The following is a 60,514-nucleotide window of genomic DNA, read 5'->3' as shown; positions in this document are numbered from 1 at the left end:
GTGTGTGTGCCGGGGGTAGTAGTGAATGGGTGGTAGAAAAGGTTGCAAGCAGTTATTGGATTTTCACATTTGAAAGGAAGAGTCTAAAGGATTTCCTTATAGATTACATGTGGGTCATGAGGAAGAAGGCAGTCAAGGATACTCTATGATTTTTGAGTTTAGTAACCAAAGGATGGATTTGCTATCAAATGAGATAAAAATGGCTTTCTGATTTTGTGGAAGGAGAAAGATTAGTTCAGTTCTAGAATTGTTGAGTTTGCAATGTCTATTAGCTACCCAGGAAGATTTGTTGTGTAGAAATTTGGAGATATGAGTCTGAAGTTCAGAAAGGAGGTCTGCGCTGGAGATAGCTATTTGGGAAATAGTGGCAAAAGGATTGTATTTAAGATCATTAGATGTGCCAACAAGTCAAGGAATACAGCTAGAGGAGATGACAAAGGACTGACCCCTGAATCTCCAATTTTAAAAGCTATGGAGAGGAAAAGGCCGTCTGAATGACCAGTAAAAGTGAGATAGGAGAAAAACCAAGAGAGTGAGATATTTTTGACTTTAAATGAAGAATGTTAATTATAGAAGAAAAGTGATCAACTCTGTCAAATATTGCTGAGAAACAGTGAAGTTCAAGATCCTTAGAGGAGCAGGAGAAGAGTTCAAGAAACTGAATGACCACCTCATTGTTAGGATCATATATACATATATTGGAAATTCTAAGGACTAACAATGGAGGACTTTTGAAGAGACCGACCAGCAGGTAGGTAAAATCAGAGAAAATCACTGAGAAGCATCATGTGAGGGTCAGTAGACAATACCAATAATGAGGAGTAATGTTTTTGGGGAGAAAGAAAGGAGAATAGTTTAAAAACAATAATAAAATGTGAGTAGAATTTCTAACCCACATGGTATAGGGCGGGGGGAGAAAAACAGCCATCTCTGGAAATGTCTTCTTTAAGAACTAGTATTTTTAGAGGAGGTTTCAGTACAGTAATAATAACTGGTTAATCAAGATATACTGGTTTGCTTACAGTTCTTTGGATATGAATGTCTTTGCTGAAGTTGAAGAATTACATAATAGGGATTGTAAAATATATACATATTTACACTATTCAACAGAAGTAAAGAAAGCTTTGCCTAAAATTATAATATTCAAAGCAATTATTTTTCTAGACATGCGGAAATTTGGGTAGCATATGAGTCAAGTAAATGATTAAATAATAATTGAATTTCTGGCAGCTTGCATCCTGGTAATTTTCACTTTTGACTTGGTGGATTTTTGTATTGATATTTTGTTACAATATGTATATTTTTGTTTGAATAAAGAAAAATTCATACCCATTCTTTTCTTGAGGTCTTTTAATTTGATATAACCTCTCTACTAAAAAAAAAACAACATGAGGTTTTCAAATAAATTGCTGAATGAAGATGTTCCATGTGTGAGTGTATGCATGTGTGTATGTGTGTGTGTTAAACACCTAGTTACATAATAAATATAAAGGACACCCAAAGTGACCAAGAGGTCAATAATGAAGGAAACCAGAATATGTCACTCCAAAATATTCTTCTTCAACACAAAAATTATTTGGAGCTAAAGTCAATTAAGAAGCAGTAAATGCCAAAAAAGCTCCCCCTTTCTGCCTAAAGGCAGGAAATAAATTCTCCTTTTACTGAGGACAGGCAGACTCGTATCAGTGCACAGAAATCACCTGAGGAATCTGCAAATGAACTTTGTTAAACAAACCTCCTTTTCCTGGTTACTTCATCATTATTGACTACCTCCAGCCCACACCGCTTTGTCTTGTCAACTCTTCACAAATTTATTGTTTCTTTGTCTAAAATATATAGACGCTTTCTGCTCTGGTCACTTGGATTCTTTAATTGCTTGTACATTCTTCTGTGTACATGTACAAATTTAATAAACTTTGTATACTTTCTCCTGTTAATCTGTCTTTGTCAATATGATTTTCTGATACAGCCAGGGACCCTAAAAGGGTCTAGGAAAATGTTTTCCTCTTCTACTCTAACAGTTCTGAGCATTCACTGTCTACAAAGCAAACCCAAACACGTCCAGGGAAAACAGGTTTCTCAACATAGATACTACTACCAAAGCAGGTGGCTAAAAGAAAGCTAGAGTCTATTGGTGTAAGTTTATTTGCAGAATGGGCCAGCCATTGATGTGTGACGTGGTGTGGGGACAGAGCCCCAGAGAGCAGTTTCCAGGCTCTCGGCCTCACATAGAAAAGTGCTGGCTCAGGTAGTAAATGGCCATCAACTGTGATTGGTTGGCCATCAGCTGTGTCTAGTTGGCCGTCAGCTGTAACCAGTGAGCCATTGGGCTCTTATATGACTGCCATGGCTACGCTAGCAGAAAAATAGGGGCTAGTAAGAAGATGGTGGCTGAGCCTGCAAGCAGAGCAGTGAGGGTTGCAAACAGTGTGGCTCTTGCTTCCTGTGTCTCCAACCCAGCCGCCAACGAGAATATAGTGGTATGACTCCCCTACCTATGGCTCCGTGGGTGTTCCTTTTTGGCCTCACCATGTCCTGCGTTCTTATGTGGGGAGCGGGAGCAGAGACCCCGCAGGCCACCCCGTGTGACAAATCGCACAGCGAGCAGGGTATGGTGCAGGCCAATGCTTTCCGAAGGGCGGTGGAGCAGTTTGTGCATATGAACACTCAGTCTCAGGAAGACCAGAAGGAGCAGATGGTGGAAAGCTCGATCCCTGTGGAGGGGTGGGAGGACGTGGATGGTTCCCCAACCAGCAAAGACTGGAGAAAGCACAGGTCTTTGCAGCCCTGTGGGCTGGGAAGTGCTTGCTGAGGCAGCCCGGATGCGGGACTTGTCCCAGGAGGAAAGGCTTGCCTAGTCCTCCTTGGGAGATGAGGGTGAGGTCAAGGTTATCCCTCACCCCCAGGACAGCCCTGGCAAATGACTATGGACTATGGGGAATTGCCTTCCATCCCTAATTTAATGGACCGCTTGACTGTTTGGGAACATACCACCATGTAGTGGAACTGGTGGATGTTTGCTTTTGTGACTTGACCGGCCACCATCAAGAATATGTAAGCACCTTGATTGTGAGCCGCTGTTGTTCCAGCACAGTACCCTAAGAGGCCCAGAGAGAGTAGCCGTGCCCTGAGAGCCCTGGCTGAGTCCAGGAAGTCTGGCTGTGCCCAGAGAATGGCTGTGCCCTGAGAATACTGGCTGAGCCCCGTAAGTCTAGCTGTGCCCAAAAGGACTGGTGGTACCTTGAGAAACCCTGGCTGTGTCCGGGGAGAATGGTGGTACCCTAAGAAGCCCAGTAAGTCTGGCTGTGCCCAGAAGTACTGGTGGTGCCCTGAGAAACCCTGGCTGTGCCCAGAAAGCCTGGCTGTGTCTAGGATATTGCATTCACCTCCAGGCTCCTCACACAGGGCCCTTTGCAGAAGACACTTGTCGCATAGATTGTGAGGCGAGATGCTGTAGGGGTGGAGTGTGGGGACAGAGCCCCAAAGAGCAGTTTCCAGGCTCTCGGCCTCACGTAGAAAAGTGCTGGCTTAGGTAGTAAATGGCCATCAACTGTGATTGCATGGCCATCAGCTGTGGCTAGTTGGCCGTCAGCTGTAACCAGTGAGCCATTGGCCACTAATATAACTGCTGTGGCTATGCTAGCAGGAAAATGGGGGCTAGCAAGAAGATGGTGGCTGAGCCTACAAGCGGAACAGTGAGGTTTGCGAACAGTGTGGCTCCTGCTTCCTGTGTCTCCAACCCAGCCGCCAGCGAGACTATAGTGGTATGACTCCCCTACCTATGGCTCCATGGGTGTTCCTTTTTGACCTACCACATCTTGTGTTCTCTTGTGGGGTGTGGGAGCAGAGACCCCGCAGGCCGCCCCACGTGACAAGTGGATTTAACAATCAATGAGAGAGTAATATCTGTAAAGTGAAATCTGTTCTTGGTTGGTGGTGGCAGCTCTTGTATGGTAGCCTTTTTAGCCTGAAGTGATAGAAACCTTTGCTTAAAAGAAACCAGGACTCCCTCAAGTCAGAATGATAATTTGACTTAAACAAATTATAGTTGTGTAATACAGGGTCTCTGGTCCCGCTCTTGGCGGGTTGACACAGAGTATGGTGAGGCCAAAAGGAACAACAATGAGCCATAGATAGGGGAGTCATACCATTATATTCTCAATGGCAACTGGTCAAGACACAAAAGCAAACATCCACTAGTACCCCAATGAAGGGTCCTCCTGCACCCCAGTCTTGCTGCCAGCCAGGCGAGACAGAGGAAGTAGGATCCACATGATCTGCAATTCGTCATCCGCGCTTGCTGACCCCACTTGTTAGCTGCAATGTGCCATCCCTTTCTCTGCCAACCAACCAACCTGCCAGCATAGCCGAGGCAGTTATATCAGTGGCTAGTGGCTAACCGATAACAGCTGATGGCCAACTAGTCACAGCTGATGGCTGTCTACTACCCGAGCCAGTACCTTTCCACGTGAGGCTGAGAGCCTGGAAACTGCTCTCTGGGACTCTGTCCCCACAAGTTGTCATTAGTGTTCTAACATTTAAACTTTTTTTTTTTTAATTTAGAATTTTAATTTTAAGTTAGAATTTTTTTTCTTTTACATTTGGTGGTGCTCCAACTTACCATTATTATAGTTCATCAATTTGGTTATCATACTTTGTCAACCAGTTTGAACAAATATCAAGATAAGAAGCTTGTTTAGGAGACAAAGTTACTTCATTCTTGAAAGGTAGCAGATAAAGAGTAGAGAGAACATTGTGTTTGCAATGGACTAACTGTGTGCCCCTCAATTCATATATTGAAATCCTAATGCCCAAGGTGATGGTATTAGGAGTGGGGATTTGGGGGTGTGGGGACAGAGTCCCAGAGAGCAGTTTCCAGGCTCTGGGACTCACGTGGAAAGGTGCTGGCTCGGTTATTAGATGGCCATCAGCTGTAATCAGACAGCCATCTGCTGTGGCTGGGTGGCCATCAGCTGTTACCTGTTAGCCATTAGCCACTAATATAACTGCCATGGCTATGCAAGGGGTTGGTTGGTTGGCTGAGAAGCGGATGGCAGATTGTGGAGCCTGCTTCCTGTATTTCCAACCCAGCTGTCAGCGAGAATATGGTGGTATGAATCCCTATCTATGGCTCTGTGGGTGTTCCTTTTTGGCCTCACCATATCCTGTGTTTTTATGCGGGGAGCAGGACCAGAGACCCTGCATGACATGGAGGTTGATCAGGTCGGTAGGCAGAGCCCTTATGAATGCAATCAGGGCTCCATTCAGGAGACTCTGCAGAGCTCCTTGGTCCTATTTGCCATCTGAGCGTCAAATGAGGAAGTAGGCTCTCACGAGACACTGAATCTATCTTGGACTTCTCAGCATCCAGAATTACGAGAAATAAATGTTTATTATTTATAAGCCACCCAGTGTATGATAGTTTTGTTATAGCAGTCCAAATGGACTAAAACAGTATTTGAAACCAGTCTTGAGATTTGAATCCTGACTCTACTATTTACTGACTGTGAGACCATAAGAGATCACTCAGATTCTCCAAGGTGTTGTTTCTCCTGTTTAATGACTACAATGGCATATCATAAAGTTGTCACAAGAATGAAATGAGATTACATGTGTCTGCTACTTGGTAAGATCAATATATATTAGTAATTATTGTTGCAGATTAGCCCATGTAGTCAATTAGGAAAGACTTGCACAATTTTTGTTGTTGTTAAAATATGGACAGTAATTATAATTAAAAGCACATTTTTTAGTTTTTAGATAGAAAATATCATAATTTCAATTTTCAGTCATATGTGGTCTATAGGCTGTTATTTGTTTTTAGCATCACTAAGAAAACTTTTTATATAATCAAATCAGTCGTGTAGTATCATTAAATCAAATTCACAAAATTCCATAGTGTCTACCAGGAGTAAGACAAGCTACTGTGCTCTCTGGAGTATATAAAACCTGCCCTCTAGATGCAGAGACAAAGCAAACATTTGTCAGATGCATTTAATATAATAGACATAAAGATTTTATATAATAGATAAATAATTGACCCTCTGAAATCACAGGAATTCAATTTCACTGTGGGCAGATGGCGCTATAAGAAGACATGATAAAGGAAATACTTCAATCAAATTAAGGAAGTATTGGGAGATTATCCATTATTTTGACCACATGAAGACACTTTATGAAATTGTTTTTATTACTTTCTGCAGCAAAGGAGACCAATGAACTCAAATTTCCTTTCCACTAACATGAGAGACTTCTACCTCACAAGTGAAAACTTCACCTCCACTTTTTCCTCCTGCTTTCTGGATAGAAATTATAATACCCAATCACCAATCACTAATTGTTGTATAATCACAGTGCTTCTCTTTGTATTTCATTTATTTTACCACGTTTGACACAGGAAAAGTTAAATTCACCAAATGAAATGTCAAGATTCTGATGAGAGGGAGGCAGTATTTGGGATTTTCAGTATAGGATTTCCCAAATTTCATTCTATATGATACAAATTTTTTCATAAATTTCTGTGGATTTTTAAACCTGAATCATCCAAATTGGTGATTTACCATGCATTTGGACAATTTTAAAGGTTTTAAGAAGCTGTGCAGGATCTAAGCCTGCCTGTGTACAGCCAGCATTTGATTACAGAAACCTTTATTTCTATTACTCCTATGAAATCAATGAGGGAAATTTTGTTCCAGGCCATTCCCTAAAGTGAAGAGTTAAAACTGTTGTCTATTAATAAAGCTTCTTAGGCATTTCAGGAACATCAGAATCCATAATAGAATATCTAGTGATTGAGATTAGTGCCTGACTTATCTATCCATCCATCACCATCCATCCATCCATCCATCCATCCATCCATCCATCCATCCATCCCCATCATATGTATTTGCAATATCTCCTTGTATTAGAACAAAGAAAATTTCTCTTTGTATCCTTACCAGGGCTGTTTGTGGATTTCCTGAATAATTGATGTATCTTTATTTTAATGGGACTCTAAATCATGTACTTACTTAATTTCCTTCTCTGTATTGGCTGCTAGAAAACTTAGACCCAAATTTTTACCGATCTCCAAAACCTGTCTGGATTTTTACAGTTTGCTTGATAATCTCATTCCTGGCTTTACTTACATTTATTTTTCTTTTGCCTTGTTCTCTTTATCTGCCTAGTTTTCACTGCATTTTTTTTCACCTCATTGAATGTGTATTCTAAGTTGCATTAAAGTTATTTAATTTTTCTTTTGCAATAGGAAAGATGTAAACAAATAATAAGTAAGTATATTTTACCTAATGACCTGAAGTCTCTTTGCAGAGAGGAAGTGTAACATAGGAGAATGATGACTGCACTCTTAAGAGCTAGGATGCTTTTCTATGGCTTGGTCCCAATTCTATCTCTAACAAGTTTTTGCATTCCGGCAATTTTTTGAAATTCCCTGAGCTTTCACTTCCTCATCTGTGAAATGAGTTGTTTAGAAATAGACAGCCAAGATTAAAGATTATATGCCAAGTAGTTTTGCTGGGAGGCATAATGAAACTTTTACTTAGCACTGTCAGAATGAGATGGGGCCAGCTTCTGTCAGGCATGGGGTAGAAACAGGGCTCGTCTAAGATATTTGGCCAACTAGAGTTAGCTAACAATTTGGTAGCCATTGAAATACACATCTCAAAAATCTGTTTTTGTGAGTTGTTTGTTAGGTGGGAGAAAAGAAGAACACATTTTTGTCTAACCAAAATTGTTTTTTTTAAACAGATTAACACTATAATTCATTTCTGATCCCTGAACCAGAATGCGTAGTTTGAAAAAAATTCAAAAAATGGCATCTTCATTATTCTTCTGTCTTTTAAATTTTTCTGAAAATAGCATATCAAAGGGTTGAAGATGACATGTTAAAGTAAGTTATTTATTCCCATTATACAGCAATAGCTTTGCATTATTTAGTTACGCAATTTTAGCTGAGTGCATTGCACATGCGCATGGAAAGCGTGTTCTACCACAGTGGGTGAGGGCTAATGAGGAACCTTCACCTACCCTCTCAGCCTTGAGCACGCTCCTATGTAGGCAGGTAGGCAGAGGGATATGAGGAGCTATGTTTACATTAATGTCACAATCCCAAACTTCTGTAACTGTCGTAGACAAATGAGACACGAATACAGGCGAGCTTAATAGGTAAATGACTGTTTACACTAAGCCCAGCCTGGATATTATCACTGCATTTTGTTAGAACACATGTTTCACATTTGTATAAAGAGACAAAAGTGCTGGTAGAATTGAGACATCACATTGCCCTCTCCTTGTAGGCAAGCCAAACTCAGAAAGACCTGCATTTAACAAAGCGTAAGTAGTTACACTGCTGACCACACAGTTTCAACCGAACATGAAGTTAGATTTATGAATTTATGTTTATTTGCTATACAATTTTATTTGTATGTTTTTATAAATTTGCATTGGAGTTAAAGGTCTATGCAAGGGACAAGCATCCTTACATCTGATATTATGTTCACCTAAATCTGGATCTGGCTGACACCTTCTCACCATTTGGGCTCAGTCAGTGTCACATCTCAGAGGGGCCTTTCCTTGTCAATCAAGCCTTCCCACTTCCTGTTATTCCCTGTCTCATTGGCCTGTTTTATTTCATTCATTGTCCTTATTGTGGTCTAAAATCACCATCTTATTTCTTAATTTGTCTTAATCTTTATTGTTATTTCCCTCTCATGGGTATTAGCTTCATGAAAGAATATTGTCCATCCTGCTCATCATGCTAATCCGAGAGTCTGCAGCACTGCTTGTGACGCAGTCATGATGCTCAGTATTCTGAGTGACTGTTTTTAGTACAAATTTAAATAACCTTATGTTAAATGTTATTTAAATCAACACTTAAGATTGTTTATATTTCGGTATGCTATTTTAAAGAATTCTTTATTATTGGATAGATGATGGAACTAGTGAATTTTAACTTCTAAAACCTAGGCTAAATTGAAAATATATAGGATATTATGAAATAAAAAAATACTACGTATGTAGAAAATACTAAGCACTTATTCTTACACCAGAGATATGTTTTGGGGTTCCTATTGATATTCTATCCTATTAACTCTACATACATTTCTTCCATTTGGTCTATTTAAACATATCCATGCCTTGAAGCAAATTGGAGTCTTTCAATTCTTGCACAAATAGCTTACTTCCTGGAAATACTAGTAAACTTGTCATATGGGTCAGATTCTGGATATTGCAATTTTGACATGTAATAAAATCAAAGTCAAATTCAAAGTAAAAGTAACAAAAATTATTGTAAAAATTGATTTCTTTATTGCCTAAGGTAATTAAAAGTATTCCTAGATTCACAACAATGCAAAATATGGAACTTAATGCTTCATGAAGAGGAGATCAGTAAAAGTATGTATAAAGGAAAAACTTACTTTTCCACCTGTTGTGTCCCCTTGTTTACACAGAACCCTTCACTTCTACTCACTAAATGTGTGGAGGATTTTCCCCACACTCAGTAATTCTCGCTCTCTTTTTCTTTTTTTCAGAACTATGATGACCGCTATTATATTCAATGCAGACTTTAAAATCTCACCTGCACTTCTGGTGAGAGCAGGAAAAAGGGTGGACAATAAATTAACCTGTAGATCAAGCAGATAGGAGGGCGAGCATGTGGTCATGCGTATTTCCATGAGACAACAGCTACTGGATGAGAAAAAAGTGGCCCTCACAGACAGGGACTCTGCCCCAGAGCAACAGGGTACAGAGGGTGGCCATTCAGAGCTCCCAACCAAACACGGGGGGGGGGGGGGGGGGAAGAACATAAAGTATCCAAAGGGAAGGGGAAAGAAAGCTGGATGCCAGCTGGATGTCCTACAATTGTCCTACAATTGAACTCAGCACACCCACCCCCACCCCAGATGAAGGGCTCAGTCCCACAGGACTGTTCCCACCCCACTTCAGATGCCAATCAAAAGTAGGGTTTACCCCCAACTTCTGTTCAATTTGACTATAAATTGGAGGTTCCGAAAACCTCCTCCTTATATTGATGACTTTGAATTAAAATCATTTGAGCAGGAGGACTCTCCTGTGTCTTTCTAAATGCAAGAAATAAATCTCCATGGGCTAGGCACCCTTCCCGCTGCTGAGGGCTGACAGACAACCTCATCGTAAGAGTTATAAAATCTTGAGTCGAAAAAGTCTGTATAAACAAACGCCTTTACTAGTATATTACATAAGCCCAAAACTTGCTTAGAATGCTTTCTCAAAAGCACCAACTTTTACTGTCCCATTTATTTCAAAGGACTTTATCATTCTTTTATCTAAAAAGTGTAAGAAGGTGCCTAGCTCTATCAGTTTTTTGAACCTCATTTTATGCTCTGAACATCATATTGTGATTCTCTCGTGTGCATGTATTAATCTTTTTCTCCTGTTAATCTCGTCTTGTATCAATTTTATTATTTAATTATTGTTCCAGCAGTAAGAAGTAAAGAAGGGTAGAAGGGGGGATTCTCCCCCTCCTGACACTAGCAGATGTAGTAGCCTGTTCTCAGAGGACGAAACGCATGAACGTGTGGAACAAACTTAGCATAGCGTCTGGCATATCGTAAGCATCACAAAATTACAGTTCTTTTCTCCTTTACTTTATTGAATTTTCTATATCCATTTGTGCAAATCATTTCACACATACTGGCCAATTATTCGGAAATGATTAATTTAATTTTGGACTCATGAGAATTCAAAACTCCCAGAAGATAGTTAACTGCACCAGAACAACTTTTACTGAGAGAGCACTCCACAAGTTGTTGACTTACAGACCTGCTTGTGTGCAAAGACTAGGTATACACATACTATCCACAGAAACCAAAACTTCACAATTTTAAAACAAAGCTCATTGACTTTCTTCATAGGTTATCCATATACATTCCTTTCCATGTTTCTAAATACTGTAAATATGCTTTTTTTTTTTTTTTTTTTTGCAGGTATCTAAGCTTTTTCTTTATTAAATCTATCTTTGACTTGGCTGAACAAAAGGTGATGAAAAGATGAGGTTCACTGTTGTTGAGAAATGTTTGTTTTGTCCTTGTTTACCTGGCTCAATGACAGGTAGGTGAAACAGATTACAGAGGTAAGCATTAAATACAGAGTCTTGTGGAATCTCTGAAGAGGAAGAAGTTACTCCAGCTGAAGGTATAGAAAGCATGCCAGCGAGGAAGTACTATTTGAATTATATTTGAAAGAATAAGTAAGAAATCAGTAGATGGGGTAGGGAGAGAACTCTAAACATGGAGAGTTTAGGGGATTCCAGAACTTAGTCTCTATATTCTGGATTCATTATGAAATGTTTGGGTGGGAAGTGATGGGAAACAAAACCTAAAAATTACCCAACCTGCTGTAAGGATGTGAAGTCTTTGGTTCTCTGCTAATAAGTTTAGACATTATGCAGATTTTGTTGAATCTTTCAAGATATACAAGATAAGCATTAGAATTTGCTTTCTTCTTCCTTTGTAAAGAACAGACTTTTCTATTTGAGCATTTGGCGAATTTTCCTGACTCGGAAGCCCCTTTAACGGTATTTTTTGTTTTGCATTATTACTTTAATATAATACTAATAAGCTAGACCCTATAGAATTGCTGCTAGTCAACCATTCTGACTTATGGAAGCAATAATTTCCTGATTCAAACTGTATATTATGACTACAGCTCCTAGACTTTTTCATGATTTTTATTGATTTTAAGGTGGTTGATTATATCTTCTTAGCACTTTTTAAAATTATATAACACATGAAGACTATACCATAAAGTTTGTTTTGATACAATCATACTATATGGATAATTTTTTATCATTTACCATTTACAAATAGTATATTAATCTACATAGCTTATTAAATTACATACTGAAAAGCATGATTTTTGACAAATTTTAAATGCCAATTTATCATGTTTGACCTGTGGAAAGAATGAATGTTAAAATGTTGATTGGAAGTTTACAACACATTACATCGTCAATTGTGGACAAAAGCAGTTTTTATAAACTTGTATTTGAAATTACTACAATTAACATTTAAAATACCAATGGGATTATTTTTATAATGTTCATAGGTGTTTTTTTTTTGGTGCTTTCAGGACTTTTTTCCAAGTCAAGTTGTTGTCCTTTCAATCTTAATTGTGGAGGGTGCCGTTCAGCTTCAAGTTGTTGTCCTTTCAGTCTTAGTTGTGGAGGGCGCAGCTCAGCTCCAGGTCCAATTGCTGTTTTCTAGTTGCAGGGGGCACAGCCCACCATCTCTTGCGGGAGTCGAACCAGCAACCTTGTGGTTGAGAGGATGCGCTCCAACCAACTGAGCCATCCAGGAGCTCAGCGGCAGCTCAGCTCAAGGTGCCCTGTTCAATCTTAGTTGCAGGGGGTGCTGCCCACCATCCCTTGAGGGACTTGAGGAGTTGAACCGGCAAACTTGTGGTTGAGAACCCACTGGCCCATGTGGGAATCCAACCTGCAGCCTTCGGAGTTAGGAACATGGAGCTCTAACCACCTGAGCCGCCGGGCTGGCCCCCATAGTTTTTAATAAATAAGAAAAATAAGGAAATAAAATATGAGTTTATCAGTAAGCATTTCTCTACAAATACCACATTCCATAGCACAGAGTAAAAAAAAAAAAAAAGAAAGAAAGAAAAAGAAAAGAAATGTTCCCTTGTTCCTATCTCCTTTGTGATACTTTTGCTGTGAGGCAGGAGAGTTTTCTTACCTAGGTACAAAGAGACTTAGAGCAACCTTACGTAAAAACATCTCCCAAGAACTTTTTTTTCCCTTGGAAACTAGTCATCAAAAATCCATCAGAAGAAAAAATAACAGTCCCTTAATTGATCCATAATTAGCAACATGAGTAGCCCTCCCTTGAAATTGGTGTCCTAACAGTTTCTTTTATGTTTTTTTCTTAGTAATTAAGCAAATGTTATTTGTTGATGGATATGAGATCTATCTATGTATTAGATTGGCTTTTTCCAAAGTGAAGCCTGAGACAATGACATGAGCTGTGGGACATTATTTGGGAGGTGCTCCCAGGAGGCAATGAGGGAGTAGGGAGCGTGAGACAGGAAGCTATCGAGGAAAGGTCGCAGTAAAGATTCATTACTGGGTCAACACTGTGGACAACTGGGGATTCCTCAACAACATTTGGAGAAGAGTGCAGAGTACCTTCAGACTTATTTTCTGAAAACTATGATGCTGAAGCATTTCTCCATGAGAACCCCCCTCTTGGTTTAGCATTTCTGTGCCTGCCACAATCTTTAACTGTTGAGTAACAAAAATGGAAATAATCGGGTGGCAGGGTAGGTGTGGGATGATTGCAGGAGCTCTAAGCATTGAGGGGTATGGGAAAGAAAGTAATGTAATATTCCACAATAGATTTTACATGGCCTTTTGGTGGAAATAATACTGTGATGTCTGAAGGAATAAAGTAAATTCCTATTCACTTTCTAAATTCAACTCAACACCAATTCCTGCTAATTCCACTCTGTTCTATCTTACAGGCTTCAGCAGAGTAGACTAAATTATTTAGCTATATTCTTTGTAAGCACATACCTAGTTGAACAACCAAGTGAAGGAGGAGGGCTATTAAACATTCTCTGCTTCCCAAGACCCCAGGCCATGGCCCTAGGGACAATAATTCCACTTTTCCTCCAGACAAACTCCTATCCAGTGTGTAAGCAATTTTCAGATATTTCTGTAAAAACTGAAAGGCAATCTGAGGGGTCTAGGATGTGGTTTGGATGATTTCCCCATTCTCTTATAACATAGCATTTTCATATTATTTATCCTTCTGTGAAACTGCATTAAACATTATAATTCATTATAAAGTCATAATGTCAGGATTTTAGCGTGGATCACAAGCTTCACAATTATAATCAATTATAAACACCTTCATTTCTTTTGGTGAGGGAGTTGACATGTATACATGTTACATCTTTTTTTACTGTTTGTTTGTTTTTTCATATTACACCATTAGTCAGTGGTAGAGCCAAGACTAGAAATAAACTTTCTGACTTTGAATTACTTTGGTGAATTAGACATAAATGGGCCATTTTCAGGGTAACATCATGGAAAATGCTGTCTGCAGGTACAGTTGATAGTGCATAGCAGGGTGGACTAACGACACGGTGATGGAGCTTCTGCCCTGCTCGACGGTCTTCCATAGAACTTAGACCTATAAAAAATGTTTGCTAGAAACAATATTTTATCACTGACAATTTTGAAATTGTGGGCACATTATTATTATTGTTAAGACAAAGCACCCCAAGGTGGATGACTCCCAGGGCCCTGTAATCGGTATGCCTCAGGTAAACAGTCAATTATTCATGTCCATTTAAGTTCTAAGACAATATAGCAGCCTATGTGCTGCTAATTATTAGATGAGATTTAGGCCGGAAGAACTGTGAAGGTGGGATGGAAATTGGGTTTGAGCATGGACTCTGTCTCTGTTACATAATGATTTTCTTTCCCTAGAGACATTCAAGTTTAGTTTTTTGGCTTAGATGTTCTAAGAATATCCAAATCTGAGACTGAGAATAAATATTTGTGTTTTTTTTTACAAGCTTATCAATTTACATATCTTAACACTATGCCAATTGTGCTCTTGGAATAGAACAGGTACCGTGTTTCCCCAAAAATAAAACCTAACCAGAAAATAAGCCCTAGCATGATTTTTCAGGATGCTTGTAATATAAAATAAGCCCTAATGCGTCTTTTTGGAGCAAAAATTAATATAAGACCCCGTCTTATTTTCGGGGAAATACGGTAACTATCTCCCCCCCCCTTTTTTTTTTTAAACCTGGCCTCTATTGATTTATTGAATGTTTGTTACTTTGGACACAAAAGCAGAACTGGTCAAGTCAAATGATTCAGTTTGGCAGAATACTCACTATTCTTGCAAATAAACTGTCCCCAACAAAAATCCATTCTGAGGTTTACAGAGGTTCAACTTCTGTACCAGTTGAAATACGAGCCTAGCTATCGGTACACAGAGAAGCCTGATTGGCAGCTTCAGGGTGAACAGAATAAATAAAAGACAGCAGCAGGACATCTGGGAAGGTCAATGATATCATCTATCCAGAACCAAACTTCAGTGCTTCTCAGTGTGTTTTCACAATGAGTGGCTGCCCATTTTTAGAAAATGACTTTGGGTAAGTATTTACCTTTATTCTAAGTATGGTTATACTATTAGACATGCCAAGTGTGAATAATTTCTGAATTTCAAGAGCATTGAAAACTGTCACCTTAATTCCCTTGTTTAATAATCTATTTTTTAAATTAGCAATAAGATAATTTTAATCATTCATATGATTAGTTACTGTACTTTCTCAAGATCTATTGTTTTTTTCTCCTCACTTATTTAATTTGCAGATACGCTTTTAGAAAACTATCTTTGGAAGGCAGTGAAGAAGACAAATCACAAAGTGGTGTGAATAGAGCCAGTAAAGGAGGACTTATCTATGGGAATTACCTGCATGTAAGTGGCTGAGTATGTTACAGGGTTTAGATTCCATTGTGGGGCACTAAGTTCTAAGGGATATTTTCAAGTTGTTTTGTTTTCTCAGTCATCATATAATTTTCGGGACCTAATGACATCCCTTTTTATACTTTAAGCGCTTTCAACTTTTATTAAAACAATTCAAGGGACTCATATGAAAATTAATCTCTCCAACAGAGGTACAGTACAAGCAGAGAATGCAGAATCTGGGCAGAAGAGTCTAAATGACAAGATTATTGTAGATAATTGGCAGGCATTTTACAACTTGTGTAAATAACACATGGTCACTAAATCCCAGCCTAGATAATAACAAATGATTCTTGAAAATTTTCTCTTTTAAATCCCTTATCATAAAGTAGAAATATTAAAAGCACATGTGTTGAAATCATTAATAAATATGGATTATACAAATGAGGTATTTGGAGATTATTCTGGGGTAAGTTTCAGGCTGTTTGTCTTCTATATTTTTATAAAAGTGAAATGATTAGAGCCCTAGAGCCTTCATCAATGGGTTTCTCAGGATCAGCTGATAAAGAATATTATATTAAGAGCTTAGAATAGGCTCTTTAGGGGAATGGAAGAACAGAAGATAGACAGTCAGCTAAGCGAGTTATCAAGCTTTTACCATATTCACTTCAAGAGATAGAAGAAATATGACTCCTCAGTGAGTGTAAGAGCATTTGTCATGATAGAATCCTATCAAATGTAATTTTTATTTGGAAAAAATAAAAACCATAAATTCAACTCATCCTTTACAACGAGACTCATTAATTGTTAAATAGAAAATAGAATGGATCCTGAGAATTTGAGAATTAGGACTTTTTTTAGTGTTGTATTCTACTTCTTATTAAAGTTGATAAAAACCAAGTTTTGCAATTTCAAAATCAGTTATTTAAAAAAATTAGTTGTATTGAGATATAATTGACACATAACATTTTGGAAGTTTAAAATGTACAATGTGTTGATTTGATGGATTTATATATTGCAGTGTGATTACCACTGTAGCACCTTAGCTAACACATCTATCACGTCGTATAATTACCATTTCTTTTTTTTGTAGTGAGAACATTCATGATCTACCCTTTTAGCAACTTTCAAGCACTTAATACAGTGTTATTAATTGTAATCACTATGCTAGGCATTAGATCTCCATAACTTAATTATTTTATAAGTGGACATTTGTACACAATCAGTTTTCCTATTTTCTTGTTTAAAGTTGGAAAAAATTTTGAACGCACAGGAGCTTCAAAGTGAAGTGAAAGGAAAGAAAATCCACGATGAACATCTTTTCATCATAACTCATCAAGGTAAGATTGCACAAAAGGTCAGACAATAGCTATTCCACAGGCATTTCCCATCAATAATGAGGAAAGCTATGATTCTTTTAACTGTAGGATGGTGAAAAATCAAGGAATCACCTTTGTTAGAAATGCTCTAGAATATTTTGCTGTCCAGTAAATTCTTATAGGACATTCTTCTAGGATTTTCAAGAGTCTTCATGTTACCACACCACTAATTGGATCAGGTTGAACTTTAGTTTTGTCCTAAATCCAAGGGACATTTTATCTCTTGGAATTCACAAAGAATTTGCAAGCTAAAATGTTACTATTTTTCAATCAAAAGATTAAAAAACGACTTTGAAGAAACAGGTCACTCAAATTTATTATGACTTTACATAACCCCATATAAATCTGGTACTAAACAGCAACATAAATTTTATCTAAAATGTGTGTTTATCCTCTTCAGACTTAAATCTCTGGGCAGTGGCTTTTAATGTAGGAGTCTATGACTTTGGGAGTTTAAGCAGTCCCTGAACTCTTTGAAATTGTCTGCAAAATTTCATGAAAAGATCTGTGACCCTAAAATATTAAGATTTACTCTAAGATTAGTGGTGTCATAATACTCTGGCTGACCAGGGCCCAATGACCCAATCTAGTCATTGTCCCACTTCTAGACATGTTTCCTTTCCCTACCAATTTTTTGTGTCTTTTCCTCAAATGATTGTGTGCTTCACTGACTGGCTAAAATGATCAATTCCTTTGAGAAAAAAAAAATTAAAGATGGAAAATAAATGGCTTAATGTGTTACTTGTTCTGTTTTTATGTTTGTATTTGTATTGATGGCTTACACCAAGACAAAATCAATAGGGGAGAGATCATAGAAGGATAGCACAAATTTGGAATCAGAATATCATTTAGAATCCCAACTCTACCATTGTAAATCGTGTGATCTTGATCAGCTTTCTTGACCAGTAATTCTATTTCCTCATGTGTAAAATGGAGATAATTATTGTATCTTCTCATTCACAGAGTTCTTAAGAAGATGAAATAATGTGCATTAAGCACTTAGCCCAAGCACATAATAAGCATATAAGTAATGGCAGCTATCGTCATTTGATAGGGAAACTTTCCTTCCATCCTTCAGTTACAACATATAACTTCAGTGGGTCATGGGACTAGCCACACAAAGTTAAACCTGAAAAATAGAAACACAAACTGATCAAGAAATATCTGATTTGCTCTTTGTCTAAATATGAAAATTCAATCTATGCAAATCTCCTTAAATGTAATTTAAAATATAATTTGATCTCCCTACTTAGTCAAAAAACATAGCCTTTATCCGTACAATAGCACGAAACAGAATGCAATAGACATCTCTAAGATTATTGATTTTTCTGTGCTCATCTAATGACTACACTGGGTATTTAATTTGTTTATTCATAAAATAATCACCCAGTGTTTATCTTATGTCAACACTGTGCTAGGTACTGAAGAAAATAGATGAATATGACAAAGGTTTAGATTTAGGCTATTGATAAGTTTGTCCTTCCCATAATATACTAAGCCCCTAGAAACCAAAACTCTATCAATTGGATTAGGTTGGCAAATATTGATGTTTGTTTGTAGGTGAAGCTGAGTATCATTTCTACATCTTCACATACCTCCAGTTTCCAATGGAAGTTAGAATTAGATTATGTGCTATATCCTAAAAGACCCAAATGATATATTTTTTTAGAGCAATCAGTGTAACAATAACAAACATAAAGCATATAGATAATATACCTGGCATATTAAAACATTCAATGAAAGGAGGTGATTATAAGTTGACTACTAATATTTTGGTTATAGCATAAAAATTGGGCTATATTGGTATTTATTGATTGTTAAATTACATTTGTATTTCTTTCAATGTGTTCAGCCAAACTTTCATAAAATTATGGTCAAAGAGGCTCCTCAAAACTTTGCAACTGACAATGGTTTTTCTCACTGCAGCTTATGAACTCTGGTTTAAGCAAATCCTCTGGGAATTAGATTCTGTTCGAGAGCTCTTCCAGAATGGCCATGTGAGTTATTATGTAACAATCCTGGTTTCATACTCTTTTTGGTGAATGTAGAAAATAGAATTAATGAGAAAAATTTAACACTAAATGGTGGAATTATTACATAATGAAAAAAAAATTGTTCCGTGGACAAGAGTTTAGTCATATTTTCCCAGTGCCATTTGCTTTTCTAGGGCTATACATTGCTTTAAGGTTCCTTTCACATTTCAGTTTCAGGCCCCTTGTTTAGAACTCAATGTTTTCTGGCCCTTAAGAAAAGTTGTTTTAGATGATGGCAGAATGCCAGAATAGCTCATCTAGAGCCTTTAATTAAGGTATTGGAATTGTATTTCTAATGAGTGTTTGCTGTGGGAAGAGAGGAACAATAATGAAGAAAGTGAAGCAGGAGGAGAAGGAGGAGGTAGGAAAAAAGCAGCAGGAGGAAGAAAAAGAGAAAAGAGTCGAGGAGGAGGGAAGGACAAGGAAGAAAAAGACAGAAAGGATCAGAGTAAGAGGAGAACAGGGCAGAGCTCCAGGTGATGGCAGAAGTCTGAGCTGCACTTTCTAACTTCCCACCTTGCTTCCTGCTCCCACATGCCTTCCAGACACAGGAGACAACCTCAGGTCTTGTATATCTGAGCCCCTGCTACAGGAGGGGTTTGGAAATAAAGAACATTTATGCGCAGACAATATTCTTCTATATATATGAATACAATTCACTTTTATGCCAATGGCAACTTGGTCCCTTAGTAAACAGCAGATTTGTTCAGGTGTTGCTTAATGCTCACCTGGAAATTTCCATGTTACCTTGACCTTTATTCCTTGAAGCAAATTTAGAGAGAAATTTGCTTTGAAATCAGTGGGTATTGTGTTCCAGAATTTACTTTTAGTTTGCTTCCATGTAATATTCTATTTTCGAAGGAAGAAAAATAATTCTGATTTTGCATTCATTCCTTGCACACAATTCAGAGCTGCCTTTAGTTTCATCTAGATTTATGGCAAGTTTTAGTTCCAATGTTTTTTTAATAAAGTAGAGATAAAAGTAATAGGAATGCATTATTATTTGTAGCCTATTTTGCATCTTTTGAAAATCAGATTTGCTTACTCAACGTGTCATTTCTTAACCATCAGGTCAGGGATGAAAGGAATATGCTTAAGGTTGTCGCTCGAATGCAGCGAGTGGTGGTGATCCTTAGACTCCTGGTAGAGCAGTTTTCCGTCTTGGAAACAATGACACCCTTGGACTTCAATGACTTCAGGTATGTACCTGTAGGTTTGTGATAAAGCGGTGGGGTTTACCTTCTCATGCTGGTAGGGTAAAAGGAGTACATGTGTGTTGTACCATATGAGGAGTCTGTCCTACTGACACACACTGTCACCATCAGCACTTGGACTCTTAATCACAAAGTATTTGAGAAGTTATTAAAACATTTCATCACTCACTTTTACATACAAACATGATATGATCAGTCAATTTCAATTCATCATGGTGCCCTTTTATCCAAAAAAATTTTAGACAACTTATCAAAATGGGTAAAATGACACATACAACACGTATAACTAAATTTAGAAGAGAATTAAAAGCTGAAAATAAAAGAAAAACAGGAGTGATACATAAAGAAGTACGTCAGCAAAAGTGTCAGTATAAGTTATGGATTGATTTGTAATTTTAGTTCTACATTTCCAGGCAATCAAAGCCATATATGTATCTTTTTTCATATTAAATTTGAGAATGCATTTTCTTAGAACATTAAGTGCATTTAATGATGTAATAGGCAGTCCAACATCTTTCACAACCAAAGGAAATGTAGCAGAATTCCTTTGTGGTGGACTTAAAAAATTGAAGTCTTAGTACCAATTAGATGAAGGAAGTTTACAAAGATGTAAGAGTTTGAGTGGTGTTGTAGGGTTGGAGTATTAACATATTTTGATTGCCTATTTTGTCCTAGGCCACAGCCCTTTCATTTTACTTGTTATTGGTGCTCATAATAATACTAGGTGGTGAGATCAAAGACTATGTCACAGAATGTAAGTTTTAGGAGGGATTGAATAATATTTATAATTTATATAGAACCTTTTTAGCGCTATTGAAAAAAAAAATATTGCTCGATCTCCACCTGTCTTTATTTTAGGAAAAAAATTAGTACACACACGTACATGTATATGTGTATGTGTATGTGTGTCCATGCATATACATGTATATGCATGGACACACATACACATATGGCATTATATAAACTATACAAACATTTTGACTTTAAATTGATGGGCAGATATCAACAATGATGTTTAAGTAACTAATTTTCCTTATTTCAGTAAGGTCCGAACCATAGGTCCAACTCATATTTCAGTTAAGTCTGAACCATAGGTCCAAGCAGTTGTCTCTGTTCTTGATGATACCTGGGAAAGTAAAACTGACAATCTCTCACAATAGAAATCACTGCAGTGATTTACAACGTCAACTCATCTCTTCCTTTTTCTTTTCTTCTCCTCCTCCATTTATTTTCAAAGAGAGTACTTATCTCCAGCCTCCGGCTTCCAGAGCTTCCAATTCCGACTATTAGAAAACAAGATAGGTGTCCTTCAGAGTTTGAGAGTCCCTTATAACAGGAGACATTATCGAGATAACTTCAAAGGAGAAGACAATGAACTGCTACTTAAGTCTGAGCAAGAAAAAACACTTCTGCAACTAGTGGAGGTACATGCTCAACTACTACTTCTAAGGTCTAACTCAATATAGCTTGTTAATTCAGCTTCTGTTAATAAGAATTATGAAACTCATATCAAAATTTGGTCACAGTCATTGTAAATAAGAACAGAAAAAAATTATAAAAATACTTAAATTCATAAATTCAACTAATTAAGATATTAAGGGCTCTTGAGAGTTAGGAAACATTTATACAAGCAACTAAATGTTAATATTTAATAACCTCCTTTTATTAAAACAATCCTTTTAAATACCCCTACTAAACAACATTTAATTAGCTGATTTTTAAACTCATTTTAAACTCAATGAGCTTTATTTTTTTGAAATATTTATTATTTGAATAGCTCCACAAGTTGCGCATTTTTCTCAATTAAACCAAATTACTAGGAGTATATATACTCTTCAGAATTTTTTCCTTCATATCTTAATTCCCCATAGACCTATAAATAGTCTTGAGGAATTATCAATTTGTTTCTTTATAAGTAAATTTTTGAATAAGTATTACGTGGTCCTGATTTCCTTCAGAAGGCTTTTCCTTGGCAAGTTACACTTTTCTTTCAGCGAATTATACTCTGTGCACTAAACCCCTGGGTTACAATCTATATTGTAAATGTGGATTTAGATTAAGATATATTATACTATATAACAGTTTATAAAGATAGGGAAAGAAAGAATCACAAAGCTAATTTCAAACCAAAAATAGGTTAAATAACCCATGGAGTTGTATGAATTAGGTTTTATTTCTAGATTCAAAAGTCTTGTGGAATCTTAAAATAATTGAGTAGTTTATTTCAAAGTTCCTAAAGTATACCATACTCCTGCATTTAAAAGAGATCATATATTATGCATGTCATAATTCCTTCAGATCCTAAGAAATAAGTATTTTGAGAATAAACAAAAGATTTCATTAAAATAACATTTAGATATGTTCATAGATTTATGGAACAAAATTGGAATTTCTATGATAAAATATTTCTCAATAAAGAGTAAATGTTAGTAATGTGATTGCCTGAAAGATTAAGAGATGACATATAATATATTGCTATTTTTTTAATGAATAAAGAGAAAAAGAACATATTTACACAAAAAAATCATTCCATGTTTCTCAAAACTATGAAGAAAGATTTTCTGTTTAATTTTCATAAATATTAGTTACATTATATTTTACATATTTAAAATTTTACAGTATATTTACTTAAAAATAATATTTACTTAAGGCATGGCTGGAAAGAACACCAGGTTTAGAACCACATGGATTTAACTTCTGGCAAAAGTTTGAAAAAAATATTGTCAAAGGACTGGAAGAAGAATTCAAAATGATTCAGGTATTTATGATGCTATAAGTAAATATTAGTTTACTACAGAAGAAGCATTGGGAATTTTGTTTTAACAATTCTCCACTTTTCTCTTTCGTTTTTCTTATGTTCTTTTTCTTTCACAAATGTATCTTCTTGCATATATTATGATTGATTTAATTTTATTTATGTACAATAAAAATTAAATCGAGTTCATTATAGGCAAGATTTTATCTTTGATGAATAGATGGGATTAATATACCTTTCACATTTCTGTTGAAAAATTCAGATTGTGACCAATTCTAAACAGATGTAGGCTCACAAGGGGCCAACAAAATATATTTAACCATAGAATTTCCTTTTGGCTCTTATATATTTGTTGGATTCTTCCTGTTGGTTCTCAATGCTTCTTCACTTAAAATATATACTGTTGATTCCTCATTGCTTTCAAATTACAGGCCCCTCATCCTCTTTTCATGACTAAATTTCTTGATGAGTTCTTTCAATTATATGTCTTGAGAGGCTGTATCAGGTAGTGCTTAAAGCAAGGACTTTGAAGTCATAGTGCATGGATTCAAGTACCACCCCCACTTCCACTTCTTAATTGTGTGACATTGAGCTTCTGCTACTTAACCTCCCCTTGCTTCACTATCACCATTGGTAAAACAGAAAATAAGAGTATCTACCTCGGGATTATTATGAGCATTGAATTAGGTTAATATTTGTGAAGTATTTAGAGGAGTAGTTATAGTATAATTATTTCCCATCTAATCTTCAACTCAATCCAGTCAGGTTTCTGGTCCTATCATTCACAAATGGCCTTCATTTACATAAATCCAATAACTATTTTTTGTCTTCACTTTACTTGAGCTAACAGTGGCATTCAGTACTACTTATTCTTTCTTGAACATCCCCCCACCCCTTGTATTTGGTACACAACATTCTGTCTTCATCTAATTCTCTGGCCCTTATTTCTCTACCTCATTTACTGGCTCATTTCTATCTCACAGACCAATAACTGATGGGGTTTCCCAATGCACTAGCTTTGTATCTTTCTGCCATACTCTTTCACTAGATGAACTCATTTATACCCACTGCTTCAATATCTATTTGTTAAACAATAATTCTTAAACATTTACCTCTAGCATAGATATCTCCTTAAATTTTAGATCATATATTTAATGGCCTGATTTATATTTCCTTCTGGTCCTCTCAAAAACACATTGATAAAATCAAACTTAAAAAATTTCCCCTTCCATCCATTCTTGTGTCAACTTGGTCTTCAAGTTTTTCTCCCATAAACCATCTCGTGTTTCAGGTCAGACCTGTACAATTGCTCCTTGGCAATTCCCTCTTACTCAAACAGTAATTCAAGCTATCGCCAAATGCTACTAACTTAACCTTCAAAATAACTCTCAAATATTTCTCTTTAATCTACCACCACCAATCAAGAATAAACTGCCATCATTTTTACCTGGACTAAAGTAATATCCTCTCAACTATTTTACAAGTCTCCTCAATAAGGCTCAATTCCAATTTATTCTGTAATTTGAGCAATCTTTCCACATGCAAATCTGATAACATTTTGCTTTTCCATAAAACTCTTTGATGTCTCCCCATTATTTTCAGGATAACAATGAAAATCCTTAACATAATCTTCAAGGCATTTCACAATCTCATGTGGTGGGACCACATTTAATATCCTTTAAGCTGCATTTAGTTCTTTGAATTTACCACCACAGAGTCTTTTTATGGGTATTCTCTAGGCTTGGAATGTTCTTCCCTAGAATGAAAAGGAACTCCTTTCATTCCTCAGGTCTTGGCTCAAGGAAAACTTTTTCAGGAAGGTCTTTCTTGACCTCTTTACTATTATAAGTTATCATGGCACTGAACTGTTCCTGTATTACCATTGTATGATATACCGTGGTTGGAATTTAATGCTCAGGAGATTATTTGTTCAATGTCTTCTTCCCTCTAGATAATATATTGCATAAGATCAGGGGACTCAATTTTTGCTCACAGTTTTATCTCTATCATCTTGGCATGACATTTGCTGAAAAAAATGAATAATTAATTGGCAGTAATGTGCATACAAGTTCTTACCACATAGTGTGGTTCTTCTAAGGAATTGAAGATAATTGGATTAACGGATTTTTGCTCCAGCTTAATTAATTGAGTTGTAAATAGAACATGTGTTATAGGAAGAATAAAAATTTCTTTAAATGATTCAATAGATACCAAATGAATAAAAATATAAGGGTGAAATATATATAATAAATTATATTTACAGAACATAATACTGAGTATAGAATTTCAATAGAGTTAATAATTTTCCTGTTCAGGAATTCTTGACTTTTCTGAAGTGGAATTACTTTACTTGCTGTGTTATATAGTTTCTGTCAAAAATTAGATCATTATTGATCATTTATATCCAGTTATGCCCACCTGAGTCAATTTCTCATTATATTTATGAAGAGAATATTTTAGATTAACAGATCACTTAAACTGAAATAAAAGGATAGAGTGTAGGAAGATGCCTTCTCGTAAGCGATAATTCCCAAGTTGTAAAATTAGATGAAATGGTAAATATTCCAAGCACACCTTTTCTGCACCTTGTAAGTCTACTTCTCACAAGGAATGTTTTCTAAAATAAGAATCTATTCTCTCTCATGGGAATATTAATGCAGTATTTTCTCCAAAGGCTAAGGAAGAGTCAGAGTACAAAGAGGAACAAATGGTTGAATTTCAGAAACAAAAAGATTTGTTACTCTCTTTATTTGATGAGAAACGTCATGAACACCTCCTTAATAAAGGTAGGTCATTTTATTCTGAGGATCATTTCCCTGCAGGGTACTACTGTGAGATCAAAACATCAAACCTTATTGGAGGGAAATAAAATGAAAATTGATTTTCCACTCATAGAAACAAGAATTGGGTTCATGTTATCGATGGTAACCCTACACTCAGGTTTAAATGCCCAGTTTATCTCCAAAGTCATTGCTAGAAACTTTCAGAATATGTGAGATGTGAGGGATACCAAGATCCATGGAACGTAGTTTCTCAAATAGTTCACAGAGTAATAGGGACAGAAATAAAGACAATCATGTAATTACAGATGCTACAGTGGCATTAGGAGAGGGAAGGGATAACTGCATTCATTGCAAGGGTGAGGGTGGCTTACCCAAGGACCTGTTTCTCAAGTAGAACAGGAAAGGCACACATTTAGACTTCTGCCATAATTAATATTGAACTATTATTTTCTGAAATTAATTGAACAGTACAATCAATACCTTTATTATTTAACTCTTTTATCTGTTGAAACTCATGTTTTTATTCAGAACGTTTATTATAAAGTACCTATACGTCCTGTAAATAAGCAGAGTTGAAGTAAAAATTAGTTTTTATAATACAAGTATAAGGCCTCGCAGTATATGAAATTAGCAGGAAGTACTATAAGCTTAAAGGTTGTTATACCTAGATTTTTATATAGCCTCAGTAAAGTATATCAAAATTTTATTTCCTGCAGACAGAGCAAAGCCTTTTGTTAGAGGACACATAAGAGATTTTATATAATGGATTTGCCCCTTGAATCCTAGTGATTTTAAATAATTTAAGTAATTTTAAGTGAATTAGCAAAAGTACTTTCAAATGAAACTTGGAATGAGTCTAGTTTAACTTTTTAAAAAGTAAGTCATCATACTATTGTACTTGAAAAATATATTCTGTCATGAAAGGTAAGTATTTCCTATATCAGTTTTCCTAATATGATATTTAAAGGTTTTGAGAATTTAAAATATATATATTTTAGTTTGCCTTTTAAAATCCAATACTAATGTTTCATATGATAGTTTTCCAATTTCAAGCTAAAGGATAAAAATGTTAAATTAAACTTGCATTATGTTCTAAAAACATAACACTTAATTGTTTAACGTGATGGTGCCAAAATAATATGACTACCTAAATGACCTATTAAATTAAAACTTGCTATGTATCTTGCAGGTGAAAGACGACTGTCATACAAAGCACTTCAGGGGGCCTTGATGATATATTTTTACAGGTAAAAACAAATTAGAAGTAGCAGAGTTAAAATTGAGGATTGGATATAGATAATATATCAAGTATAAAACTTATAAATTGCAACCATAGTTTTAATAAGCCATTTAGTTTTGGGGGAAATCTTAGAAAGTCATTAATTGTGAGGTTTCATGAGATTTTCTTTCTTTTAAATAGTAGCAGTATAACTTTATTTCTGTAGCTGGTTAAAAAAACACCCACAGAAATGAATCAAATATCCTTTTCATTAAATTCTGTTATGTGACATTAAGTATCCTAAAGAACCAAAGTTTAATCTGCCTCAGAAATTCAGTAATGAAATGTTTTCTGTCATTAAACAATGTTGCAGTTATTCCTGTTTTATATATGAAAAAAGAATGGATAAAGTGAAAACTGCCTTATAAACTGTTGCTCTACTTATTCAGTAATTTCAAGTAAAATTGTCTTCACTGTTTAATGCATTGAGGTGTCCCTTAAGTATCCACGTACACCTACTTCTTATGTATGGAGGTCTCATTTTTCATGTTTCATGAACTAAATGAGTCAGAACAATGGATTAACATACTAGCAAAAATACCAGTTTAAACGATGTCCTAGTTACTTGTAATTAATTTTTAATCTTTTCAAATCTGTTTCTTCAGAATGGCAACATAAACAAAATCTTCTCTGGTCCTAAACTCTTATTAAATGCATGTCACTCAAGCTTATGTATCGTAAGCAGAAATGTACTGAGAGTTGAAGGATTAGATGAAGAGAGGATACATATAGATGCATACACACACACACACACACACACAGACACACACACACACACACACTCTCACTATGTATAGATAGATAGATAGATAGATAGATAGATAGATAGATAGATAGATAGATAGATAGATAGATGATACATAGAAGATAGATAGATAGATAGATAGATAGATAGATAGATAGATAGATAGATAGATAGACAGACAGATAGATAGATAGATAGATAGATAGGAAATAAAAAGCAGCCTTTGAGTTTCTGTTTTAATATCTTTGCTTGGAAGAAGTTTTTGACTAATACTAGCTGGGAAATCTGAGATTTGTGTATGTCTGCATTTTAATGAGACTCAATGTTAAGTGTGACTCTGGCTGGTTACTTCATGTATATGACATGGACTATTCTAGACTCCTCAAACAAATGTGCAAGCTGAGTGGTAGTATCCCCATTTTTGAGATGAAGAAACTAAGACTGAGAGAATAATCCAAAGATGTCACAGCTCCTAAGAGGCGAAGTTGACAATTGTTTCCAGGGCCAACAGATGATAAAACTCATGCTTGTCCTAACACTGGGATTGCTTGAACACATTCCTCCTTCTCACTTCTCCTTTAGGGAAGAACCTAGATTCCAAGTTCCTTTTCAGTTGCTGACTTCTCTCATGGACATAGACACACTCATGACCAAATGGAGATGTAAGTCCTCCTCGCCCCCACCTCCATAATTCTTTACCCCACATCCTGTTCCTTTACCCCTTTGCTCCTCTGTCTACCCCCATTGCTGCTCTCTGTTGTCTTCCCTGTTTTGTGAGTGAGTGGCTTTTGGGAAAAAAAAAATCAGCTTGACAGTTCTCTCCTGGGGTCTACTTATTCAGTATATACAACGGGCATGGTGCCTGGAGCCCACAGTCACTTTGGGGCCCATTAAAATGTTTTAGTTGATAATCAGAAGGAAAATGTAAACTCTAGGTCCAAGGAAATATTTTAAGATATAATAGTAATTCATTCATTTTTATGCAATACAATTTTGAAATATAATTTTAATAGCGTTTTTTTTTTTGTTGTTTTGTTTGTTTTTTTGAGTCATAGTGTGGCCCTGCTCACCCTATGGTATTCACAGGCTAAATGTAAATATGGATGGAGTCAAATGCACGTAGACTGAACCAAGTGGGATGCCAGGCAACCTGCTGGTCTCATGTGGCTGTCACATGGGAACCTTCCATATGGCTAAGTGATAAGATGTGAGCCTTTTCTCAGCAGCAATAGTCATTACCAACCCCTGTTTGTAGAACATTGTGAAACTAATGGCAGAAAAATATCCATGGAGTTCTCTGTGTGTTTGCCTAGATAACCACGTGTGCCTGGTGCACAGAATGCTAGGCAGCAAAGCTGGCACCGGAGGGTCCTCAGGCTACCAGTACCTGCGCTCAACAGTGAGGTAAGATGGGGCAAAGTCACCTTTTTATCTTGGTGGAAGTCAGCAAGTTTTTGTTTCTCCACATATATGAGTATGTGCATTAGCTACGGAAAGTCATTTATACTTGCTCCCATGTGACTGCTGACAACACATTTGTAGTTAGATTAAGGTATTCCTATTAGAACATTTCGAGCTCATTGTAAACAACATAATTTCTGGAAGTTCATCATTTTGAGCCTATGGAGAAAGGGGCATGGTACCAATGGCTGCATGACCTGTGAGGACATGAAGGAGTTAATCTAGGTAGAAAAAATTCAACTGATTCTGGCTCAGGTTTGGACTAGACCAAAACAGTCATCATTAAGTCCACTAATGTCCTCTCAGTGAGATGAATGACACCGCTGAAAAAAAGGCTTCTCATTTCCTGACATGATTCTATTTTATAAGAACGACTTCCATCTACTCCAGGAGTGCCCTTTTCATATTTTTACAAGAAAAAGGTCATCATTTATTGAGCACTTAAAACATATCTAGGACATCCATGTTCTTATTTAATATTCACAGCATTGCAGGTAGATGGATATAGAGAGACATACATCTGAAAACTGGGAAACTTGCAAGGCCCCTTGAGAAAGGTGAATCAGCTCAAAATATATTAGATATTCACATTTAGTCTCTGAAATTCTTTATAGTACATTTTCATCCCTACTCTTACCACCCGATTAATTAAATTATAAAATGCACAGGTTCAGTTTTTCATCATTTTTATATTTTCACTTTCCCTGGAAAGAAACCCTAGATTGAATGATTTAGAAAATTCATCGATTTGGATTTTCAGAATCATTACATATTTTCTTTTTCCCTGGAAATAAATTCTGTTAAGCATGAAAGAGTGATTGTATAAAATGAGCACACACATCAGTGGGTGGTGAATAATTAACACTAACAGCGTATCTAGTGTGTCATTATCTCATAGAATTTTCACAAAGGCCTGAACAGAGGAATGGATTGATTGTAGTTTTTACTTTACAGAGTTAGAAACCGAGACACTGAGGTTTAGATGACTAGTCCAAGGTCACATGAGTTGCAAATGACAGAACAGAATTTGAACACAAATTTGACGTCAAAGGCAAATGCTCTTCTGCTATAAAACTGCAATAGTTAAAATAGCTAACAATAGCTAACAATAGGTAACACAAAAACAACTTTAAGTGTTAAAACCACTCTTACAGACATTTATTATGAATCTAAGATGGCATCTTGAGTTATTCATCCATTCATGTCAGTTACTTGGCAGCTATTTACAGGTGGGAAATATTTTCTAGCAAACTAAAAATTTTGGATGCTTTAAATTTATTCTGTTGCATACTGTCCTTTAAAAGTCAAAAATAAAAACATACCCTTCCTTCTCTTTATAAAGGTAGCATAACAATGAGATTCTAGTTTTTAACCTGAACCAGCCTGGACAAAATCAATGAAACACATAATACTGTTACATAGGCATGAACTTTGGATACAGAATACAAATGAAGTGCTATTAATATTAATACTTACTAAAATACATGCAACAATATGTAATGTATAATGTTAAATACTAATTATTGCAAAATTATCATTACCTGAGAAATACATTTTCATAGAAAAATTTTAGATATTTCATGTCAATAAATCTAAAACATCTCTATATGTGTGCTTTTTCCAGTGACAGGTACAAGGTATTTGTAGATTTATTTAATATTTCAACATATCTGGTTCCCCGACACTGGATACCAAAGATGAACCCAATTATTCATAAATTCCTTTACACGGCTGAATATTGTGACAGCTCTTACTTCAGCAGTGAAGAATCAGATTAAAATCATCTACGAAAATCTATGAAGACCACTGAGTTCTCTGTTTTGTTTTCTATGAATTTTCATGACTGCACAGAGTCCTAATGTAATATATGTATATACATAGTTAAGTACTGTAGTGCTCTGATTCAATCCTGGAAATAATTTTACTTCATTTATTGTGATGATATAAGATTAAGCATTTTTGTGATAAGACATTAAAACATTCATTCAGTTAAATTGTAATATTGTACATAGGGTGTTTTGCTATAAAAAAATTGATGTCACCTGATACCTTAATGTAACCATTTAACATAATCATTATTTCATTGTTTCATACTTTATAAGCTTGTAAACTTCAGCTATTTCAAATACATTATGCAATAAAATGTGACATTCTGTACAAAGATTTATTTGATCGAACATTTTTTTAACCAATAAAAATTAGTCTTGCTGTAATATATTGTGTTGGAAACATGGCGTGTATTTGTTAGGACTCTTGGTGACTAGTGGCAGAAATCTATGTGAAGCTTGCCTGAAGGGGATTTACTGGACAATTATTCCACTCACTGGAAGAACTGAGACGAGCCTGGGGAACTCTTAAGGTCACAGGGATGGATCAGTTTCTGGAGTATTATGTTCCTGGCCCACTTTGAGGATCCTGTGTGTCTCATCTCTTCTTCTCTGTAGGTGTTGGCTTTATTCTTCCCTGATGGAGACCCACTCCTCCCTTAGGCGAGGTCCCAGCTTTGAGCACCTCCATACTCCCAGAAGGGCAAAGGTTCTCCTCCCAGCTCGAATGCTTATGGTCTGGGAGGAAAAGTAAACTCTAATACACAACAGGATGGAGAGAGGAATGAGTAATAGTTCCCTCAAGTGAAGAATGTTCTTTCCAGAGGAAAGGAGAGGTAAACAGGTTAAACAATGACCCACTTTATTTCTAATAAAAACTATTAGAGTAAGAGTTTAGCTCAGATATGAGTTTTAGTCTTTATTTTTTTCCTAGCTTGGTGTGGATATTGCCAGTAGTTAAATTTGTGCTATGAGAGGAGCACAAAACATGATCAAAGGAATCTAAAATATATTAATATGTACATCAACTTTGACCTAGAACAAGCAGCAAGTTCTTGATGGAAATGAACGATTCTTTGGCCTCAATTACAAGTTTTTTTCTTATAAAGATCATATTGTCCAACTTATCTCTAAATTATATCCAATTGCTGTTGCCTACCTGGCTTGTGCGTGTGTGTGTGTGTGTACACAGTACCTGGTGCTTGTTAAGCTGGGAGAATACAGAGACACGTAGCATGGCAGCTAAAGGCACTAGCTTTGAAATCTGCACAGTCTGGCTCTGCCATTTATTAACTAATTACTTTGGTACAAACACCAGTTTCAGCCCAAGTTTCCTATATATATCATGGGAATAAAATATTTATCTCATAATCTTTGCTTTTCTCATAAAATAATGAAAACGTATGTTAATAGATGTTCTGTCACCAAGATGCTTTGGAATCTTGGAATAAATGCTATTTGTCAAAGTTTATTCCTTTAACAGACTAATGATTTGATTTCATTCTCTTTAATCTGTAATTCCTGGTGTTACAAAGCTATGTAATTGTAAGGGTTTTTTCTCAAAGGATGTATCAGTACCCCTTAAAGTACATGTCAAAACAATTGGTATTGCCAGCATCTACCGTTGCCCCCATTCAAACTTGCTTCTACTGCTGATGATACACTTTAAATAATAACTTTTAAATGGGTCACAAAGTCACTATAAGGTTGTCTAATTTAGTATTCACTTTGAGATTTTTGTGAAATCACACCCAGAAACACCTTAATGATTTTCATTATGACTGCTAATTATTATGTGAAGATTTCATTGCATTTGTCTTACCCTCATTGGGTGAACTTCAAGTAGTTTGTGATGGCTGGAGCACAGCATATGCCTGTGAACGGCAGAGATTGAGCTGAGAAGGTAGAAAGGGGCTTCTCTGTGAGAGCTTATTTAAAAGAGTTAGCATGTTATCTTTGAGGCATTGGGGAGTCCCTGAATGTCTTAAAACAGGGGAGTAGTACAAGGATTATAATGACATCCATCAAAACCACCTGGAGGGCTTATTAAAACAAAGTGCTTTACAAATCCTCAGGTTGCTTCTGATCTGGGGCCATACTTTGAGAAGCCCTGGATTAAGAAACATGAGGTTTATTGGGTAGACTAAATAGTGGAGATAGATACTAAAGAACATGCATCTGGGAAGGGACTATAGAATTGGAGAGGTGGCAGGTGATTAGGTAATCGGTTACTAAAATAGAGTTGACCTGATTAAGTATCTAAGAGTTCTCTCAATTTTACTGATTGTTTGCTTACATAATGTTGATGCTGTTAACAAAATAGACTGTAGAAGATGCAGGGTTTTTTTGTGTTTTTTTTTTTGAGGGGAAGGAAAGATGATGCATGAAGTTTAGGAGACATTGAAGTTAAAGTGTCTGTCATGCAGGGCCTCTCAGGCAGGGTCTCTAGTCCCACTCCCCACATAAGAACACAGGATATGGTGAGGCCAAAAAGGAACACCCACGGAGTCATAGATAGGGGAGTCATACCACTATAGTTTCGCTGGCGGCTGGGTTGGAGACACAGGAAGCAGGAGCCACAGGATCCACAACCTGCCGTCCACTTCTCTGCAATCTGCAACCCACACTCAGCCGTGCTAACTGCAGTCCGCGCTCGCCAACCACCATCTTCTTGCTAGCGCCCATTTTCTGCGAGTGTAGCCACAGCAGTTATATTAGTGGCCAATGGCTCACTGGTTACAGCTGACGGCCAACTAGCCACAGCCTGATGGCCATTTACTACCCTAATGAGCACCTTTCCATGTGAGGGCGAGAGCCTGGAAACTGCATTCCTGGCTCTGTCCCCACAGTGTCTATGGAGAAAATCAAAAATTAAATACATGGATTTGGAACGGAGCAAACCCTTGTGTGAATGCAAAGCACAGTGACACTGTGTTCACAAAATATAAGCCATCCGCTATGGACAGAATCTTCTTTACACAAAGTCAACTATAGGTTGTTTTATTATAAATGTCATCAAAATCCAGAGCAGCTGAGAGGTATGAATCACGGTGTTGTGGGGACAGAGCCCCAGAAAGCAGTTTCCAGGCTCTCGGCCTCACATAGAAAGGTGCTGGCTCAGGTAGTAAATAGCCATCAACTGTGATTGGATGGCCATCAGCTGCGGCTGTTCGGCCGTCAGCTGTGACCATTGAGCCGTTGGCCACTAATATAACTCCTGCGGCTACGGAGAGTCGAGGAGAGTGGAGGAGAGTCATCAGTCGGTTGGCAGCAAAGCGGACAGCAGGTCGCATGTCCAGTGAACCCAGCCTCCAGTGAGACCATACTGGTATGACTTCCCTACCTATGGCTCCGTGGGTGTTCCTTTTGGGCCTAGCCACATCCTGCGTTCTTATATGGGGAGCGGGAGTAGAGACCCCGCAGGCCGCCACGCACGACACCTGTGTTCTTGTGCAGGGAGCAGGAGCAGAGACCCCGCATGACTCCCCGCATGACAGTGTAATCTTAAAAATTCTTTAACATTTGAAAAAGAGTATCAGAAAAGCATTTACATTATATAGAAATCAGGAAACAAACACAAACATAGGTCCATTTTGGCATACTTAGATAATTAGAATATTAGCCAATTAAAATATCAATGTTTGTCTTCCTGGAACATTTGTAAATCTGAGTCAACACACATTCTTCTGAGATTTGTTCTGGTTGGTGTAAGAAAAAAATATATAATGTTTCATTTTTTAATTTTCTTTTTTCTAATAAAGGGGATGAATAAATAAAGGTCAAAGGGAGAGGAAAAATGGGATGTCTTCATTTGTTTTTAGTGATTGCTGCTACATTTAAAATATTTTTGTTAAAGTTATTTTACATTTGAAAGCAACCATGAATTTTAGAGAAGAAATTACTTACATATGTAGTCTTTCGTGATCTTCTTATAATAACTCATTTAATGTGGCTGTATTTATATTCAATCAGATGAGCTCTTATGCTCTGAGTTTCTTACACAGCCACACAGGACGACTTAGGCAAGAGAGAACATGGGCATCGAGAACCAGAAACCAAGTGGAAGTCAAATGGATGCAGAAGAAAATAGTTAGAAGAGGAGAAAACTGGGAAAACAGAGAGGCTGGGAAACTCACATTCTAGCTGATACCCTAGATTAAAGAGATTGGACTTTGAAAGGGGCAGTGCCTACAAACGATGGGTGAAAGATGAAAGCTAGATGTTGATAACTTACGTAGAGCAAAATCAATGGTTATATAATAGAAATGAAAAGTAAGTAACGAGACTTCTTAGCCAGGGAAGTCAAACCACCAGGAAAACTTAAGAGTGTCACAGTAAAGAGTAAGAAAGAGAGTGGGAAGATGTTGGAAAATACATTGTCCCTCAATTGCTACAGTTCACGAGGTAAGCACCATTTGTTGAGGTAAAGTTATTGTTATTTCAAAATCCTTACGAAATTCCACCTCAGAGGGCTGTGAATATTATAATTGTGAGGGGCACACATCATTTTAGGTTGGTTATTCTTGTATACTTGGGTAAGTTAAGCGGTGATTATATCCCACAAAGGAAAATAAATTCTTATCACCTCTTTAATTCTATCTGAAATATGACATTAAAATTAAACAAATAAAAACAAACAAACAAACAAAAACAATAATCAAACAAACCCAGATAATAGCCTCTTCAAATTGAAGAGAACTAAACTATCTCCTAATCTGATCTTCATCCCAGAGTAGGAAACTATCCCATGGATTTCCTCCCAGGCTATGGTGCTGGTGTTCTTCCAACTGACTATGGTTGTCCAGCTTTCCATACAAAGGGAACATTCTACAACTTAGTTGAAATACTATTAGGCCCTAGAACCTTTTGTGGGTGAGTGATGCTGAGAACGAAGCATGACCATGCTACAAGTCATTATGAACCTTCCTTTTTGTAGTTCTCTCTTGATCTGATCTATATATCACACAAATACGGCAGAAACAAAATCTGCAATACCTAAGAAAAAAAGAAAATTATTAGTACGAGTCTATTTCCTCTTTATATGCCTTTTAAACAGCAAATTAAAATAATAAACCAGTTAGTTTCAGAAACAGTTAGCATCTACTAAAAATAATTTAACGGTGATAGCTGTCAGTATAAACAAGGTGACTCCAAAAGCAGATACTAGAATAGATGACTAATATTTTTGTTTCAAGAAATTACAAAAAAGCTTCAACGTGACTTATAAACTTATTAAGTGAATGTATCTGAAATCTTTATTGCACTCATATGCATTGCTTAGAGGTGATAAAATAATTTATAGAATTATTTTAAATACAATTTGAGAATTCAAACTCTAAGATTTGAACTTTAACTAGCAAAAAATTCAATAAATTACAAGTGTGCTATGCTTTCTTAACAAACAAAAACATTTATCTCCATATGATGGTGAAAGCATTAAATAGTCCATTTGAAGACAGGATTTCATTGTAATTAGCCGTATTTTTTGAAATCCCTTGGGGCCATGGAATGCTGTCTGCCTTATACCATTGCTCATAAAACTAATGTGATCATCAAGTATGTTACTTTCAGGACAGATTTGGATCCTTGTATAATTACTAACCAGGCAGGCCCTTGGAGAATCAAATTGGGAAACAGAGGAGAAAATATTCCAAATCACCCTCAGTCACTGGGGGCCGGGGAAAGGTGGGAGGGGCATACAGAGTCATAACTGAGGCAATTATGAACCAATGTCCAAATTATGTTCTTGCAACTCTCCTGCTAGAGCTTGGAAAACAGCCACTCCTCAGCTCAGATCCAGGTATCCCAGTTAGAGACAATTTATGTTTAGTAGCAGAGGTTCAACGAGCAGCAGAAGTAATTTGTCTGCATGTTCTAAGAATGTAAAAGCTCCCAAAATGTATCAGTCTGATTGGGTTGCTAGTGCTCTGGCTTAAAGATCTCTATGATGTTAGCTCTTTCCTATAAATAACTTTTGAAAAATATTTTACTAGGGTGATAGAACAGGCCATCTATTAATTCTCATGGATTCTACTTTATAGAATGATTACACAGTACCCACTGACTGAATCAAAATACAAACTCTCAAACTTCTGTAACTCTCATAATGTGGAGGGTTTTACAATTTTTTAAAAAGTTGTATATATATTGGACATAATTGTAATGAGAATTTAAATGATTACTCTCATATGCAATTTGTTGGGCTCTAACTTGAGTCACAAAATATATTGACTTTCCTGATCAAAAATTTTAGAATATAGGTTTGGATATAAGTTTTAGAATACAGTTTAAAACACTTAACTAGCTATTTTAATTTGGTTTGTGGTTAATTAACAAAAAATATTACTTTTCTATAAAAGAGCATGTTTGTCATTTGCCTCTCAATTCATGAGTGTTATACAAGAATTTTGCAGATGACAAGGGACATATTAAATCAACAATCCTAATTCCTTTTCATACATGTTTATATATTTTGATCCAAAGAAAAAGTGATTCTTAATAATCCTTGGGCAAGTATTATAGTATACAAATTAAGGAAAATTCATACAGTTATAAAAAGTAAATTTAGAACTAGGAGGTGTGGAGAACTTCGGCCTCCTAAATTTAGTGTTTATCTGGTTTTTGAAATACTTAACTTTGGTAAATTATTTTCTCTTATAATGTTTTACTATTATATTTGCTTTTACTATAGTCTTTCTTCCTTTTTAAAGTGTGAATATGTGCAATAGCATCTCTTTTTAAAACATTATTTTTATCAATCGGTTGAAGGATGAAAATTATTACTGTAAAAGTGATTTGAGTACATTGGAAGCATACAATGGACTGAACAGGTATATACTTTTACTATATATAAAGCATCTTCCTTGACATTTAGCCTGAAGTTTTAAACATAAATTCATGACTCACCGCAAATATTACCTCCCATTTTAACATAGGCATAGCCATCTACTCCCCAAGAATTTCCCCATGAGTTCCGCACAATCCAATATGGAGTACTTCCTATAAAACACAAAATGACAACAGACCCAGAAAAACTCATGTTTGCTGTGAATGTATGCTTATTTAAAGTTTATTTCTTGACCACTGTAGTAGCTCTGAGGAAACGATTAAAACTGTAATGGAACGCTAACTTAAGCTAGCTAAGTAAACTTGAGCCATACTTAGTGAATGGAAAATATGTTTGAATTCATTTCACTTAATACAGGGCCGACATAACATGAAAATACATATATTCAGAGAATTAGGAATAGGATAAAAAAAGAATTGCTAGATATGTGTGACAAATTATAGGCACTTCTATTTTCTTAACAATTATCTTAACAATTTTCTTAACAATTATCTTAAACATTCCAGAGGGAAAATGTACATTATTTACATCAAGAATTGTCATCATTTTAATAAGGTATCCACCAAAATTGATAGGGAAAACATGATGGCTTATTTATATTTGGAAGTCTACTGAAAGGTTGTAAATGTTTTAGGAGGACTCAGACACAGGAGGACCAAATTTCAACATTTTAAAGGATGGAGATCATTTGTCATTCAGAGTTTAAGCTGGAAAGTAATCAATCAAGTCTTATCAGCACTTACCTGTTTTATCAAACCCAGTTATGATAACTGCATGATTTGCTTCTCCACTAGAGCAATGATGCTGTATTATGCCTCCCAGATAATCTTGCCAACTCACTGCATCTACTATCCCTACCAAAGGGCCAAAGGTAAAAAGTGCTTTTGCCATTTCGTCTTCTTGGTCACTACCAAAAGAGGAAATATTTCGTTAAGGAGTTTAGTGTTTTAAAGTAAGAATATTTTATAAAAATGACCTCTTTAATCTTTGTATGGTTAGGAGTTGGTTTGGTTGCAATTACAGAAGACCTAAGCCATGGAGGGTAAAAGAAATCTGGGAGATTGGCAGTCTAGAACTGCAATGGGCCTCCAGCGTATCAGGAATCAAGGCTCTTTTTGTTATTGTTCTGTCATTTGAGGTTTCCATTCCCAAGGTCAATTAATGGTACGAGATGGCTGTTAGAGCTCCAGGCTTTGAACACATTTCAGACAGCAGGAAGTAGAAAGGAGAGATGCCATATTGCTGTTGAAAAGACTTCCCAGAAGTAACACACATTCTGTATATATCTGCATGGATTTCATTGACTAGAATTCAGTCATATGCTTAAATCTAGATTCAAGGAAGATGGGGAAGAGAGTTTTGCAGCTGGCTGGCAAAGTATCCAGCTATAATATAGGGATTCTTCTCATAAGGAAAGTGGCATCTCTAAGACTGGATGCATGGAGATATCTCTGCCACACCAGGTGAAAAATCAAGAGACTGATCAACTTATGTTAGTGAATGTCAAATATAGAAATTAAAGGGAAAGTTTACCCAAAAGTGGCAAATATAATTATATGATAGAACACATGATAAGATGCCAGGAGAAGTGGTACTATATTGTGAAGACTTCAAAAGACAGTTATTTCTTTCACACATGGACATCTATTGAAAAAGTCTTATGTTACACAACAATTTGGCTTCATTAATTTTGGAAGTATGTGAGTAAACTATTATTTACATTTTGAAAAGTCAGCTTTCTGGGTGAAGAACACTGAAACCAAGTTACTGATATTTCAGACCATGAAGATAGCATTTGGTAGTTTATTGCTGAAGTAAGACATGGGTGGATTAGTGGCTTGAAAGAGTATATAATCCTTTATCAGCTGGAGATCAGTTTTTATCAAGGGGATTTTTCTCCAAGATGAGGAAAAAACTGGGATTAACAGTGGAATTTACTGACATAGAAACTACACATTCATTTTACATATTTAATTATGTTACTTTTTAGCTTGAAGATTTGCTTTTGGAGGATCTATGAGCAGTCATTTCTAATTTTTGCTACTGTAATAATAATCAGTATTCATTAAAATTACCCTGAGATAAGTAAATTTATATAATTCTTAAAAAGGCATCATGGTAGGGTATAGGCTTTGAAGTTCTATATACCAGGGTTTAAATTCCAGCCGTATGCTGGAGTCATTCCGCCTACCTTGCCAAATCAATATAAGAATAAAATTTATAGGTATAAATTTTGTAGCATGCCTAACACATAAATTACTCTCTATGCTTATAATAAACATTGTTTCCTTCCCTCATTTCCAAGTTACCTAATAAACTCATTTTGCTCAGTCTAGGTTTTAGTGTATAATATATATTTTATTGTATTCAATTAAAAATATTTTGTAATCCAATGTGACAAACATGATAATCTCTGTATTAATCAGAACACAGTGTCTTCACCTTTTGTAAGATAACAAAGATATACTGTAAATACAAGACTTCAAACATCCAGTCATAGGGACATCATGATGGAAGGAGAACGATCAAGAAGGAGAAATATTTTTTAGAATGCAAAAGGTAATTAACATTGTAGAATCAAAGAAACAATTTGGAAATAATCCATCCTTTAAGGCAGAGCGAAAGAAAAGATATCAAAGATACTGGAAACTATGAAATAGGAGGACATGCCATAGGCAGGCAAATAGTCCATTTAGCCCCAGAACTAACACCATTGTTTTCACTTGTCTATTAGAAAGGTGTTGGCTTTTAATTAAGTTCAAGTATACTCCAAACAGCATCTTTATTCCCATAATTACCCCAATATAGTACTATGAAAATATACATTGTTGATAATGGATATATTATTAAGCCTTGTTCCATGGTCTTACTCTTCATTTAACAGATCAGTAAGATACAAATCCTATAGTCTTTAAAGAATTTTCCCAAATTTTACTGTCATAAAGATTTGGTGATGAAGGCCAGTCTTATCTATTAGAGACCCTTGAAGAGTATGTAGCTTTCCATCTCATCTTCCCTAAAATTCAGTGTGATATATTGTGCTCTGGTTTTTCGGTCCATTGTTATATGTAGTGGGTTCCTTCCGTTTTTATTTAAATAATCAAGCTCAGATTCTGAGTTGTGAAATGTCTTTCTTGGGATCTGATAAGCAAAACACTACATGAAAAAGCCTGGGTCTGACTGGTCATTTTACTTTGACTAGATGATGTTATGACTCAATGATTTTTTTTAGGTCTTTTGAAGTTCTGCACAAGATTTTATGGAATTTTTGGCAGTAAGCTGTGCCCTGGGCTGAAATTGTGGGAAAACACTAAAAAACTAAGAGCTCACGGCCTTAAAAATAGAAGTAAAGGGAAAAGTATGGGCTTCAAAGTTGGACAGACAGGCATTCTAATCTGGCTTTACTGGCTGTGTGATCTTCCCTGAGTCGCAGGCATTTCAGACGGAAGTGGTGATGTTTAAGTGCCAGGGGCCTGGACCAATGCCTGGTTATGGCAGATGCTGTGGAAGAACTTCCCACATCCTTGGCTCTTATCAGTGGATGCAATCAGCCAGGCTTCCAACAGGGAGACTCAAACTCTTTGCCTGAGGTCCTTCTGTCTCAAAGAGCCAGGCAATGAAGTCCACTCCCTCTTCTATCCCAGCTGCACCCTGAACTCATAAATCATGGGAGGTGATGAAAATCAACTTGGATCAATAACTCTGAAATGCAAATTTTACCTTGGCCCCAAGACTTCCAGCTTACCCTCAGTACTAATTTGCTTAATAAGGAAACCCCTACTTTCCCTGTTTTGTCTCGTTTCCTTATTCCCTTACCAGTGCTTCCTGGATCACTTCCTACATATCCCAAATGAATTCTTGATATTCCCTCCTAAATCTGTTCTTTAGACTTTCATGTCTCAATTAATGGTAATTCCATTCTTTTTATCATTTTATTATGATAAAATGTCTAGGACCATTCTTCTAACACTCTGTTCTAAGGTAATTACCTAATAACTTTTCTTACCTCATCTCTCACTAGTCTACTCCATCTTCTCTCCACTATAGTCACATTAGCTTCCTCATTGTTCTTTAAGTATGCCAGACATGTTTCTGTCTCAGGGCCTTTGCACTTACAGTTCCTTCTGCTTGCAATAGTATTTCCTCAGCCATCTGCATGGCTAAGTTCTCACACTTCTTTAGGTGTTTACTGAAATGTCATCTTTTCAATGAGCCCCAACCTAAGACTTTAGACTCCCCTCCCTTTACCCTGATGTTTTCTCTTCCTCCCATGGTTTAATCTTGTCCTCTTTAGAAATTATTATATCTAATAATATATAATCATACATATTTTCATTTGTTTTGTTTGTTGCCTATCTCTATCACTAAAATACAGTGTTGAGGAAAGGGCTTTTTTTTTCTGTTTTGTTCACTGCTGAATCCCCAGAACCTAAAACAGTGTTCAGTAAATATTTGAATGAATGAATGAATGACTAAATCAAAGAAAGGTCTTCTTGCACAGTCTATCACAGTTAGCATAGCATTATATTATCAGTGTTTAATGTTCAGTGTAAACGTAGAGATTTTTATAGGGACTGCTTCCTTTTTAATCAAAGGGTTGGATAAATCCTTTCAGGCCCAATGCCAGTGACCCTTGCATATTCTCTCTCTCTCTCTCTCTCTCTCTCTCTCTCTCTCTCTCTCTCTCTCTCTCTCACTTTGCCTGTTATTTTGTTTCTTCCTAACTTGTTCAATACATGGCAAGGGATTCGCTGAATCCCTTTTTAGTGACATTTTGAAAATCGAGTTCCTTCTTGTACACATGCTTCACTTATACTCTCTAGGAACTAAGAGCGTATAGAGGCACACTTTCTCATTTTAGAAAGTGTGTTACCTTTACCCTCAAAGATGTTGAACACAGTGACCAGGCATATTTTACTATAGCTCCTGTCTACTCTTCTGTCTGTGGAATTGAAACTTTCTGGTGTATAGTTCCTAGGGTCACCCCGAGAACCCTTGTTGGGGGCCAGGGGCTTTGTTGACAATCTGCCAATCCTCAGCTACACTTATGCTTATTTAGAGGGGTCTTGTTTTGTTCAAGGGTCTTTGATTCCCTTCAGATCCCTTGATTCCCTTCAGATCCCATAGGTAGACACTATGTGGATGAAGAGATTCTTTTATACTTAGTACCAATAAGTTATAGGGCAGTTTGTCACCTCATCCAAACTTAATTTAATTTCTCTGTGTTCTGTTTCAAAAGACTGCAAAGCTCCCTTTATGCGCGCGTGCACACACACATACCCACACACAAATACACGTGTGTTTTTTTTAAATAAAGCCACATTTTGGTTGAGTCTTCCTCTGTCTTTATCAGTCCTGAATACCTATTCTGCACTCTGTCAAATGGTCACAAGGGTTCTCTAGCCGGCTTTGAGATTTTTACGGGATTTGAAAGCATTTTATAATGATTCTTTTCCTCTGAACCTGTCCAAAATCATCTTAGCCTTCAAGTTCTAACACAAGTTCTCTTCCTCAGCCTACCTGTCTCTGTCCCATTGTGCGCAACATAATCTATCTCCAGTAATACACGCCTACTAGTTTCTAAAGTGAACGTTTCCGTTTGTTTTTCTTGTAGTTGATGGCTTGAAAATGCAAGGACCATAGAGCGTGTTCAAAAATGCTTCTTGGTAAGTAGACTGCTTAATATTAACTAGAGCGTCTATACAAAGCAATTTTCGATTGATTCAGAAGGAAGATTGAAGATGGAAATATACTAATGGTAACTATAATACCTAAATTTGGCAAGAGGAAGGTGGTAAATATAAAGTATAGCTTTAACTGGATTTAAATGTGTTAATTTAACGTTATCACTAGTATAATGACACATGAAAAAATAAGTAGAGCATATTTAAGGAACAACATTCATAGCACTCCACGGTGACTGGCAATTTGTTTCTCTAGAAGAAAATAGGTTTTAAAACAATTACAAATATGCAGTAATAATTTCAATCAAGTTATTAATTCTGAACAGTCAATAGATCATAAATTAAGAAATAGGGAGAAAAACACAGTACAGTAAGACATTTACCTGAAGTCATGAGCAGAATAACCTTTGATTGAAAATCCAGACTGTGTATCAGAAAAATAATGGCACAGGCCACTCTGTGCTTTAAATGGGTATTCTGAATCTCTCACCAGTTTTACTTGCGTCTAAAAGAAAATAATCACCCAAAGTGTTCTCTGTCACGCAGTTGTTTTTAAAAATCAAATAGAATTTGCTGCAATGTGTCAAAATAAGATTCAGCTTGGCCACACTGTTATCATGTGGCTATTCATTGGGTCACCTTAAGATCTTAAATTCAATCTTTAGGTATTTGTTATGAACATCCTAGGGAGAGTCAGTATTTTTACTTCTCCTTTACTCTTGTTTTTCCTGTACCTTCCTTCCCTAGAACCCTTGCAATCTAATAGTAAAGTCTTATCTTGCTCTTGAGAGTACAATAGGGCAGCCCATTTTCCTTCAAAGTGTCTAGTTCTGTATTAGGAAGTCTTTGAGACTCATTCAGCACAGTGGGTTATACACAGGCAATGGTTAGGTCAAGTGTTCTTTCTATCCACTTCTCTCTGTGCTGTTCATCTGGCATATGTTACGTATTGTATAGCCGTCTGTACCGACTTCTTTTCTGAATGTTGAGTATGTGGAAGGGAGAGGACACAGAATTCATAACTGCCTATTATACAGAAAAGCTTCTGACATTCAGTGACTCAAATCCAGCAAATTAATAAGGGAAGGATATTTGAGTTTGGGGAACTTAGCTTGAAAACCTTTTACAAAACGTAATAGCGCCCTCATTGGCTGGTTTCCCACAACTGATGCTGGATGTAGGACAATGTCAGAGAGTATCCTTAGAACGCTGAGGGACACTGGTGTACTACTGGGTAAGCCCTCCACCGGGAGGCAGAGGACTTGAGGTGCAATTCTGGCTCAGTTACCGATCTGGCACTACGATCTTACCTCTCAGGTCTCATCTCTTCATCTATAAAAAAAGAGCTACTAAATTAGCTGACCTCTAATGTCCCTTTTCACCTTAATATGCAGAAATTCTATGGAAATGGATAATAATATATTCTCATCTTTCTGGGTCACTATGTGACATGTATCTGCAAAAATAAAAGCATCGTTGGCCTATTAAGAAATGTTAAAAAATAAACATAAATCTTTTTCGGAAAACAGATCTCAGGTAAGATTTTTTTCACACTTTGAGCATGCTGACTGACATGCCTAGAAGCAATTCATTTTCAACTCTTCTGATTAATTCAAGCTTTCATCATATAAATTTCTAAACTGAAAAACATTATTTAGTAAATGAGAGTAAACTGTTAGAATTCTGAATGCACATTAAATGAGCAAAAGAGGACGTAAAGAGTTTAAAAGGCTGAGAAACTAGTCACCTTATTTAGCCAGTTCAAAGCATTGAGGGTAGACCCTCCATTGCAGCCGTAATTATTATATGAACAATCAATGACCTGCTGTACACTCAGATCTTCCAGAGGCTTCCCTTTTATTGCATATGCTGATTCCACCACACCTACCACACTGAAGGCCCAGCATCCTCCACACTGTTTATAAACAGAAACAAAATGGTATTTACCATCAGATAATGTTCAAATCAAGTTTACCAACATTTTTCAATATCACAAGTTATCAAATCAACCAAGTGAGCAAAATCTGGAGGACCTACAAAATACAGATGCCCATCTTTTCAATCTCCAAATTGAAAAAAAGAAAAGAAAACCGCAATTTTCTTTTAAGTGTCAAAATCAAATAATTAAAGGTAAATTGGTACTATCACTATTGTAAATTAGACAATGCAAGATAACAGTGAATTTTAGAGACTGATACAAACCTAGAGTGATGCAGTTTTAAAAGACTAGTCAGTTCATTGAACAGATGACTTCAGTTTCTAAGAAGTGTACCAGCTCCCACCCCATTCTCCCATCCCTCTTGTTTCTCCCGAAGCCGCTTCTGTGTCATCCGCCATCTCTGCCCCAAGGATGGAAGCAGTGATGGGGTGAGGTGGGTCATGGATATATGTCATATATTTTGTACTCATTATTTGATGGACACAGAAGCTGAATGAATTACTTTTTAGGCTATCAAGATGCCAGCATGTGCATGTTGTGAATACACGTGAAATCTCCTACTGATAGAAACCCATATGAGTCATTCTTCATTCAAATATTGGCTGGAAATCTTCCTGAGTCTGGATCTATTAACTTGCTTTTATTGGACAAACTAGAACAGAAGAATAAAAGAGTTACTCTTGAAAGAAAGGGAGGAGATGGAAGACATGGAAATCAAGGATAAGACACAAGAGAGATGGAAAAGGCAGAGGTGAGCGTAGGATTTAGAACTGGGTAGACCTGACTTAGTCATAGGACCATATACTGCAGAGTTGGCAAAGGAAGGAAGAACAAGTAGCTGTCTTTACAGAGTGAAGTTTTGAGCAACTTTATGGTTTTAAGTGGCCTTATTTATATCTAGATCTGCAGTGCCCATATTATAGTAAAATATTCACTAAGGGACTCTACTGCAGAATCTCCACCCCTTGATAAATGTGAATACAGGTTGCCAACACCGTACCTATAGCTAGCTTTAGTTTACCTACCTTTGGTTTCCCAAGGAGGGCAGTTCCTGCTCAAAATTTTCTCTCTAGTATACTCTTTTAATTAAAGATTCCTAATTACAAGTTCTCCTTTAACACAATGTGGACACGCTTGGAAGGATTGGATTTCAGACCATTTCATACTTGATTATGAATGAAATAATAAAGCAAATGCTTTGGTTCACAACAATATAGAATCTGAGAAATGAAAAAGGATTATCCTAAATAAATGGTGACTGAGAAATAGCTGGGTCCAAAATACTTTCTATAGTAGGTGGGTACTAGAGTTATCGGGGTGATCACTTCATAAGTTATATAAATGTGTAATCACTGAATTGTACACCTGAGACTAATATAACTTTGTGTGTCAACTGTAATTGAAAAAACAAATTATTAAAAAAATACTTGCCATACAAGGGGAGGTTGAATGACCTGTTGAGGTTTCTGTGCAGACAAATTGAGACTATACGCATGTGGTTAGGGGATTGGCTTTCCTTCATCAGCTGACATTTCCTATGCCGATGATGGGAATGCAGAGAGCCAGGGAATATCAGCAAAGCAGATACCCACCCCCCTCAAATGTCTACCAGCTACATTGGTTCACTGCGTGCTATGAGAACACCCACCTACATCTGATTTCAGAGAACCTTCTCTCCATCACAATAACACGCAAGCTGCAGCCCTGTCAATTTCCACTCCCACAGGCACACTTTGGGTCTTTTTCAGGTAAACTGCTGTACTTATTGCAGTACTTATATATTTCTTAGTCATTTAACACTTGGAAAACTATGCTGCTACTTTTATTACTTTCTATCTTTTTTCAAATGTGTCACTAAGTTTTTAAACGCTGTGCCTTAACCTCATTCTCCCATAATCTCTTCGTTTTCACCTCATGGTTTTACACAGGTGGTCATATTTAGGAAAACTTATGTCTCATTATAGCAAAACTGATTGAATTTCTAAGGGTCATAGATAAAGTGTATGATCCTGTAGGGATTAAGGTTTACTGTGGAGCTAAAGGGATGAGGCCTGAGAAGCAGGAAACACTGTCCATAAATGTGTCTGGAATCATGTTATTTTTTCAGTTTCCCTTTTAAATGACTTAAGCATTTAGTAGTCAAGTTTACCTTCTCCAGCCTTCCATCTGCTGTTCTACAGAAGCTTTGGTAACTGTGAGACAGCTACTGGGAAGCACCCCTGAGGCAGTGTGCTGGTGGTGATGGTAATTAGAGACAGAACACACCAAGGAAGGTTTATCTCAGAATATAAGACGGACTTAGACACCTGCCCCTCATTCCAACAGAGATTCTCCTCTTATTGCCATATTTTGAATGATTGGGATGTGATTTTACCTAGAGAAATTGTGGTTTCCATTATAAGTTTGATTGCAATTGACCTCAAAGGTGATTTCCCATGCTAAGATGATTTAAAAAGAAAAAAATCCTAAAACTTACTGTCTGCTGGTTTCTCACTTGCGTTACGACTTGCTTATCTCTCCAGTCAAATCTTAAAGGCAAAGACACGTCAGAGATGGACATTTGCACCGCCGCTGAGTATTTGGGGAATCTGGAAGTTTTGCTTCTTAAATAAGTAGCTGAGTAGAAACATTAAATAAAAAGACAATATTATATGATAGGGAGGGTCCCTTGGGGTTTTTTTTGGAGGAACTTTTCAAACAGAAACAGTAGCTTTCTCGTAAAGCCTGCCATCTGTGATTTTTGTATGTGCTTTTCCATACATGAAATGCAGCCCACTGAAAGCTAGAAAAGATTACAATTCATACAATAGTGCTGGAGCCGCCACATAAGATGACTTGTTTGATAGAACCAGGTTGATAATAAAGATGAATGTAATGGTTTATGGTAACCCATGGAACCACGGTGCCTTGAATAGAAACGGCACTGGAAAACTGGAATGAGGCAGTGTCCCTTGCAGACACATGGAAATGCTTATCTCTATAATATTTAATTCTCAAGGGATAATTAGAAGAGTGGCCATGAATTAATTTTCCTGCCAGCACCTGGTACATGCTTGATACTTACTTAAGTATTTAATAAATGCTAACTATTACTCAATTTTCTAGATTCACAGTTAAACAATTCCTCAAAAATCAAGGAGACAAGTTGAAATGAGGAAGCCAATTAACTAATACCACCATTATACCATACCTTTAAATTCTGCAGGAAATAAATATGAAAACTGATTTATTCCATAGACGGCAGTGGAATTTTCACTATGAGAAAAAGAATTCAAGTATCGATGCCTATTAAGACTTTCCTAAAAGAAAATAAAAGAAAAAAGCTAATTTATATCACCTATGTTAACTTTCCAATGCAATTTGTGTATAGCTAACTTGGAGATATTCTTCAGATGTAAAAGTCAAAGCTTGATTTATTTCCAGCAGATCACAATGAAATGGTCTATAAGATAATGAGATCAGATTTATAAGTGTTGTGTATTAAAACTACTATCTGATTCCAGGTATATTTTAGAGGCTGGGAAAGGTATGTTTTATCCATTTGTAATTCTTCTTCACTAAGCATGCTGAGAGCACTAAATATATGTTTGTTTAACACAGTAGCAAAAATAAAATAAATCGCAAATAAGCACTAGATACTAGTGGAAATTGTCACCAACAGGCACTCATGCAATTAAACAATTATGACGTTTGAAAGTGTATCTTTTTTATCTTTGTATTTCCCAGCACTAAGTAATGAAGTATGAAAAAGGAATGAGTAAATAATGAATAAATAAATCTGATTCTATTTGAGCTTTATAGAATCTCTATCTCATTTAAGTTACAAGGCTTTGTGAAAGAGATAGAACCCTGCAAGTGGTCCAGGAAGACTGGTTGGTTAGTCTATCTGGAGGGAAAATATGATCATTATTTACAGATTCCTCAGCTTTTGTGATAATTTATCTCAGGCCTGTCTTTTATGTGAACATGCCTCAATGTCATAATACGACCCAATTGTGTGGGATAAATAAAACTTCAGGGGGCTACGATTTGGTACGTTTGCAACTCTAGTTCTTCTATATTTATTTATGCATTTATCTGTTTATTGTGTGTCTGCCTCTTAAACCTATAAGCAAAATGAAGGCAAGGCCTGTCTGTCATTTATCACTGTGTTCCCCACACCGAGCACACACCTGGCATACAAAAGATGCTTAATTAATAGCTGTTGCTAAATAAATACATGCATGACATTTTACATACCTTATGCCATAAATAGCTTTAAGCAGTCTACTTTTAAGCAAGTTATCACTGGGACTTATCATAATCTTATTTTTTTTCCTTATCTTGATGAATCAGAGATTTGAACATAATTTGGAGTGGAGAAGTATAAATACAAAGAATAGAACTGAAATGCAAAGCAGGTAACAGATAAGTCAGAGACAGCTACCGCCAAGTAATTCAGAGGATTCAGTTATTCTGTAAGTCTTGATTGGCCATCTTTGTGAGCTGAAGTAACCAGGGAAGGCATTGAGAATGTAGGACACTGAGCATGCACAGTGTGTGGCAGCCATGAGAACGGGCCTCACAGACCTCCATCTACAGGGAGTCCAACTTCTGTATGCTGAATTACCAGGATTAGACCAAAGGAGGCCACAGTTCCCACAGCCTGCACCTAGCCAATGACTAAGCAGTCAGACTGGCTTTTTGGGGAAATATGGCACTCCCCTGAAAGCTGTTTTTTTGATTAATGAGTCCCTAATGGCCTCTCCCACCCTTCCTCCGACTGCACAGCAGTCTAGCACACTTCCCCCAACCTTCCTTTCCTCTCTTCTTCACTCAGGGTCAGAGCTGCATTGCGGTCAGATGGCTCTCCCTGACCCTCCACCCATTTGCTCTCAGTCACTGATCCTGTGATGGGGGGGGGGGGGGGGAGACAGAGAGAGAGAGAGAGAGAGAGAGAGAGAGAGAGACCATAGATTGTTTTCATAGTAAAATAATAGTATCAGTATATCCAAGAATATTTACTTCCTCTTTGCTATAACAGCAGAACACACATCAAGTCCACCCAATAGTGGTTTCAAATGACTTAAATTTTAAACAGCATTGCATTTCATTTCTGGAATGAACTATTCTTTCAAGTGATTTTCCTGGTCTACCTCAATTCTTGCCATTAGAGCAGATTTCATAGAAGCATCACAACCTGTGAGTCTGTAGTGAACTCCGACTCCCCATCATATTAACAACCCATGATAGAATCGACATAGGTAAAGGATCAGTTAGCATATGTTTTTAACATAAAGTAATGGAGGACGTAATAGTGGTCAACTGTATAGTAAATGTCCCTAAAGTCATACATATAAAATATTAAAATGAACCTTACCCTCATTGATGAAAGAAAAGATGTAGTTGTGAGGAATACACAGAAAACATACTAGCAGTTTTGAAAGGAGCAGGAGTTTGAAAAACAGATGCATCACATACTAGAAAAATGGGAGCTGAGAAATCAAAACAGCCTTCAAACAGATCTGGTGAAAAATAATTATCTTTACATATTTTTTGTTTTCTTTTGTTTTAACTGAATGTGCTTATTGAATGAGTTATATACAATAAGACATATCAGATTCCTGTTTGGAAGGAGACACAGGCCCAAAAACCTTGAGTATATTATTTTATGATTATAAAATTAGGAAAAACATGTCCTTTTGACATTAATAAATATTTTGTCTTAAAGCTCACAATCAACCTTATTGACACGCATCTGATTGGTCTATTCCAGAGTATTAATGCTGGGGTAAAATCTAAACATTATTATGAAGACTCTTCAGAATAATATGGAAAATAAATGAAATGCTTCCCCTTTATCTCAATCAGTCTCCACGAGGTGAACTTGTAAGGTGGCACATGAGTCTAAGGAGCCACAGTTCAGGAAAATCATAACTGAACAGGAGGATTCTCTGAGCTTGCTCAGTGCAGGCTCTGCTTTATTTATAAAATTCTGATTATAGAAAGCGGTTATCAGCGCCTCCCTCCGGAAGAAAAATGACAGGTTTCTTCCGCTCATTGTTGGTTCCTGTAACTGTGAAATGGGACAGCTTTGGAAGCAGTGAGAAGGGGTTGTGCTAAAAGGGGGTGCTTCTTCCAATCAAGAACACTTCGGACAGATCCATTAATTAGTTTGGGCGCATCATATAAATCCACAGTGACAAATCTTTACTGCAAAACCAAATCTTTTGCTTAGCAAAGTCATGGGAGGGAGCAAGACCCAGGCACGTGGGAAAGGGAGGGAAAAGTTCGCTGGGGTAAACCCAGTTCAGAAACCCCAGACGCGTCAGAACTGAGAGCAAGGGGACCACCCGGAGGGGAAGCAATCGGTGACCCCTCGGCCCCAGCCCAGACTCGGGACAGGAAAAGGCGAGAAGGAAACAAACGGGGAGACTCGTGCTCGGTACCCGGAAGGCGGCTGCCTGTTGCTCGCGGCTCCGCGGTCCAGTCCGGGTAAAGGTGTCAGCGGGAGCGGCTCCGCGGCCACCGCCGCAGCAACACCAGCAGTAAAGCAGCCAGAGCCTCCACAGCGGCTCCATGGCAGCGCCGAGGCCCGCGGCCGTTTCCCTTTCGGTTCGTCGGCTCCTCCCCCTCCCGCGTTTGCGGGGCGGGAGCAGCGGAGTGGGTGTGCGGTTCTGGAGACTGACGATCCGTTAGTCCCCATTGCTCTGTACCTGGGAGTCTCTTAACTGAAAAGTGTTGAGATTCGCGTTTTGCGGGGCTGGGATAGGGGAAGTATCAGGCATTTGACCACATGCTTTCTGGTTTCATCTTCCATCTATTAGAGAACAGCCTGAGTCTTTCTTTATACAGTAACATGCAGATACGAGCTATTGGGTGTCTTGCACTTCCAGTCCTTTATTTTTCTCCCTTTTATCTCAAAATGAAAGCTTTAGGCAGTAGTTGAATTTAACTTAGCGTTATTCCTGTTGTTTCTTCTGCGCTGATCCCGCACCTTCGGAAGCTAATTCTGAAATAAGGTTCGCGAATTTGCGCACACATCCATTCAATAGACGTTTATCAATACGTAACAAAAATGTACAGTTGTGGAACTAATGCACAATTTCGTGATTGATTATATTATGACCATTTCAAAACTTTTCTCCTCTTGCACAGCAAGATAGGGATAGCAGCTACTTCTTAAGTTTATGGTGAAATTTAAATAAAGTAATCCACGTAAAACACTGTAAAATGCCTGGCACATTTTAAGTGCTCAGTGTTACCCTGTTTCCCTGAAAATAAGACCTAGCCAGACAATCAGCTTTAATGCATCATTTGGAGCAAAAATTAATATAAAACCCAGTATTATATTAATTATATTATATTAAAGAACGGGTATAATATTATAGTAAAATAAGACTGGATCTTATATTAATTTTTGCTCCAAAAGACACATTAGAGCTGATTGTCCCGCTAGGTCTTATTTTCGGGGAAACACGGTAGCTGTTTATTTTTAAGGCAGCTTTCCCCACTCATTATCGTTACACTGCATTCCACCTGCTCAGCTTAATTCATAGTAACACATTCTTCGTGCTTTCTTTTCCTTGTGTTTAATTTTTTGGAACCATATCACTTTGTATTAATCCAATGCTATGGACCATAGAAGGAACAAAAGAAATATTCAAATCAGTGAACATCTCAATCTGGCAGCATCTCAGATTAAGGATTTACTTGCTAGTGGAAGGGGGGACTCCCCTGTGAAGGGCCTGGGTGACTTCAGCTGTCTATTATCACACGTTTTGGATGACTCTTGGAACAGCTCATCTCTGTTTCTCCAATTTAAAGTGCACAGAAAATACAAATTCTAATTCAGCAGTTCTGGAGTGAATCCTGAATCTGTTTTTCTAGAAAGTTCCCAGGGGCTACTGCTGCTGGTAGCACAGGCCACACTTTGTGTGGCAAGCAGTAGACTACACACCGCTGCTACTGTTTCTCCAGTTCTCTTCACACGACAGGGAAAGTGGGAAGAGGGCTGGGGTATCTACTTCAGAGAAAATCCTATATTCCTTTTTGGTTATTCCATCTCTGCTTATTTTCTTGGAAAGTGAGTAGGCAGTACTCAATATTACTGAGTAATATTATCTTCTCTGGGCCTCAGGACCAGCTGTGTAGTTAGCATACCAAGCTTAAAATGAAAATGGAGGCCACTTATTCATATATTACCATGTTTCACTGAAAATAAGACGGGATCTTATATTAATCTTTGCTCCCAAAGACGCATTAGGGCTTATGTTCAGGGGATGTTATCCTGAAAAATCATGCTAGGGCTTCTTTTCCGGTTAGGTCTTATTCTTGGGGAAACACGGCATTAAGAATTTCAAAACAGGAACAGTAGGACATTAAACCAAGCCATGGGTCTTTCTAAACACAGCGTCCTGTGTGACTGCAGAGGCCACGCATCCACAGAGGCAACTTTACTGGGACTTTCTGTTATAACCTTTTTAAAACAAGTCTTCTAGAAGTCTTCAAATTTGATGTCATAACACTCTTAAACTTTGTAGAACCACTGTCTGATTTATATCTTCAGTTTTTACCTAGGTACAATGAGTCATGCTATTCTGTGATGCAAAATTGGTAATCAAAATAAAGTACATCTGTTCTGGGTATTAAGAGCAAAGACGTGGAACTTTTCCACATGCATGTATGATGAGATATATTGCTCTTGGAATTTATGGTGATAAAGATTTCATTTAGATAGTAAGTTTACAAATCAATGTCCATGTCAACCTCAGTAGTTCTGCAACTAGCCCTTTCTTGTAAGTCACGAAAGCTAGCACTTAAAAAAATAATACAGAGGTTTGCATTCAGACCACAACTACAGTTTACTGACAACCTACTGAGCCAAAAAAGTTTAAACATAGGCAGTCATCCTTATCGCAGCATAAGTGGTATTGTAGAAAAGCCATTTGAATTAAATTCGCTTCCTACACTTACATCAACGTCTGTTTATTAAGCATCTATTAAGTGCCAGGTATTGTTCTATGTAATGAGGATTCATCAGTGCATAAGTGACTAAAGAGACAAAATTCCTACCCTCATGAAACTGGCATCCGGTGAGGAGAGGTGCACAAAAATGTTAGTAAAAGTGTTACAGGGCAATAAAATAGTATAAGGAGAGTCAGAAGTAAGAAGGGCTCAGGTTGAAATCTTAAGTAAGGTGTTTGGGATAGATCTCCCTGAGGAAGAGACGTTTGAGCAGAGACTTGAAGGAGGTGAGAGTCAGATATTTGGGGAAGAGAAACTAAGATAGCAGGAATAGTCAGTGCGATGGACTTGAGGTGAAAGTATACCTGACATGTTCCAGAAACATCAAAGAAGTCAACCTGGATAAAGTGGAGAGATAGAGACGGAGACTAGAAGGTGAGGTAAGAAGCACACAGTTCGAATAGGTCTTTGTGTATTAAAGGGTAATCAAACTTATTTATTAAAAAGTTTTTTGAACTTTGGAAAGGCTTTTATCTTGAAAAGCGAAGGTTACAAGTATCTGATAAATTTTAGAATAAACACTGTAAATCTATATAGGAGGTGTAACTTTTTCATTAAATTGGCAAAATACCACATGGCACTTCCTTCACTCCTGTATGAATTATCTATTACGGCATAACAAATAACTTCCTAACTTAGTAGCTTCAAAATACTAACATTTATCATCTCACAGTTTCTGTGGGGCAGATATCTGGGAACAACCTAGTGGACTGGTTCTGGCCCAGGCTCTCTCATGAGGTTGCAGACAAACTGTCAAAAATGCTGCTGTCACCTGAAGGTTTCTCATCTGAAGGTTTTAGGGGGTGGAGGGTTCAATATAAAGCTCCGATTGCTGTTGGCAGGAGTCCTTGTTTCTTCTCAGGCTTTTGGAAAAAGGCCTCAGATCCCTACCACCTGGGCTCTCCAGATGGCTGTTTGTGGCATGACAACTGTCTTGCCTCAGAGTGAGTCATTAGAGAGACTGACAGAATGGGCCAGAGGATGACTAAGATGGAAGCAGCAGTGTCTTCTGTAACTTCATCTTAAAGTGACATACCTTCCCTTCTGCTCTTGGTTGCACAGACCCAGGTGCGATGTGGGGGATGGGGATTACACAAGGATGTGAATACCAGTGGGTGGGGCTCCTTGGGTGCCATCTGGAAAGACAGCTACCTACCAAAAACTCATCCTTGACTTTAGCTGCCCAGTAACGAACATGGTCATTTTTTGTGTGTGTATGAAAATAATCAGGCACTTCATCCATTTTCGCAAATGCTTTTCAACCTCTGGTATTCAAATTATTATTTGTTGTTATTCCTATTGTGTCATGAGTCTTCTGGGTTTACTTCAGTTTTGAATCATTCTGTTTCATTTTAAATGGCTTTGCTATGGAGATATTCTGTTGTCATTTGAAATTTTTACTTAATAAACACTCGTGTTGATTATTATGATTTATCAAGCATTGTACTAAGCACTTTATAAATATTACCTTTTTTGAATTCTCATAAAAAAATCCTTGCAGTAAATAGTATTATCATTTCCATTGTGTGGATGGGGAAACTGAGACACAGAAAAGTTAAGGTGCTTGTTCAAGGTTATGCATCTAGTAATTGGTAGATCTAGTATTTGAATAGGTGGAATGTGGCTCTTGTCTATGCCATCTCTCTCCCTAGTTCTTCATCATCATTTTTATGTGTTTCATGAAATTCTGTACCTTCTCAAGATATGCATTAATGCATTATCAATGAGCACTATAATTGCATGAGATTATAAACTTCAAATAATCAGCTGAAGATTGTCAAACAATTTAAAACAAATTGAGAAAGATGCGGATGTTAAGCTGCAGAAAATATTTAAATGGGTATTAATTTTATGAGATGAGTTCTTTTGTGATTGTTTTTATGATACGAGGAATCGTGCATTCCTGCACCAGCTCCTGACTGCAGGGTTTCAAGTCATGCATACACTGATACGAAGGAAACTTGTGCATTAACTCTAATCCTTGCGGCAACCTTGCAAGATAAGAATTATTATCCTCACTTTCCAAATGTGAAAACTGAATGGCAATTAGGAATTTATTCAAGATCCTAAGCACTAAGTAAGTGGTCATGGTGAGATTAAATTGAGCTGCCAGACTTCAGAGCCCATGTATGCTCTTTCAGCTATGCCAGGCTGCCCTCAATTACTCCAAGGCATATATTGTGGGGGGTTTTCATTTATTTTTTTATTTTGTGTTGGCTTTTCTTTATTAATCATACCTTTTGTAGTCCACTATGAGCTTTCCATATTCTAATATAATTTACAGGAAAACATGATACTCGTAAGACACTTGAGTTGTTGTACCACCTGAGTTGAAGAGGTGTTTTTTTTTTTTTCTCCATATGTTATGGGAAGAGATCTTATACTTCCAAGCAATTAAGTAGTTACTGTCTGGATTGAAAGGTTTGATTACCTTTGGTCTTGGACTTTACACTGAAAAGTTTACTGATACCATGAAATCCCTCCACTCTTTTGTCACTGGTGTTGACCGGGTTCATAGAAACATTGCTGTTGCCCTTAACCTTGTGTTGCCAGCATTTCATCAGGACTACATAAATCCTGAATATAAATATGTGTTACTTAAATTTCTAGGCCTGAGACTTTCAAGTTTCCTTTCTGGCCGAAGAGAAAAAAATGCTATCTGAACAGCCACACTAATGGGCAGGATTTGTTAGGCTTTAGAAACGGCTCATTCCAGTTTCTTAGCTGGTACAGGGGAAACTGGAATAGGGGAAAGGATGCAACAGGAGCTACCAATAATGCAGTAAAAAAAAGGGAATGTGGTAACTCCACTGACCAGCTTCTAAGGAGGAGGGAAAACACCATTACGCTTGAAACCTATATAATCTTATTAATCAATATCACACCAATAAATTTAATAATAATAATAAAAAACTATTAGGGAAGCCATAATGTATACCTTCATCCTTCAAACAGTTAACGGAACAAAATGCTCTGAGAGACACCTGAAACCATGACTGGTTTCTATGGAAACCTCAATCCATTTCTATTCTGACATTTGAATAAATGTGAACAGAGGAACGTTTTAGCTTTGCTGCATTATATATACTGTGGAGACAGAGCTAATGGGTTTATCTCAGGACCATTATTGACTACTTGTAGCAAAATAGCATCAGTTATCTCCTCATAGACACAGACTCTTCCGTAATCCTAAGTATTTTAGAAAATCTGGGATTTGTAGGTAAAAACAACATGTTTTACATGACAATAATATTTTACAGAAGCCTAAAACATCCTTTCTCTCTTATGTAATAACTTCATGTGGCAGAAATTTTTGTGATCTAAGAAATTTATCCTGGTACCCTTTATTCTGAGTATGTCATTAGTACTAATGTACGTTCTGTTTTGAATAGCTCTCCATTCCCCTTTAGTTAAATGAAGCCTGTAAGAATTATATACCTCTTGACTTCTGTTGCCTATGCAAAAATCACATTATCCCAAAGATCAGATGTAAGAGAAAAGGAAGATTTGTAGGAAGAGGACAGCATATAAGAAATAGAGTCTTTAGGTGGAATTTGTATAGATGAGGGGGACTCATGCTGACTGTAAATCTAGTTTTACACTTAACAGTTCTAGAAAACTTACTCAGGCAGCATAAAAAAAGGGAGCCACTTGCTGCCAAACTGCACAGTTCTTTGTATATTTTAAATAACAGTCCTTTATCAGATGTGTCTTTTGCAAATATTTTCTCCCAATCTCCTCATTCTCTTGATATTATATTTTACAATGCAGAACCTTTTAATTTTAATGAAGTTCAGCTTATGATTTATTTCTTTCATGGATTATGCCTTTGATATTGAATCCAAAAATTCATTACCATTCCCAATGACATTTAGGTTTTCCCCTATGTTATCTTCTAGGATTTTTGTAGTTTAGCTTTTTACATTTAGGTCTGTGATCTATTTTGACCTAATTTCTTTTTGCATATGGGTGTCCAGTTGCAGCACCATTTGTTGAAAAGACTTTCTTTGCTCCATTGTATTGCCTTTGTTCCTTTGTCAAAAAGATCAATTGATTGTATTTATGTGGGGTTTTTTTCTGGGGTTTCTATTCTATCCCATTGATCTATTTGCCTATACTTTCACCTATACCACACTGTGTTGATTACTTTAGCTTTATACTGTCTTGAAGTCAGGTAGTGTCAGCCTTCTGACTTTTTTCTTTTCCTTCAATATTGAGATGAGACTTCTGAGACTTTTGCCTCTATCTATAAGCTTTAGGATCAGCTTATCGATATTCACAGAAAAACTTCCTAGGATTTTGATTGGTATTGCGTTGAATTCACAGATAAAATTGGGAAGAACTGACACCTGACAATATTGAATCTTTCTATACATGAACATGGAGTACTTTCCACTTATTTAGTTCTTTGATATCTTTCATCAGAGTTTTGTAGTTTTCCTCATATAGCTGTTGTACACATTTTGTTAGATTTATTCCCATTTAATTTTGGGATGGTCGTCATGTAAATGGTATTGTGTTTTTAATTTCAAATTCCACTGTTTAATGCTGATACATAGGAAAGAGATTGATTTTTGTATATTAACCTTATATCCTGCAACCTTGCTATGATCACTTTTTAGTTCCAGGAGTTTTTGAGTGATTCTTTCAGATTTCCTACATAAATGAATTTGTCATCTTTGAACAAAGGCAGCTTATTTCTTCCCTCTCAATCTGTATAGCTTTTATTTATTCTTGCCTTATTGCATTAGCTAGGATTTTCAGTATAATTTGGAAAAGGAGTGGTGAGAAGGAACAACCTTGCCTTTTCCCTTAAGGTCACCATTTGTAATACCACATTTGTGCACCACAACGTCTTTAAGGATATCCTGGGGCTAAGACCCTACATAATGCCAGAGTGTGACACAATATAGTGGATAAAACACAGCCTTGGACTTGAGTAAACATGAGTTCTTATATTTGTTTGCTTATTGTGTATGTGACTTTAACAAATTATTTATCCTTCTTGAGCCACAATTTTATAATATAGAAATTGGAAATATTTCTACTTCTAGTGTTGTTATGAAGATGAGAGATAATGTATAAACAGTGTTTGAGTCATAGAAGTTGATTCATACTAGCAGCTATAATTGCTTAAAGTTTCCCTTTGGGAAAAGATTCACAACCAAAATTTGTAGAGTTTGCTCTCTTCATTGTTAAGTCCTTAGACAAAAGTAATTTCTTATTTGAAGATTGTAGTCTTACCCTGTTTCTTTTGCATCTTGATGATCTTCTTTACTGATGTCAACACTTTATTGAATGTCATATAGTATAAGAGCGAGCTATCATTATGATCAGGGAAATAGGGTAATTTCCTAATGACTCTGTTTAGGTTTTATAAAATATAGCCATAATTTCCTCTTAGATATTCTCACTGACCCAGAAAACTCAGAGAATTTTTGTTTAAGTTTATATTTCTACAGTTGGAGATATTAAAGGAAATTGAGTTCTTGGAATTTATAATAGAAAGTAGAGGTAGAGCTGGAAGCATGACTTCTGTATAGCTTTTGAGGAGAGAGGATATTATGTGACATTGAATCACTCACTCTCTGTGTCTGTGATGGCAAGTGCTCTGTCATTAAGGCACTATGGGCAGATATAAGACCATTAACCTCAAGTCTTAGGGAGGTGGTTGAGAAATAGCTAAGTAAGTTATATAAAGCCTAACCAAACACAGATTCTCCTATCATAGAGGCTTTCTGAAACTTAACCCATATAGTCAAGGAGTAACTGTGGCATGATTAAACAAAGTGTGCCAAGATGAAGATGAATCTGACCCAAGCTTTTTAAAATCACTAGGATAATGGAATATAGAAAATAGCAGAGCACATATAAATCCTAGAGTATAGTCTCTTTGATTTGCATATGAGAAATTTCCTGAGATGAAGAGCCTCTAAATAATGTCACATAGCACTTGGAGAGCCAGAGGTTAACAGGGTATCCTAACTCCTACTTCATACTTCTAATATCTTACACTGTCTCTTTGAGTAAATATGCCCTCCCACTTTAAAAACTAAAAATAACTCATAGTTTCTTTTTTGTAGCTTGAAA

The 60,514-nt window shown here is 36.7% G+C and overlaps 2 protein-coding genes and 1 long non-coding RNA gene across 4 annotated transcripts; 2 read left to right on the top strand and 1 right to left on the bottom strand.

The window, feature by feature from the left end:
- The first annotated feature begins 9,916 nt into the window (after positions 1 to 9,916).
- LOC141572731 (uncharacterized) lies at positions 9,917 to 13,375 on the top strand. Of its 2 annotated transcripts, none has more exons than XR_012498171.2 (3): positions 9,917 to 10,151; positions 10,965 to 11,088; positions 11,496 to 13,375. It is a non-coding gene; the product is annotated as an uncharacterized LOC141572731 (long non-coding RNA). The 2 variants fall into 2 exon arrangements; XR_012498170.2 differs by having other exon boundaries at positions 9,917 to 10,821.
- Positions 13,376 to 14,884: 1,509 nt separating this feature from the next.
- Positions 14,885 to 31,335, top strand: TDO2 (tryptophan 2,3-dioxygenase). The gene is made up of 12 exons (XM_019733180.3): positions 14,885 to 15,159; positions 15,380 to 15,485; positions 16,723 to 16,813; positions 18,779 to 18,849; positions 19,957 to 20,084; positions 21,337 to 21,523; positions 22,750 to 22,857; positions 25,529 to 25,640; positions 26,827 to 26,884; positions 28,244 to 28,323; positions 28,975 to 29,065; positions 30,747 to 31,335. Exons 1-12 carry the CDS (start codon positions 15,125 to 15,127, stop codon positions 30,898 to 30,900), a joined length of 1,221 nt encoding a protein of 406 aa, XP_019588739.2. The 5' UTR covers positions 14,885 to 15,124; the 3' UTR covers positions 30,901 to 31,335.
- A 4,184-nt stretch (positions 31,336 to 35,519) lies between these two features.
- Positions 35,520 to 52,032, bottom strand: CTSO (cathepsin O). Its single transcript, XM_019733267.3, has 8 exons — positions 51,847 to 52,032; positions 48,609 to 48,717; positions 47,895 to 48,034; positions 45,227 to 45,394; positions 43,863 to 43,984; positions 38,539 to 38,702; positions 37,855 to 37,947; positions 35,520 to 35,943 (listed from the first exon to the last, which is right to left on the bottom strand). The coding sequence occupies exons 1-8, from the start codon at positions 51,976 to 51,978 to the stop codon at positions 35,909 to 35,911; spliced, it is 963 nt and encodes a 320-aa protein (XP_019588826.1). The 5' UTR covers positions 51,979 to 52,032; the 3' UTR covers positions 35,520 to 35,908.
- Between the last annotated feature and the right edge of the window lie 8,482 nt (positions 52,033 to 60,514).

This window comes from Rhinolophus sinicus, chromosome 15 (assembly GCF_057876585.1).
Source record: "Rhinolophus sinicus isolate RSI-liver-muscle chromosome 15, RSI-T2T, whole genome shotgun sequence".
NCBI classification, from domain to species: Eukaryota; Metazoa; Chordata; class Mammalia; order Chiroptera; family Rhinolophidae; genus Rhinolophus; species Rhinolophus sinicus.
This window is presented reverse-complemented; position numbering and strand designations above follow the sequence as displayed.

Bases quoted from the DNA above. Each gene is read 5' to 3' on its own strand.
- TDO2 (XM_019733180.3), top strand. From the start codon at position 15,125: ATGAGTGGCTGCCCATTTTTAGAAAATGACTTTGG. The intron at 15,486-16,722 runs GTAAGTGGCTGA...TCTTGTTTAAAG, and splicing joins TCTATGGGAATTACCTGCAT to TTGGAAAAAATTTTGAACGC. The intron at 22,858-25,528 runs GTATTTATGATG...TTTTCTCCAAAG, and splicing joins AAGAATTCAAAATGATTCAG to GCTAAGGAAGAGTCAGAGTA.
- CTSO (XM_019733267.3), bottom strand. From the start codon at position 51,978: ATGGAGCCGCTGTGGAGGCTCTGGCTGCTTTACTGCTGGTGTTGCTGC. The intron at 48,035-48,608 runs GTATGGTATAAT...GTTTCTACTCAG, and splicing joins ATTTCCTGCAGAATTTAAAG to CTACTTATTTAAGAAGCAAA. The intron at 45,395-47,894 runs GTAAGTTTTAGG...GTTTATAAACAG, and splicing joins AAGTGAGAAACCAGCAGACA to TGTGGAGGATGCTGGGCCTT.